This window comes from Spea bombifrons, chromosome 1 (genome assembly GCF_027358695.1).
Source record: "Spea bombifrons isolate aSpeBom1 chromosome 1, aSpeBom1.2.pri, whole genome shotgun sequence".
In the NCBI taxonomy this organism is placed as follows: Eukaryota; Metazoa; Chordata; class Amphibia; order Anura; family Pelobatidae; genus Spea; species Spea bombifrons.
This window is the reverse complement of record NC_071087.1, coordinates 23,501,073-23,562,020: the sequence shown is the minus strand read 5'-3', so window position 1 is coordinate 23,562,020 and position 60,948 is coordinate 23,501,073. Positions and strand designations below refer to the sequence as shown.

The following is a 60,948-nucleotide window of genomic DNA, read 5'->3' as shown; positions in this document are numbered from 1 at the left end:
ATTGTCATCAATGTGCATAACCTCTCTCTTAAAACACCCTCGCTGACTGCAGGAATACATTTAGATGTTGATGGAACTATGTGTCAATGTAAACCTAATGCCATTCATGAACAGAATGGCTGGTTTACAAAACTTGTATTCTTATATGCTCATTGTACAGTGATAGGGTATGTTCTCACAGTTTATCAATACATTACATTGTGGAAGGCTGACTGCCGTTATAGCTGAATGATTCCCTATTTAAACCATAAAAAATCAACAGTATTTGTAGGAATCTCTATACATTTCTTTGATACAGCCAGGGCAATGTTGGGACCTTTAAGACCAGAGGGCAAGCTCAGCCAATGTTCTGGGATTATATTGGTTTAATGCATGTTTGACAGCCAACACGCAAACCATAGAGCCCTGTCCAACGTACATTTCCCACGGGCATTAGCATAAGGGAGCAGAAAAGATCCAGACATTGTAAGCAATATGGTAAGTAATATATACACATGTTAGGATTAGGCAGAACTCTCCAAAATTGGGGTACTTTGATGTAGTGGCGGGATAGGTGGGATGGAATCCCCCAAACATATGCTTCAGATGGGTGCTTTTAACTAGCAGTTGCTGGGTGTGCGCTGATTCCTTGCTTTGTTGTAGAAAGCTACACCTACACAATACATAACGTTACACTGCAAATGAAAGTCGTTTATGGGCATTGTCACCCAGGCTACACATACCGAGGGATCAGTGGAGTAGGTAAATGTAACGCCTCCTCAACTCGGCTTTGTTGGCTCACAGCGAAATTCATAACAAGCGAACGTTGTCAGGTTGGACGCAAGCAGACTGCTAAAATGACGGAAATGCTTGTCAACAAAATCCAGGTAATTGTCCATTGATACCGCTAATTACTGCAATTAAAATACACAGTCTTCTAATCTGTCATTATTTTATTTAACAGAGAAAAAGCCTCCGATTTCACCGGATCGCCACCAATATAAAACATGTGTGTGGGATGCTGCTTAGCTTGAAAAGGTACTGTTAGGTGGCAGAACACAGAGGAACTCTCTGAAAATTCTCTTACGTGTGAACTGTGATCGTTACTTTGATAAACACTCAGAATGAAGGATTATCTTTAACAGGCAATAGCTCATAGTCCTCTTAATGCCATCTTAAAACATTTAGCTTCTACCCACTTAATGCACAGAGAAATAACCATCATGAACAATAATATAAAAATGACCACCTGTATTCTTTACAGTTTATTTATAAATCAGCAGCCTATTCAGTACCACTGTTACAAAAATAAAAAATTACCAATTAAACAAAAAAGACGATATTATCTAGACTGTAAGCTCGTTTGAACTTCACCTGTTTTTTCTGTAAGTCTAATTGTTATACTAGATATTACTTGTCCCATTTACCTGTTGTACTGCGCTACAGAATATGATGGCGCTATAAAACAATAAATAATAATATACAAAACTGGCTAAAACATAATAAACTTGTTTCCGTTTTCTGGTACCATTAATGACCACATGCCTTAAAGTCTTCTAATGTAATATTGACACATACCTTATTTTCCTCTGTAGGTATATAGGACGGAATGCAGTGGTGGAGTGGGCATTATTTCACTTGCAAATGCAGATCCACAGTAGAAGCGATCTTCTCTTTAACATTAGCAGCTTTTCAAAAAACAATATGGTTTGTATTATAAAAAAAATTAGTTTTATAAAAAAAAAATCAAGTGAGAGCCCCAAACACACCCCGATCATGTTGCGTACATCCTAAGGAGGTAAAGAATGAATTGTCCTTACGGTGATTTTGGCCATAACAGTCAGATACCAGGTCACCTAGCTGTCGCTCAGCATTGTGTTGGCTTGGGTTTTTGGCTTCTAAATATGAATTATGTTAAATAATAACATACTTACTAATAACTGGTATCTGAGAACTCTCGCAGTCTCAGAACCAAACGTTATTGAGGTGCCCCTTCTTAAGCAGCTCTGTTTAATTATAAGCATTCCACCTAATCTGTGCATCCTGACAACAAATGGCTTTCATGGGGTCGGTCATTAGAACCATTTGGTTCACTATGATGGAATCTTGCTTTGGACTATTAAAAGGTTGGTATTTGTAGAGGAACATTCTGAAAATCATTATTTTTCACTGTTAAGTCCCATGTTATGATGGAGGGTATATTTACCTTCTCTAGTACATCAGCCATTACCAATCATCTGCTGGAGTTGAAGTTTGGGGTGATAAAGCAAATTTATAGACACTAAAACTCTATCCTTAGGTCATTTTGTTTAGTTCACTGATCCTTAAGATTAATATGGACATTACTCTGTAGATTGTACAGCACCGCAGTATATGATGGTGCTATATAAAACCATAAATAATAATAATGTAGATCCATTATATAGATCACACAGATTATTATTTTTCCGAGAATGTTTTGGTATTTTAATATAATAATCTCCACATGTAAGAAGATATGGGCCTTAATGATGACTTATTGATTGCCAAATGCAAAACAGAGTCAACACTGCAATTCACAGTATGTATCATGAACCTTCTAATTCTGCTACACAGCGACCTTTACGTGATCCCCTTTCCAAGAACATTATGTGAAAATTCACTTACATTCCATTAGTGCCATTATATTGTAAGCTTTATATGAAACATTATTTCCTGGGAGCAAAGGAAGATAATTTTAGGAATAATTTAATCCTAAATGATGCACAGGGGGCAAGAGATTTGTGCTTCTTGAGAACATCTAACCTTGAAAAGAGATGTGTGTTGGTGGGCACTTTATTACTTGCTTTAAGGACTAAAGGAATAAAGTGTGCATCCCTTTTTAGTTTACATACCTGTTTATTTGTCCAGAATCTCCTTGGCAGAATATTCAGCCCAAGACATATATATATATATATATATATATATACAGTAAATGGGAGATCAGAACCAGGATTTGTAGTCTACCTAGAAAGGCCAATTTTTTTTTATTATTATTTGTTTCCTGGTCGGTGGAGGGTAGGGCATTGTGAATTTACATAATCCAAATTAAAGAAAGAGTGATGTAATTTTTAAATAGCTCTTGCTATAATTAAAATATAATAGTCATCTCCCCATGCTCTGGAGAGAACATTTTCACTATCCATTCCTGCTTGATATTCACTAGGTTGCGTCATTGGCATGGGTGGCTTCCAACACAGATACATTTGAGGAGAAAGCATTGTGATGTTGACCCAGTATTCCTGCCAGTATAGTGAGGATCAATGCGTTAAGCATTGTTTGCACAATTTATACAATATAGAGAGATAAAGAATGTTATCTTATGCTTCCAAAGTTCTTACATGTCTGCTGTGGGAAAGCATTACTTACAATATTATTACTTACAATTATTATTAATACAGTAAATAAAATATACTAATGCCTAGCATTATTTTTATCATAGAGGAAGGACTTTGAAAAGTTAAAAAGTCTGTTGTCTGTTCCTCCGAAGCAGAGATCGCAACCCGTTCTCAGACAGGTACAATCCATCATTTGTTTGCCTTGTTAATATTGATTTATCATTATCAATAGAGGAAATTCACTTGTGGACTGTTTTAATGGCTCGTTCAAAGCCATCTGTGCTTCAATTGAAGCTGCTAAATGCAATACACTGTACTACCCATCTCCCGACTTACATTCCTGAACTGCCGAGGCTCCTTCAACAAACAGTGTGCAGTAGACACAAGATTGAATTACATATGGCTTTATTAATATGCCAAGCTTCTCCAAATCTATAACAGCATCTTATAGAGCTTATGGAGTCCTTGGCTCCATCTAATCCAGGGGTGTCAAGCTGGAGGCCTTGAGGGCCAAAAAGGCCACATTTATAGGGTATCACTGGATGGACACTGGCAGCTCAATCAAAATGATTTAAAGTTACTAAATAACTTGTGTTGAAAAAAAAGAATTCAACTAAATACTGGTTTGTTTGTGCTCCTTGGAGTCTGAAGTCTTAACATCATTTATAATCTATGGATAAAGTTTATGGAAAGGAGCCACCTTTATTATTATCATAAGGGTGAATTACATAAAACACATATTCATTGATGAATTATCTTACCAAGCAAAAGTAATGAAATACTTTATTCTTCTTTTAAAGATTCAGTTATGTCTAAGGAAGAACAGGGCATTTCAGAGTCTTCGAGAAAAAACCCAACTGGAACTTTGTCAGCATATAATCTATCAACTGTAAGTAATGCTTGTTGAGTCTCTTTGGGTTCAATAGGGCTACAAGTATGTCGTTATTTTCACAGAACAGTAATATTAATACTTTTATCCAGTTTTATCTCCTTAGTCCCTTTCTGTAGATTATTACTCTTTCTCTGTACTTTGTTCTAGGCCAGTAGCCCATCTCTGAAGGCTTCTGATTAGAACTGATGCCTTCCCCACCCTAAGTTGGGACTCTATACTCATCATTAGTCTTTTTCAGTATCTGACTGCAGGTTGTTCAGCTCCCTCTACGTGATTAATACTTGTCTGTAAAAATGCATTTATTTTGTTTTGATGTCTTTCTAGTTATGAAACAAAAACCCTAGTTATAAAACAAGGACATGTGCCATGTGAATGCTACATAATTCTTTCTGGAAATTTAAATGCAACCACGGAAGACATGAATGTCAGGAAACAAAGTGTATTTTCAAACACATTATATGAAGTTGAAGAAGGGGACTTTTTAGGGGTAAATATCATGATGTATTACAGACACTTTTAATTCTTCATAATGCATATACTTTTTAGTAATGCTACTTAGATCAGGTAATTAGATAATTTCCTTCCTAACTTTCCCCTTAATAAATCTCTCAGTAGTTTGTCTGTGTTCATAGGAAAGTACTAAGTTTTCACTACCAAATAGAATTGTATTGAATGTCTGCTTCACTTTAATTGAACGAAACACTCAGCAGAACTAGATATCCAATAAATCATTGGGATGGTTTAATTAGGTATGATCATAAATATACATCCGCGAAGACATTAGTGGACTTTTACTTAGGGGAGAAATGTTTTCTAGTTCTTTTCAAATCTCCAGGGTTTATATGTTCTATAGTCTGTAAGTACTCTCTGAGTTTAGCACACAGCTTTCTCCCTGATCAAACGTTAGGGCATTTCCCCTGCGCGAATCGCAAATGGCAGTGTTTTGGTTATCGGCAAAAGGGAGCCATTAATAGGTCTTTTTCTTTTTATGTGGGCCTATCATCTGTAGATGAAATTGCAAGTCATTTTACATAGGATCAAAATACTCCCCGTGGCCCTTTACAGGCATTGTGGCCCCATTGCAAGTATGGGACAAAGAGGTTGGGGGAGCATGGGGTGAGTTGAGGCGGTGGAGCCCTGTGTTTAGATTTGTACTGGGCCCCAAGATTTCTGACGGTGTCCCCGGTGCTGCCCACTTTAATGATGGAGAGGTGAGGAAGGCACATCAGTTTTGTAGGGAATATAAATCTCCTCCGATTTGAGATGTTAAGGAAATTATAGATTAGTGAAGCGTAACTTCCTAGGGTCGGCAATGCAGATCTCTCCTTTGGGATGAGTAGTTCTAAGTAGAGGTGGAGGCCTCAGACAGCTTTTAGTAGAGGGGGGTTGGTGCTAAATGCCCCTGCCGAGTCTGCAGAAAGAACAGACTGGCCCGGAGATCTGGGCTTAACCCGTAGACTCCAGAGAGTTCTCAGGAATAACTGGTATATTTGCTGGAACTATAAGACCAACGCCATCTCTAAAAATGACAACCTGGCTTTACACGGGCACCTCAATGTCCAGTGACAGGCCTAGAAGCATTTTGGTTTTTACAAAAAATGCAATACTTAAAAAACTTGCTGTTCAACCCTAAATATTTGTTTATATGACACAGAGACTTTAAGGATGATATTTCAAGGAAAGTTTCTTTCTTTTATTTTATTTTTTTTTGGCAGGAGATCGGCCTTATCACAAACAAGAGACCAGTCTCTTTTGTATGTAACTCCGATGTGGAACTTTTAGTCATCGACAAAGAGGTAATCACAACGGGAAAAAATACTAACATTTCTACAATGCATTTGCTGCTTATAGCAACAAAAAGTGGTAACAGGACAAAAGCACCAAGAAAAATGGGCCCAAAATGAATAAAAGTATTACAGTAATGACTTACAAATCGCATGCCCTCGACTTCAACTAACAAATATTACACTCACAAGCACTCATACCAAATTGAAAGTAAATTGAAGTTCGAGCCGAGTTTGTCACAAGATTTAAGGGAAACTTTTGAACCCACTACTAAATAAAAAGGCCAGTAAATAACTTCAATTATAACAATCCATCTACGGATGTAAGGAACAATGCGGTTAAAGAAAATAATGCACCACACATTTATAAGCGTGTCTTGATGGGCCACCTAGTTCGTTCCTGCTATCATAATTTTTGTTTCCATGCTGCATCATATTTCTATAAATGAAAATATACAGAGAATGTTGCATGTTCTACGTGTATGTTGACATACTAGCATCAAAAAACAATAAGGAATTTTTAGTGCAGTCTTAAAGCTTTTGTAAGTATGAACAGTGAGTTCTTCTTCGGCATTTGCTACTTAGTTCCATCCTCAGGCCCATTTGCATCTTTGAAGATAAAATAAAATCTGACCTAAGAGTTGGACCAGACATTGCAAGCAAGTATACATACTTCAACATTGACATTTTATATCTAGGGGTTGCCTTTGACCTCATCTTATGCTCAAGTTGCTGTAGGTATATAAATCCTTACTGCAAAATCTTTCATTTTATCTGATAACGTTGCAACACAAATAATCTCCTAGCCTGTTTGTCTCACTTCATGTGCAACACTTATTAAAGATTAGCTCTTAAAAGAAGATCCCTTCCCCACTAAGGATTATTATTGCGTCTACATACATCCAAAAGACCAAAGGTGCTTTTTTTTAAACACCATGTTTATTTTGTAGGTGCAGTATCTCTTTAAGGAATAAGTGCTTTATCAGTTCCAGTATAGAATTCCCCTAAGAATCCTATTTATTACTTGTATCCTGCAAAAACAACAAATATGAATGCTCATGTGAATGTTTTGACCGCAAATATAATTGCAAGATATATAGCAACAGCTTCTGGTATAATGGTATTCTTGGCACAAAATGCATAAAGAATTATTTCTACAGTCCAGGTATGGCCAAGCAAAAAGTACGGTTTAGGTAATGCGTACATCCCATCAGCTATTCCTTCTAATTTTAGAAAGCAATTGGTGTAAAAATCAACTAATAAAGACACTCATAATATTAAATCTGACAAGTGCCTCTTAGTATGTTTTTTTCCTTAAATGCCTCAAAAAAAAATACAAAAAAACAGCCTGCGGTTTTGAAATTTGTGAGATGTAGATTTTCATCTTGTTTTCAGCCTTCTCTTTCCTTTTAGACAATACAGATAAAACATAGGAATACAATTTATCAGGAATATTTTAGTGTAAGTGTATCTTTTAGGATATCCTAAAAATATATCCCAGAGCTTCCTCCCATCCTCTAGGAACTCTGTAGTAAGTGACGATTTTTGCATGCTGATCACTTCAACACCAAGCAGTGCTACTTAGTGAGTGTGCGTGGTAAACCGCTTCATGGCTTAACTGTTGTTACTCCTAGATGCTTCCATTTCGCAATAATAGCAATAGATCTAGCAGAGCAGAAATTTCACAAACTGACTTGTGGCAAAAGGGCCTCTGTGCTCTTCGGTAAGACCCCGTTCTTCTGCCAATGTTTGTTTATGGAGATGGCTGCCTGTGTGCTTGATTTTATACACCTGTTTCCAATGGCTGTGGCTGAAACACCTAAACCCAATAATTAGGATGGGTGTCCATAGCGTAACTATGCACTATGACAGCTTTACTACCCTATTAACAAATAAAGAGCTTTTTTTACTGCCATTGGTCTATACAAATAATTTATTGCTCAATTGTTGATTAGCCAAAATATATATCTAGCCCATACCAGTGCTGCTACTCCATGACTCCAGGTCGGTTTCTCCAATTTCTGGACAAAGGAGTGACATTTTCTGACCCACTCCCGTCTGGTCTGGGGCTAGACCCAACCCTTGAATGAAACTACATACAGCCCCAGACCAGACGGGTGCTCAGGGAGAGCTCTCAGTAACATAACCTGGGAAGTCCATGGGAATGAACATGGCTTAAAATTGTCAAATAATACAATTCCACTTTAAAATGGAGTTCTGTTTCTGTAATGATGTTGGTAATTGAACCTATTTCCCAAAGCAGAAACCACAGCAATTACTTATCATTTAGTGCCAATGAATAGGGCCAGCCTGGAGAGCATGTCTTTGCCAGACTGGTTGTGTGGTGAACATTTGGCTCCTGGATTCCAGGGTCAATAATGCAGTTATGGCACCAGAGCTTTTATTTTCTTCCTCTTAAATGTAAAAAGGGCAGTAACACAGCCACGCTAATCCATCTGCAGGTTATAACCTGACAGAAAGATTTATAATCATTAATCAACCGTATATGAAAGATGTTCTCAGATTTCCAGAAAGTTTGTAAGGAGAATATAATAGGGTCTGATGAGGACGTTGATATACTATGGTGACAAAGAGAAAGAGAATGTGTACAGGTAATACAAGCCGGCTCTGAGAATGGGCATGCAGGTAGTGGCCCTATTCCTGGAGCACAGAGGTCAACACCCTTTGGGACCAGTTGCAAATATCATGTGGCCCTGGCACCCCAACATCCCCTACTGTACATAAACATTGCAATGTTCTATCACAGCCATATTTATTCCTAGTTAGGTTTGCTGAGGGATATTTTTATTTTCAGACAATTCTGGCAGGTACGTCACTATCACACGTAGTACAGGAGTCTCTCAGCTATTCACTAACCAGGGGCTATACGCTCATCACTGTTGAAACTGCAGGTTCTGCTCTAGGCTTACTAAGTTGATCACTACATGATGATTCAAGGTTTTTCTTTAAATGCCCTTATTCCTATAATGGCTTAGATCTTCTTGTAGGCAGAACAATGTAACCGACCAGGATTCCACGTCTATTTACACATGGTGCTTTCCGGTCTCTAAGTTACCGGTGTACACAACAGAACATGAAGGTTAAATATTTGCAGTACGCACACTCATGTCAGTTACAATTTTAATGACAGTTAAGATGATCTACCATTAATTATGTTGATGATAATCCACCATCCTCACTATTTTCTTCAAATATTGATTTTTAATTTATATATATGCATACTTACAGATATTATGTGGCTTATATATTCATTAAATAATGAAAATAGTTGTTTCATATTGGCATGTTGTAAGATATATTAAGATTATTTTAGAAAATATTTAATATTTATATTATATTTTCCTCGGCACAAATTTAACAAGATTATTATTATTGTTATTAGAGTTACCAGCACATTAAGAAAATCATATATTTGTTGATGAAGCCAAGCATATTACATTAAAGCAGCTGAGAAAATGTTTTTCCCTCTCGGCCACTAGAAACCAAACAAGAAATTTGTTTTCGAGCTTCTCTTTAGAAAAATGCCTTTTGCTAATTTTATTTAATACTGACTTTTGGTGATATTGACAATTTGCAATTCAATAGCAAATAATTACGCGGGAAGACTTTTTAATTTTTCTTTCTTGTTTCTGTTATGGAATCAGAGAATGGTAATCAAACTTGTGTCAAATAGCACAAGAATGTCAAAAGATTAAGTTTATTAGGGAGATTACATCATATTAATCCACGAGTCACATGTTATGCTGATTAATTTATAGGTTAATTAACGTAATCCTTGGGAAGGCTGCCATATCACAGACATTGAGGATCATTTGATCGCAGACAATGAAGATAAGAAAGCCATATCCATATAGCAAAGAATTCAGGACTGCAAGTTGCATTCCTCATAAAGTTATTAAATGCTTTATCCTTGGAATTCCAAATCAGTATCCCGCATTCCAATATATAAATACTTTATACAAGTAAAATTCACAAAGTTACCCTGCAAAATAAATAGTGCTAATATAGCAATTCAATAATATAGATACATTTAAAAATAAAATCTTTTTGTATCGATGAGCTCAATTGTGAACCAATATTTAAAGCTGTTGTGTGTTTAATGTGTCCTTAAGAAATGAGTCATACATTGTTAATCAGTTCCTGCTTTTAAAGAGGAATATAATGAATGTTGTGGTAAGTTCCTTACTGAATATGCCAGTAGCTGCTGCCAGTTTCCCGACAATAACAATTATTTATGCATTTCCTAATAGAACCTTCCTAAGTTGCGCGGCAAGTGTGTTACCTAAAGATATCTTCTTCTGTTAAGACCAGCCAATTATGTTAATGAGCATAAATCCCACTGTATTTCAGAAAAGTGCAGGTATTTTTTTTACTGTGAGTTGTTAACAATGGGTAGAGTACACTTATTTCATAATATCCTGTATTATATATTACAATATTATATTTAACATCCAAAACAAATACTTGTCACAAAAGATAACATTTACTGGCAAATGAAACGTAATATAACTTAAGGACGGAGGTGGGGGTTTTTTTCAGGACAAGCAGGGCTTTCTTTAGATACCATTATTTTGATCATATCATATAATTTACCATACAATAAAATATATATAATATGGTAATTCTGATATTAATTTGAAAAATCTTTTGCTTATCTAAAAAGCTAAAGAAAAACCTACTTAATAGATTTTTTTTCAAATATACAGCCTGGTATTCACTACAACATTTAGATGGACACATTCCAATTACAATGTCTTAAATGTGACAGACAGGATAACAAGATTGGGGTGACGACTGACAGAAGAGAAGGGGGGGAGTTTCTTTATTGATTTCAGTAGCTTTGGGAAACCAGGGAGAGGGGTTAGTTTGGTGGAGATACTATGGTAAAGTATTTTGAAATGCTTGATAATGTGATTATTACTCATGTTTGATTGTATTGTTTAAAAGCAATTAAAAAGAAATCTTCCCATTGTATTTTTTTCAAACAGGAACAGATTCAACTTTTTAATGCTTAACTTTTTAAATTATTACAATGTTGTACAAAAGGGGGATCCATTTTTAATACTTAGTTTTTGTCTTAAAGCTAATGCGCTACCCTGTTCCGAACTGTTAAAAGCTGATATGACTAAAGCATTGTTGCTATACGTAATATCATAATATCACCACTAGAAGGTGATTAAGGAGCTGGTTAGTCCCAAGTCTCCGAGATGACAAATATGGGAGAATGCAATTAGTTACCATTTATGTTTTAAGATGGACATAACATAGTGTAAATAATTAAGAACCATAATATACTATTTCTTTTGAATGTTCAGACAAGACCTGGTAATATACTGGTATGTATATATATATATATATATATATATATATATATATATATATATATATATATATATATATATACCATATATATGTATAAGTATATTAGGTACTTTTTCCATTGTGAGTCATATCTCTACGAAATGGTCTATATGACTAACAGAATAGAAAATAAATAAAATAGATAAATTGCAAATTGAATGTTTCCATTTCCTTACTCCTATTATGGGTCAGCATAAGGAATGCCTAATTTCCCCTGTATCTGTACGTACACCTAGTTCTAAAGTGTTAGTAACGTGTTGTCACATGTTCCCGGAATCATAAATATGCAGTCATTTATTTTTTAATTTTAAATACAAATACCCCTATACCCGATTCCTGTATGTTTTTTCCCTCTGTAGGCAATATATATATATTGTTCAAACTCCAAATATAAATATATAGTTATTCTAAGTTTAAAGATTTAGGGTAAAATTCCGAAAAATTGTGTATGTAACTAAATATGCAAATTAGATGGCCTGCATATGTTATTCAGGGTTTTTGGGGATTATGGGTTAGAATAATTTTGCACGCATCAGTTTTGTGATTTAACATACATTAAATTATAGAGCGTTTAAACGATTGGCTCAAGGGGATATTTTGGAACGCAACCACAACAACACGATGTTCCAGAAAAGGCAGTTCGCTTCATCTGAGCAATCTACATAGTGTTTGGTAATACTTCCTGGCTCGTTAACTAGCTCTCTGCCTTGGTTTGTTAGACGTTCTGTGTGCAAGCTTGTCAGATCATGTCTTCCAAGTGTGCCTCTCCCTTGCGGCCAGTTTCTAGATTGAACCCAGCGCTATTCCTTTGTGCCACTGGTATAGTTCTCTGATGCTCGATCTGACCAAGACAAAAAAAATGTGAGATATACTGGGAAGCTTCGCCCTTGAAGAAGGCAGATTTTATCCTGCATGATGGACAATTAACATGGTGTGCTTTGGAAATTCATACAGTCACTCATACAGACCTTTAACTTCTGACGCTGAACTTGGCCTGGGGAGGTTCCAGGAGTTAAAGGTCCAAACGAGCCACTGTATTGGTCGCTGACATGGGAGAAGAGGCCCCTGCTGGCGACCAATACAGACGCTCGTACAGGCCTTTAACTCCTGGCGCGATCCTACAGATTCCCGTTCCCGTTAACCCCTGCGATGCTGTGTAGAGAAGGTAGGCTAGAGGCAGTGGGAATGGACCAGGGAGATAGGTAGGAGATTTTAACGAAGATGGAAGATTCTTAGTGTTGGCGTTCTTTGTCTTCATGTTTGTTTACCTGCTGCTATATTAGTTTATTTGGTTTCAACAATTAAAACGCACTATTGGTGTTCGTTTTCATGTTCTCCCGAATACGAATGCACAAGTCTAGTTAATAATACTCACTTAGGTGCTACTTTACTATTCACACATATATTTCACTGTTTATAACTGCATGTGGCCAGAATTTATTGATCGTTTTATACAGGATTTGATTTACATTCTGCAATACTCTGAGCCATAGCGGTATCCTCTGCGTTTTCGTGGTATCAGCCTTCTTTTAAAAATGCATCATCACCATAAATCTGTGCACTATGGTATTATATATACCACTATTGGATATCAGCTTTGGGAACAATGTGTCCTTTTTGTAAAACAATGCATAATTAATGCTAAAACAAATGCAATGAACTATTTTAGACTATGAGTGATCACCTATTTTTGTTTTTAGGCATTTAATGATATCCTGTCCGAAAAGGTACGGGAGCAATACTCTGGTCGCCAAGATTTCTTAAGGTAATTTCTTAAAATTCTTATTATTGTCTATGTAACTGAAAGAAAATACATATATCTGCAACCCCCCCCCAAACCCAGCAGCGCAGTATCAATAAGAAACTAAGGATTTGTTGGGTCCCAAGAAGGATCTAATCTTAATTTGGGTCTCAACCAAGGTGGTCTTAATTAGGGCCCCTTGACATACCAAACATACATTGGTATGACATACATAACAATGGCTAAAGTCTCATATCCACATCGACAGGTTCAACATATTATTGTTCATAACAGCTACATTTTAACTAGATAATTGAGTGCCATGGCAACATCAATGACATGCCGTGTCATATATCTTTCTAGTGATTGCTAGCGCTCGCAAGCAGGCATTATTATTATTATATTTTGTTTTATATAGCGCCATCAAATTCCGTAGCGCTGAACTCTGTACCAGTCTTTATATGGAAACATAGAATTTGACAAAGGATAAGAACCGTTCGGGCCATCTAGTCTGCCAGTATAAAGACATGAATCAGTCCTTTATGAGACACATAGGTTTATACCAATCCCAAGCATGCTTAAATTCCTTCAATGTATTACCCTCTACTACTTCCGATGGGAGGCTGTTCCATTTATCTACCACCCTCTCAGTAAAGTAAAATGTACTTACATAACATAAACGTCTGACCCACCAGTTTCAGACTATGGCCTTTTATTGTAACATTTGAAATAAACTTCCTTTCTGTACTTTTTAAAATTACTTTAAGTATTTAAATCACATCTCCCCTCTCTTCTTTCCTCTAAGCTATGCAGCAATCCTTTTGACTTTCTACATTTACCTTTTATTTAATAAAAGAGTTTGCTTTCTGAAATTGCCACAAGAGGGCATGTTATGACTGATTTATTTTCCAATGCGTGTAATTGCTTGTGAGATAGTTATTATACACAGCGTTTACACATTAAAGATCATTGATTTCTAAAAGTACACATTGTATACACAGATTACATAGAATTAATTTAAAAATCAAAATGTTAAAACTGAAAAAAATTACTATTTAATATAGGTGACAGTGACAATTAAACATAGTTATGGGACAGAAGCAAATCAGAAACATAAAATAATTTTATTAATGTGATGATGTATAGAAATCCATAGCAGCAGCCAGTCACAATATTTTTAATGCTAAATGATTGTGTGATGTGACATTAGTGCACACTTATCATTGTCAGCTGTGCCCTAGGGACTTCTTTAATCCCCCTTTATTCAATATAATGTTTTCCCAAATGCCATGCCCATTTCCCCTATGTGTGAGGCTAGAGATCTATGGCACTTCATTAGGAAATTCCCTGCGATACAGACTTTTTTTGAGGGATTGGAGTAGTACATTGGGTCTCAAAGACTATGAACCATTCCGTTGCAACTGCGCATGGTACTGTTACGTTTGCAAAGGTGTGGAAACCAGGATGCAGGATACAAATGGACCAGTCTCTTATTGGTCAGATAGTCCAGGTCAGGAGCAGAGAAGTAACGAGGTCAGGAATCAAGCCGAGATCGGAACCAGGTATCAGGCAGAGAATGGTCAAAACAATCCGGGTCAGGAGCTGAGAGGTCAACGTGGTCAGGGATCAAGCCAAGGTCGGTAACAGGCAGCAGGCAGAGAATGGTCAAACAATCCGGGTCAGGAGCTGAGAGGTTAACGTGGTCAGGAATCAAGCCAAGGTCGGTAACAGGCAGCAGGCAGAGAATGGTCAAACAATCCGGGTCAGGAGCTGAGAGGTTAACGTGGTCAGGAATCAAGCCAAGGTCGGTAACAGGAATCAATATAACAGGTAAGTAACAGGTAAGCACCAGGTAAGAACAACAGCTAGTTGTAAAAACAACTGAGCACTGAACTGGCATCAGTGCTCTGTTTTTAAACCTGCCGCGCTTCCAGATCCCGCCCCCAACTATGAGGACGTCCAATGGACGTGTTTCTTCTCCATAGGGGTAAGAGAACGGCAGGGGGGCGTGTCTTGTGACACCGGAGGTGTCCATCACTGTGCGGCGGTTCATTCTTGTGAACCGCCGCGGAAGAGGACCTTGCGTGGCTGGATTGTCCCGGGAGGGGTAAGTACCGAGTACCCGCCACTCGGGGGTACTCGGGAGATGCACTCCGCACTGGAGCGCGACGCCACGAGCACCCGGGCGACGCGTCCCGGAAGGGGCTGTGACGCCGCGGGTACTCAGGCGACGCACTCCGCACGGGAGCGCGACGCCACAAGCACCCGGGCGACGCAGGCGGGAGCGTGATGCGGTGAGTCCCCCCGGACCGTACTCCGGCCGGGATCATGACAGGTACTCTTTTCTACTACCACAGCAAACAAGTCCAAAAACAAGTACATTATGTAGATGTAGATGGTACTGTGTCACGCAAACAATTCTTTAGCATTGGATAGAGGATACATACCCCTTTTGGTTAAAAGTGAAGGCAGTTCTCACAGGAATTTTTTTTCCACTTGAGGTGCTTACATAAACTCTCTTGAACCCTCTCTGAAACATTTAATAAAGAGAGCATTTCAATAGACTCCCTGGTATTGTCATTGCTGGGAAATGACTCATCTCTGGTGATAATTGCAAGGCGCAGGTTAACTAAACTGCGCCGTAATTGTCCATTGCTGGACATTAGGGGCTATTAAAGGTCAGGTTAGGTGAGGAGAATTGAGGTATTGGCGGGCTTGGTCAGCTTAAACCAGTTTAGTGTTAGGCAGGGAAAATCAGGTGTCTCAGGTGATTGGTTAATCACCTGTGCTTCAGCGTGAGCGCCTTTGCGGCGGGAAAATTCACGTTGCTGATTGGTGAAATCAGCAGCATTCATGGCGCGAGATGTTTTAATCTTAAATAAATAGCTGCGTGCAAAGTCTCTTCTTACCTCAGTTCTAAAAATCTTGAAAGCTGTGCTGCACGAGCGCCCCCCCCCTCCTTTTTAATAGATTCAATTTTGTCGTAGTCTTTAGAAGGGTAAAGGTCGCCTCTGGTTTGAGGTGGACAGAGGCTTGAGGGTAATACAACCTGGCTAAGGAAGGGCGGATTGTAGCTGGTTATATGTTAAAAAAGAAACTGTCGGTTGTTATTTGAATTGGTTATTTGTTAAAACCTCTTAAACCCTTTAATAAAGCTACGGCCATTTATATCCAATGTATATACAGTGTTTGTGTTTCTTTATTATGGTGTATTATGTATATGTACATGCAATGGACAAGATGCTATTAGGATGTGCGTGACATTAGACACACACTTACACATACACAATCTAACACACTTACACATACACAATCATAGTAGCACACTCACAAACTTACACATACATACTCACACTAACATACACTCCCTCTAATATTGTGACATCCTCACTGTATCATCACACCTCACTCCACACACATACAAACCTCACACCTTCTGCAGCTTTACCTGTTTGTAGGTGTGAGGTGGCAGGTATGATGCCAGAAATCACAGGTGGAAACCCAGAATGCAGCTAACAGCAGGAGCACACCCCCAATATAGGACGTGACAGGATAGCCAGGGTCTGGTACACGAGAGAGCACGTCAGGATAGCCAGGGTCTGGTACACGAGAGAACACGTCAGGATAGCCAGGGTCTGGTACACGGGAGAGCACGTCAAGATAGCCAGGGTGTGGTACACGAGAGAACACGTCAGGATAGCCAGGGTCTGGTACACGAGAGAACACGTCAGGATAGCCAGGGTCTGGTAGACGAGAGAACACGTCAGGATAGCCAGGGTCTGGTACACGAAAGAACACGTCAGGATAGCCAGGGTCTGGTACACGAGAGAGCAAGTCAGGATAGCCAGGGTCTGGTACACGAGAGAACACGTCAGGATAGCCAGGGTCTGGTACACGAGAGAACACGTCAGGATAACCAGGGTCTGGTGCACGAGAGAACACGTCAGGCTAGCCAGGGTCTGGTACACGAGAGAGCATGTCAGGATAGCCAGGGTCTGGTACACGAGAGAACACGTCAGGATAGCCAGGGTCTGGTACACGATAAGGGCAGCAAGGAAAATACAAGGAACGGATACTACACGGCACAATAACTGAGCACTGAATGAGTCTCAGTGCTCAGTTTTTTAACTTCCGGCTAGTGATCACCACGTCCATAGACGTGACGTCACTCACGCGCGTTACCCGCCGGTTGTGGCGGGGAACACATAAAGTTTGGTGAGGGCACGCGTGCGCCTAGAACAGACCACACGGCCGGTGGAGGAGGATGGAGCAGACATGGCGCGGGACTGTCTACCTGGAGCAGGTGAGTAGTGTTAGCGAGAATCCCGCCATGGGTTCTGACAGTAGGTCCAACTCTGTCCGTGTTGGATAAATTTTGTACTGGCCTAAGGGGCATAGCCCACCCCTGGGGATACTGGAGCATCAATTTAACTGTAAGCACTAGGTGTCAATCAAATTATCTCTAAAAACATGGATAAAGTTTTGAGTCGACTCAAATTAAATTCATTGTCATTAGTAAATTCACATATAAATGGGTGATGAATAATGAGAACGTATAATAATGTATTTGATCCCCAAAAAAATTGTGTAGAGGAAATATATCATTTCTAAATGACTTTCTTATTTTATGCCTCAGTGAATTATTCAAGACAAATGGGATTTTAACAGTATTTTGCTAAAAAGCTTTTGAACTTTTCAATTATGGGACTACGATGCAATAAAGATTATTGTAATAAAACATTTTTCATTTTAAAGCAAGTATCACATACCCACAGAGCTCCCTACATGCTTTATAATTCAATAGTAAGTTTCATTTCTTTCCAACCTATGTATCATTATAAGAGAATATTTAAAACAAAGTTTTCTTTTTGAGCTCATCTGAAATATATCCATGAACAATCTACTAATAAGTTATAGATTGAAGTTATGATTTTTCTTTCATTTTTTTTGTTCCTTATTAAAAAATATATCACAACCGTAATCCAAAACTTACAGAGTATTGATCATACACTTAAAGGTGATTTTAAATGAAACTTTTTGATAACTATATGCGGTATTAGAAACATCATTTCATGTAATATTGAGAAACCTTTTCCAGAAATAATTATTTAATCATCTAAAAATTACTGAATTCATATTTTTTTTTTGCTGAGAATGTTTAATTGTCATTTGACACAAAACTTCGAAAAACTTAAAACTTCTGTGTTGTTTTCTGAATGTGATTAAACCTTCAGAGAACTTTTACAATAAGAGATTTAGGGAGCACAATTATTTTTTGTCTAAGTCAAACATAAACTTTAAATTGGAAATTCGAACAAAGGGTCGACAACATCTGAATGTTCTACATTATAAGTAAATCTGAAAACTTCCTTTGGCAATCACACCATGATTTGTATTTTGTATTTTTTTAACAGGAACGTTCCTTTGTTTTCATCATGGCCTTCAGAAAAAATAAACCTTCTTGTCCATTGCTCTCTGCAAAGAAATTACAGGTTAGAAACAACAATACAAACCAAATTTGTTTGTTACAACTGATGTAGCAAAGTGTTTGTTCAATACAATAATTTGATTTAAACATGCATGGGATGGGCATAAGACTATCCTGAATTTAAGACAAGACCAAGGACTGATTAAGATCTGAGTTTGATCAAGAAGAATTGGCAGACTAGCTGGGCCGGATGGCTCTTATCTTCCATCAAATTCTATTCTTTTTACTTTGCAATCATAATACCCCCACAGTCATCTATTCTTCAACGTTGTCTATTCTTCTGCTAGCCTGGTGTTCTTCCATTCTGGGACAGAAGCTCAGAACATTTAAGTGTATAACAAGATTCCATACTGCAGATACAGTGAATCTATCACCAATTAATAGAATAACAACCCCTGCATAGAGAGAGAGATTCAAATAAATAACAGGGACACGTTTTATTTGAGTTCATGAATCTAGGTGAATTTATCTCTTTTTTAGCTAATATTTCCCATTATAGTCCATTGCGGGATTGCCATTCAGCAACTTGTGATAGATTTGTCTGTGGCACTGAATGCAATGTATGTATGCATGTAATAACTTGTACGTACTCTTAATACACAATTAACAAACTTATACAGATGACCAAAAAATTAAAAAAAATAAATTAGCCCTGACTAAAGCCCTGACTAAACTGATGATCGTCTTTTGAACTCTTAGAAGGTAAGTAATATACAGTCCGCTGAGCAAAAGATAAATCTGATCAATCATATCAACTGAATGGGATGAGAAATTATTAGAGACTTACCTAACAATAACTTAAGAAAATATTCCTTTCGCCATGGATTTGAGCAAAAAATAAGTAGACTCCCATACGATGTGATCCCATATTGTTCTTTATGGGCTGTTTTTTTGTAATGTAAGCTTGTGTGTAAGTCATAGGGTAGAATCAATCAACAAAGTAACAAAGTCTGGATAGTTGTAGCAGTTATGATATTTTATTCTTTCCAGTTAGTTTTAAGTGTAGACATATCTGTCTTCGGTTTATGATGAAATGTAGTAAAAGCTAGAATGCTGGAAAAAAAAGTTCAGTATTTCTGAATGATTACCCGACACCAGGAAACATTAGTAAATCTAAGTGTGTCCCCCCCACACACACACACACACACTTTTTGCTGCAGTTCATGGGTATGAGAAGACGGCGCAGATCAAACATGGTCCATTCGGCTACAGTAAAATACACAGTAAGCAGAAGCCTGACAATTATCTATAGATGGTATGTAACTCTATAGATGGAGAGATTTCAAGTACAGAAGGCCTCTGAGGCAAGGGTATGTAGCCAGCCCCCCTATTTTCATAAATTCGCCCCCGAAATGGATTATATACATTTAATAGTGTGTTAAATAAGTTGGTAAATTAGAAGGTGGTAAATAAGTTGAACAGGCTCCCAGCTGAAATAGTAAAACAGTGATGGAGTTCAAACATGCATCGGATATGAGTATGGCTATCCTCAGTATAAGACAAGACCAAGGTGTGTTTAAGTTTTGAGTCTTTACAGCAAAACAAATGGGCAGACTAGATGAGCTGAATGGTTCTCATGTGCCATCAAATCATTAATTTCAACCAGTTAATGAAACCAGTTAATTTCAACCAGTTAATTCAAATTTGACCATTATCTCACTTGTTAGTCCTCGTATAAATCACAGCCTATGAATCCACATGATGGTATGGATGGGTTAAGTTGTAAAGCATAGGTCTACAACCATACCCAGTCCACAACTATTATTATGAAAAAGCATGACTTCCTCTCCAGATGTCAGTGTTGTGGAAATGATAGGCTAGATGAAGAATTAGCAGATTTCCTACTAAGACAATTAAAATGTACTTGAAAAGAAGGTGATGATATTAAAAGCAGATAAGATGGCACAATTTGTGCAGGCACCAGGTATAAATCCTGATAACTATTAAACATAAAAGTGCAAAATAAAGTAGCCTATTCACTACATTGTGCTTGTGAGTTGGCCAAAAATACCAGTTTGCAGTACAAAGGTGCACTTTACAAATTCCTTAAAGCCAGCTTGCATTAACCTTCAACTGAATGAGAAAAAAAACCCAAATCTGCATACAATCGACTCCAGTTGGTGTGAGTTGAGCAAGGCAAGCAAGCAACTCACAGATTTCATAATCCCAGGGGGCTGCAGGGTCTTGTGAGTCTGCCCACACCTGCAGTAGGACTCCCTATGAACCAAGGTAAGGGATGGAGCCATGCAAGCAGTGGGGGGTAATTAAATTTTGGTGTAGCCCCACATCCTTATCTTTTGCTCAGAAGGATAGGGGGTTAATATTTATAAAAATAGTGTGAATGTCTCTATATGAATGCATGTGTCCTGTGGTACGAGTTCCAAAGATGGGGGTGAAATGAGAACTCCCTTTAAGGTTGTCCTGATACAGTATACATTACTGGTATGATCATTGGTGGGATGTATGACGGCACTGCTCTGTTAACGTTATGATGACTGGTTGTTTTAGCAACCACAGATCTATTGTTGTACATTACCAGTCCACTGGGAACCCATCTTTCTACCAACCTCTTGAATACATTACTATTTTTCTACATTAAGAAAGATTAAACACTGATATCTCTCATCTAAGATAAAAGTTTAATGCTCGCACCAAAATTATTTATCACTAGTGTTGTTATTATCTTTAATTCCATTTTAAGTTGTTCATTTTTATATTTTCTGGCTCTGACAACCACCAATGATTTTAATGGGCATTTCATACAATTTGTGGGTTAGTTTATTTCATTGACATTATTATTTTTAGTTACACAATTAAAGATACTGTTGGCATGCATTTAAAATCCTGGCCATTTTATGACTATTAACCATCTTACATGGTGAGATTAATTTGTGTTTATTTGTCATCATTTTGTAACATGCATAGATTTTGTAAATTAATGGAAATGTATTACCACAGACTAATCCATGTGTTTTATTAAATTTTACAATCTTAGTTTAACAATATAACAAAATACAGAATGTCCCCCACTTTCGACGAATAGAACTCTATGAACAAGTTTTACATAACTTGGAGACATGTTTTATTATATACTTTTTTTTATTATATACTGTACCTTACATTACCAGTTTGTTCTGTAAAATCTGTATATTTCAATTTTTTAGTCCGGATCTACATATTAGGAGCTATGTAAGGGGTCCGGGGTCCATCTGTTTACTTTATTAAAATACATTGTTAAGTAAACAAATTGTTTTTTTATGTTGTTCTAGTTTTTTACGTGTTTTCTGGTTTCAAAGCTGCTGCCAGTTTCAGGCAGAGACTCTGCCCACTGAGCTTGCAGGACAGGAATAGCACGTTTCTACATATTTCCTCAACAAATGGAATTATGAATGTCTCATTTCCTTAACATTTAAACGTTTACACATAACCATGGCAATATGTCTTTCTCCATCCATGAGCAGATGCTGTAGGAAATAAGTCATTATTATCAGAGGTGGTGCTACCATATAAACAGATTAAGCAGCTGCGTAGGGCCCTCTCTGGTTTAAGATTATATATATATAATTGTGATCAAAAGTTTGCATACCCTGGCAGAAATATTGCAATTGATGTTGAAATTATGACATTAAATAAGTTATGGTGGGTAAAGGTGATGAAAAACCCTTCCACTTAAATTTAAAGGGTAGTAGAAGCATTATTAAACACTCATCTACAGACGCCAGACATGCCAGAAGGCTTGTTTTTCCCTCAGAAATCTCATGGTGCTGCCACAACCACAAGGGATTCTGGGTAGGCTCATGCAAACAAGGTCAACAATGATCACCTTTGATTCCAATTTAAAATCATAGCAGTCTATCATTTTTAAACATAGACTTCAATATAGAATTTTTACAAGAGGTGAGAAACAACATTTTGGACAGTAATAATAATAGTGAGAAAAAGAAATGAAGATACCTTCCCTATACACGTAAAATGGGTTTGAATACATATTGTATATATCGCTCGCTTTCATTTGAAAACACAGTTCCATAACAAAATGAGATGACCTTATAGAATTGTGGTCGAGAAAACTAACCCAAATTTACCCCAAGAAGATCAAGACAGATTGTCCCACAATATATATACCATATACATTACTACTTCCCACCAAACATAGTGAGCACAAATAAACGGTAGAACTCTTGGCTGTATCTTATTAAATATGTCATATATCACCATATCTACAATTGCTTGCGCACCCTTTTTCTAATGAAAACAGCCCAGGGAAGACCATACCATCACACCCAAAGAACTCAATTCTCACGTGCTAGCTTGCATTTGGTTGGATTACTGCCCATAGTCCTTATAGAAAGAATAAACTTGTCATTCTGTCAATTCTAGGTTTGTACATCTAGCAGAAAAAATCAAGGCAGTAAACAATGTCAGGGATGAGCGCATACAACAAAACAGAGTGGTTTGTTTACAAGAAATCTAACTTCCCACAGAAAATGTGAAAAGACAGTTTAAAATCCTTGTAGTTTCCACAGATAACAAATACAAATGTGAAAAACTGTGTTGTGACCTTGTCACAGCTCTGAGCATTGACAATAACCAATTATTGGGTTTCAAAGGTACTTGGAGTATATCAGACACTCAATAACCCCCTGACAGTAATTGCTGCACTAATTCTGTGATTAGGGTAACTTTTAGAGAACCTAGCGGGTGAAACAGACAATTAACACTATATCACTTGGCAGTCACTCGAGTTGTTTAGTTTTCTTGGTGTTGCATAAATTCAATTATTTGTCCAGTTGAAGATAAGTACTCTTCTGCTTGTTGCTTTTTTCCCATGCTTTTGAAAAAAAAAAAACAATAGTTATTATAAGGTTTCAGGGCAATGTTGACAACAATCAATTTGTCTGAGTGTCAGTATTCAAGGCTTAGCTTTCCGATGCCTTTATTTAGAAGAATAATATAAATGCGTAAACGTTCACTGTACTGAACTCAAGACTAGAACAGGCTATTGTTATATCCACGTTCATTCTCTGCAGAAAGTTCTCTACGTTATAATTTGCTTGTTGCTAACACTTGGTTTGTTTTTCCATTTAGAGCTGGAACAACAGTAGTTGTGGATAGCATCAAATCTTCATTCTTGGTGCTGATCAAATCTGTAAGTACAGGAGAATACTTTATTGTATGATCTATAACGAAATAGGAGCCCGGTAACCCTTGTCCACTTGTTTTGAGTAGAACACAGAATTCGCTGTGAATTGTAATTCCTATGCAATGAGAATGTAGCTATACAAATAAAGAACTTATATACGTTAATACTTATATATTTATTTGACCTCAAATTAGGCAACCATGTCAGTATAAGAGTCCGGAAAATGAATGAGAAACCATTTGGGTCTGAGTTGAGATGGCAACAAAATAGGTGGGCTCCATTATGGACATTAAGTTGAATGGATGAGTTAAGGGGAAGGAAAGCAAGAATATACAGGGCCGGCCCAAGACAAAATGCCGCATTGGGCGAAGTTTAAAATGCCGCCCCCCCCATTATGTACCCTTCCTCTCCCTGCCGCTCCCCCATTATCTACCCTTCTTCTCCCTGCCGCCCCCCCATTATCTACCCTTCCTCTCCCTGCCACCCCCCCCCCATTATCTACCCCCCCCCGTACTTACCTTTCAGCAGTCCTGCGGTGAGTCTCCCTGCTCGGTCTCGGTGCCGGCTTGTAATTCTGAGCGCCGGAAATGACATCATCTTCCGGCGCTCAACATTACAAGCCGGCACCGAGACCGAGCTAGAGGGCTCGCAGAGGAGAGAGAGAGGGGCGCCGAGCGGGACGTCAGGTTACGTAAAGCTTATTAATTGGTTAATCCTGAAACTATGCGGAAATAGGCAGAAAGGCAGAAAACCGTTAGAAACAAATATTAGATACTTTCCTGCAACAAGATATAGCCAGAATGGCGCTTGCGGTTAGTAAAATATAGATAACTGAATACACTGCTACTTGCGTCTCTCACATATCTGCGTGAGGTGTAACCCTTTATTGGTCGAGGCCAGCTTATATTCATTAAAGCAATAAGCGTTTCTTGCTGATATATATAATGGTTCCATAACACTGACAACTTGGTAAGATAAAACCACTCGGCGCCCTCTCTCTCTCTCTTCTCGGCTGTAAAATAAAAAAAAAAAGGGCAGTCATAAAAAAGAATGGTGCTTACATCTATTTAACTTGCTTCCCCAAATGAAAGCAGTGTAAATGGTCTGAAAGCAAGGATGCAAGTGGGGAGAACAACAGCGTCCATAGAGTCCTGCAGAGAATTGTCCAGAGGCAGGGTTAATGCTGGTACTAGTAATTTAAGTTGTCACTTTTGGTGTTGGTTAGGCTAGGGAGCGAGGTATCTCTGTATGGGTCATACACAGGTATCAGGGACACGTTTTTGCACCCAACAGTAGGAATGATATTTCTAATGCTGCAGTTAATTGCATATTGTGCTGCATAAGTGTTAATTTCAGCAAATATGGCATCAAGCTGTGTTTAGCAGAGTCAAATATGTTTTGGATGATTCCCTGTTTTCTTAAATAATGGTAAGGAACAGGAGTGGCAGAAATTGCGCACTGTTATCTCATAAATTGGGATGACCAGTACATTTATCTGGGACTGCTAGTTTTTTTTAGAAAAGCTTCATTATTCTCAATTGTTATATTTGTATTCATTTAAGTATTCATGTTACTGCTGCAACCACAATAAGGTATTAGTTTGTGGAAATTCTTAGTTCATATAACCTTAGTTGCGAGTCTGGTGGAACTGATAATATAATTATCCGTGATCATGTCAGTGGAAGAGGTGTTAGTAATGTTTCCATGATATAACGTATTGTATGAGTTGACGTCCTATTTCTCCATAGGGAAGATGTCTGATTGTGGTTCAGCTCACACCAGACAGACTGTTGGCAGAGTCGGGATCCTCAAAGAACTACTCTTCTCTTTTGGAAAGGTTTCCCACAATACCATTTCTTCTGGAGAACAGAGATTGCTCTCCTTACACATTTGAAAGTAAGACAATTTTTGTGGCTAATAATACAGGTGTAATTCCTCCAACATGGCTGTCTTTCAACATGCATCAGCCTTTTTTTGTACAGTTTTTATAGTTCACATTTTCACATCTTTTTGTTTTTCCCTAGGGCCAGTGTTACCACGGACATCATATTCTGCTTCCATTAGAACAGTATCTAAACAAATGCACATGAGACAACGACCTCAGGTATGGGCATCTTATCTGTGTCCTAAATATAACAACATATAACACTTTACAGGGCAACCCTTTTAGGGGCAGAACCATCTAAACATCAAAAAAAATTACATTATTTACAATCACAGTACACTGTATACCATGCACACAATAAGCTCACAATAAACAGTATCACTGAAACTAAACACACTGCTTTGGTAGTATCTTTAAGCTGTGGGAATGTAGTGATACAGTATGTGTGAAAAGTTGTGTTCTAGCGGTCCACCCAAAAAGTACTTTGGTTCTCAAATACAATAAAAAACATAGACAGAAACTTTAGGTTTTGTACCCTGCATTAAATTAAATAATGTAAATGGGCACACAACAAGGTCTATTGATTATCTGTAATGCAACCTGCTGGAAAACCTAAAATCAGCACTCTATATGTTTTATACCTGCAAGGCCAGTCTTAGTAGCAGGAGGCCATGGCAGCCATTTGGGGTGCGTTAATCAGGGGGCCTACCGCTGGAGGAGTCGGGCTGGTTGGGCAGATCATGAATCTCCATCTAACCGGCCCAAAATGAAGGAAGAGCAAGGTCTGTTGATACAGAAATCTGCTTTTGCGCTCCCTCCCACTGTGTGTCGGCAATTGATGCTGAGAGCGACAGACAACTGAAACAGAGGTCTGCAGGGACAGACTTCATGTTCCTACCACGAGAATCAAGAAGACAGAAAAGGAGAGGGAGAAAGGTAAGGCATGGGGGAAAAGGGCAGAGATGTGGAGAACGGTGAGAAATAATGAGAAATAAGAAAGAAAATTAGAAAGAAGAGAGATTAAGAAAAAGGAGAGCTATAATGAGAAAGCAGAGAAAGTGTCAGTGTATGGTGTCAGAATGGGCATGTGGGGGGTGCCAGAGTACAGTGTTGGACTGTGTTGAGTGTTAGTGCATGGGGTAAGATTGCGTGTGGAGGGTATCAGTGTACAGTGTTAAACTGAATGTGTGTTAGTGTACAGTGTAGTGTATCAGTGTATAGCGTTAGAATGAGTATGTATGGGAGTGTCAGTGTATAGTGTTTGAATGTGTGTTAGAGTATGGTTCTAGACCGAGTATGTGCGTTTGAGTGTATGAGCCAGGAAGGTGATCCATACAGAGACATGCATGGAGCAGAGGACTGGGCAGTGAAGAAGCGGCACAGGGTAGAGGGGCAGAGCAATTATCTCCTGTGGCCCGGTGTGATGTACCATGCGTACCTGACTCGGCTATGGCAGCATAAGAAATCATTTCTCTGCATCATATTCTGTTCAGCTTCCTCACTACTCATTGCTGCTAGGCCTTAAAAATATTGCTATCCACATAAATAAATGGCAGGGTGTAAGAGAATTTTCTCGCCTGGGGTGCCATGTGGTCTAGGACTGGCCCTGAACAGCTGTCTGTAACTGGCAGCCTTTACCAGCGTGCTGGAATTCACAAATTATATAAAAAAAACAACTGGAATTTAATTATCTCAGTAGCACAAAACTATAGGTCGCAGTCTGCCATAACCGATCCTTCATTTAGATGGTGATAGAGATCTATGAATATCAGAGTAATAGTACCTTTATGGTATCTTTAGTGCATTTAAAACACTCTGCTATGATCACTTTGTATTCCTGTAAATGCCACCAGTCTTATGACATGTATCTATTATTATTATTGTCAATTCTTAGGTAGTAGAAGGCATATGTCAAGAATGAATCATAAATCCTATTGCTTGAAGAATGCTGTATGCGTGTGTCATTGTAGTTAATCAAGGTATTTCAGTTCAACATGAGGTTTATCCGTGGATGGCTGGTACAGAACTGTAGAAATAAACTAAAAATAATAGTTCCCAAGAAAGGCGGCACTGGAAGAAATTAGTGACAGCAAGGACACTTGACTGCAACCCCAACATGACAAGAGTCACCTACAGTAGGCTGGTTAAGGCTTAAGTCTTTACGAAAGGGAGAATGGGAAGACTGGATGGACTTAATGATTCTTTATCTACTATCAAATTCTACATATTATCTTTAAAATACAAGCAACAATTGTTATTTTTTTCCCTAAATGCTCTAAAAACCTAGTGCATCTTATATCCAGGTAATGTCGCATTAAATATCTATATAAATAAGACAATTTTATTGCACCCTTTATGAAGTGACACGTGTGTCCATAACCATGGTGTACACGATGATTTAAAACCAATGTTTACCATACCAGAAGAATCTAAGTATTCTTTATTAAACACTCTCACGTCCCAGAATTATATACACTGATATAAATCACCTCTTTCAATGAAACTATATCAGGTTAAGGTGGATGAGGAATGAGTTTAATATGTGTTTGAATTTAATGTGTGATCTAAGGTAGGTTACATTACTAAGCACATATCTTTTTATACTTGACTCTTAATGGTACGCAAAGGTATTCAGTTTCTATTAAATTTAGATATAAGGGCAAAGCCCAAAGACAATTTTAATCTCTGATTTATAAAAATAACAGTGGGGTGGTTTTTCATCACATTCTCGTTTAGGGGTCTTACACGATAATTAAAGGGAGCCAGCTTTTGATATATAAAGTATATACCGTGGCCACAATAACAGGGCTTAATGACAGACAGCAAGAGGTCTATCTACGTGTGCCCTGACACTAGTTACAAGAGCTCAAAGGAAAACTATATAACTTTGAGACAAATAACTGTCATTTATTTCTGTTTAATGGTTTTTAGACAGCTGGACCATCAACCTTCTCATTAAGAGACAGAAAGGAGAACTGTGATTTGGACATTAAAGGTAATAAATCTACAGGGACAACATAGGGATGCTTAGATGACTCAAGTCTAAATCTGGGAATGCCTGTTTTATTTCACAAAGCTTCTAATTGCATCATGGAATTTGGAATGACTTATGAGAACATAGCGAGAACACTCACTTTTAAGAGCAAACAGCAAATTGTAGATGTTTTAGGTTGAACGTATAATTATAGCGTTATATCAGCCTGGGGGAAATAAATAAAATAAAATAACAGTAGTCTGTGAGAAGAGGGAGGTGATTCGTGGAGTTATGTCTTAACCTGTACAAATACAGTAATGTGCAACCACAAGTCCCCTTAAAGAGAAACCCCAGCCATCGTAAGTGCTTTAATACATATGATCTTTTACATTTTTGTATGACCCCCTCTTGCAAATCCATAGAGGGATTCTTCTCCATCTCTAGCTACTAGATTTGCAAATAGAATGTCTTCTCCATTTTGGCTTTATTTTTGCTGAATTATTCATGGCACGGTGTAATATGTCATGTGTTGTTCATCTGAGGTTGTATTTACCTAATTTTTTAGACTTGCTAAGGAACAGATGATTGTTATGTACTAAAGAGGGTGTACAGAGTGTACTTTCTTTTTCACATAACGGTAACTGAAAGGGTACATTCCCAAAGAGTGGTGAGTCTTCGAAACATTGGCATTTTAAAGGAGCATTTTTCATTTTATGACAGGTAAGCCCCCATTTACTACCACTGGGCTTGAGACATTACTGCCCCTTTAAATGTTTTCTGCCATTATATCTAAAAGGGTACAGAGCAATCCTCAGCAGAGAAATCAATATCCGCAGAAGCTCCAACTGCTGACTAGACCAAGCAAGGATTTTAATGCCTGATGAACAAGTAAACAGAAAGTAGTCAGACCTCAGAGGTCTGGTTGTATTAACCCTGCAAAGTATATTTGGAGAATAAGCTTCTGCACATATATCCCCAATAAATACAGTGAATGATGGGAATTATGAATCATCTAACCGTTTGAGGATTTGAGAATCTGAATAGATAGCAGTAACTTGTTGCTACATTCTACAAATTGCAAACTACTACTGCAAACCATTTTTATTATCAGCACAAGACTTTTATCACAAGAAGTTTTCATTAATGTTTTTTGGGGGGTTTTTTTGACGCAAAAAGATTTATCCTTTTATACATTTTAAATATGTCACATTTAATGTTTAATATTAGCACAGTGGGGTGAAAATTCTTCCCAGTGCTCATTAGAACTCTTTGTGTTAGTCACAAACTTTGTCTTATGAAACCACTTTGAGTGTGGAACAAGTTAGCTACTTAATTAATTGCTTTGACAATATAGAAGAAAGACTTGTTGATCTCAGACAATTAAATCATCTGCCAAAATAGAATGAGCTGTCTATCTATACCCATGTTAAACAGCTAACAGTGGCGGAACTACCGGGGTCGCAGGGGTCGCGACTGCGACCGGGCCCCGGTGGCAGGGGGGCCCAAGCCAAGGGGCCGCCCGAAATCGGGCCCCGGCGGCAAGGGGCCCCAAGGTCTATGAGTTATAGACGGCCGTAGAGGCCGCATAGGCCCAGTCAGGACCGGACTGACTGGGCCTATGCGGCCTCTACGGCCGTCTATAACTCAGGGCAAAAGGGGCACTTGCCCCTTAACCCTGCAGCAGCTGCTACCGGGCCCGCCACTCTAGGGGGCCCGGGCAACCCCCACGATTAATTCCGCGGGGGGCCGCTACTTACTGGCAGACGAGGATGCCGGGGGACGCAGGAATCCAACAGTCACGTGACGTACGTCACATGACCCTGCTGCGCATCTGCTTCCCCCTATGCACTGAACAAGTTGGTCTGCGAGCGCCGAGCGGCACATACTTTTTACATCTTCGGTTGTTCAGGTAAGGGGAGGCTGCATGAAGGAGTATTTGAGATTGAGTGAGAGAATTAATGAATATCTGTGAAGGAGTGAGTGAATGAATGTTTGTGAATGAGTATATGTAAATGAGTATCTGAATGAGGGAATTAATGAGTATCAATGTATGAATATCTGAATGATTGAATGGATTATCTGTGAATTAGTGAGTAAATATTTGTGAATTAATATATATGTGTGTGTGTGTGTGTGAGAGATAGCATGGATGTGTAAGGGGGGGGGCAAAGATACCACAGTCAGGCTGTTTTGGTGGCAAAGATGCCACAGACGGGCTGTTTTGGTGGCAAAGATGCCACAGGAGGGCTGTTATGGGGCCAAAGATGCCAAAGGCGGGCTGTTATGAGGCCAAAGATGCCACAGGAGGGCTGTTACGGTGGCAAAGATGCCACAGGAGGGCTGTTATGGTGGCAAAGATGCCACAGGTGGGCTGTTATGGGGCCAAAGATGCCACAGGCGGGCTGTTATGGGGCCAAAGATGCCACAGGCGGGCTGTTTTGGTGGCAAAGATGCCACAGGCGGGCTGTTTTGGTGGCAAAGATGCCACAGGCGGGCTGTTTTGGGGCCAAAGATGCCACAGGAGTGCTGTTTTGGGGCCAAAGATGCCACAGGAGGGCTGTTTTGGGGCCAAAGATGCCACAGGAGGGCTGTTATGGTGGCAAAGATGCCACAGGCGGGCTGTTATGGGGCCAAAGATGCCACAGGCGGGCTGTTATGGGGCCAAAGATGCCACAGGCGGGCTGTTATGGTGGCAAAGATGCCACAGGAGGGCTGTTATGGTGGCAAAGATGCCACAGGAGGGCTGTTATGGTGGCAAAGATGCCACAGGCGGGCTGTTATGGGGCCAAAGATGCCACAGGCGGGCTGTTATGGGGCCAAAGATGCCACAGGAGGGCTGTTATGGTGGCAAAGATGCCACAGGAGGGCTGTTATGGGGCCAAAGATGCCACAGGCGGGCTGTTATGGGGCCAAAGATGCCACAGGCGGGGTGTTTTGGTGGCAAAGATGCCACAGGCGGGCTGTTTTGGTGGCAAAGATGCCACAGGCGGGCTGTTTTGGTGGCAAAGATGCCACAGGCGGGCTGTTTTGGGGCCAAAGATGCCACAGGAGTGCTGTTTTGGGGCCAAAGATGCCACAGGAGGGCTGTTTTGGGGCCAAAGATGCCACAGGAGGGCTGTTATGGTGGCAAAGATGCCACAGGCGGGCTGTTATGGGGCCAAAGATGCCACAGGCGGGCTGTTATGGGGCCAAAGATGCCACAGGCGGGCTGTTATGGTGGCAAAGATGCCACAGGAGGGCTGTTATGGTGGCAAAGATGCCACAGGAGGGCTGTTATGGTGGCAAAGATGCCACAGGCGGGCTGTTATGGGGCCAAAGATGCCACAGGCGGGCTGTTATGGGGCCAAAGATGCCACAGGAGGGCTGTTATGGTGGCAAAGATGCCACAGGAGGGCTGTTATGGGGCCAAAGATGCCACAGGCGGGCTGTTATGGGGCCAAAGATGCCACAGGCGGGGTGTTTTGGTGGCAAAGATGCCACAGGCGGGCTGTTTTGGTGGCAAAAATGCCACAGTCAGGCTGTTTTGGTGGAAAGATTATTTATGTATTCAAAGAAAAAGGGGCGCATGTACAAAAAGGGCCCTATGTACATGCGCCCCTTTTTCTTTGATTATGCCCTTTGAACATGCGCCCCTTTTTCTTTGATTTTTTTACAGAAATGATTCAATATGTAAATTGAATTTGTTGAAAAAAAATTGTTGGGTAAAAATCATGTTTTTTTGGGGGGGTGGGGGGCCCTTAACAGATTCTCGCACCCGGGCCCTGAGGGGTCTAGTTACGCCCCTGACAGCTAACATGTACTTTTTATGTGTATTTATAGTTAGTAAATGTAAGGTATTGTGCCAGCTAGGCTGATATATTAATGACGGTGATACTCTTCCTCTTATTAGTTGACACCATGCACTTACCTTGCTGAGGGTAGCTGCTCCCTGCTGGCTGAGGGGTGTGAGAATGAAATGTCTTGTAAGGATGTACAGTGCAGAATACTGAGATACTACATCATATCCTGGACCTCTGCACTGGAGTATGATAAGGAGATCAGGCTAGAGAAGCAGAAGTCACCCGTAGTTGGGTTGCTTCCCCTTCCAGTGTGCCACCCTAGGTCTAAATTGCCTATGCCTTTAAATGTTTCTGTGGGACTTTGGGAGACAAAGTTCTCATTGTTTCTATTCATATTGGATTGATGAGATTTCAGTCCCATTCCTTTTTGTTGTTTGATGTTGAAATTTGAGTCGTTTTGTTCAGCATTTGATGTGATTATTGCTACCTGTTGATTATTCAAGTGGCCAGGTGGAGGAGTCGCAGGATTTGAAAATAAGAGCTGTGGCATTCCTACAAGAGTGGTTTTTTTTGTTGTTGTTTAATTGTAGATTTACCCTTTGCCACAATAATCTGCACATCTATTTAGGCTTAGCATTTGTTATTTGCATTATCCAGCTGCTTGCCCCATAGCCTCTTATTTTAATATTTTTACAGAGTGGTGGCAATAGTTGTACCTATGCCTTGGCGCAGATATAAGTAAAGTTCTGGAAGCCACCCTCATCTTTATCGTCATATGAGAAAATTTGAGATGGCTTTAGTAACCTCCCAAATCGTTTACTGCTATGTTTCTTGATGCCAGCTATTAAAGGCCAGATCCTCATAATGAGGCGGGTGCCTAGAACACAACCACTTTTTTAGGATAATGACAAAAGGTGAAAGAAGAGGAGCTTCCACTCCACTTACTTTCTGCCTATGTATGATGACTATGCTACACCAAATGGCATTCTATTATATGACTGATAGAGAGACAAATAGAGAACATTTGTGTTACAGTCCCACTGAGTGTGAATAAATCCACAAATGATTCAACACATGACAAGCTATAAAAGGGGCAATAAGTCCTTAGACATCTGTGATTTTAGGCACTTGGGCCTCCATAATTTTATTTAGTATTTTTTTACATGCAATTTCATATTGACTATGTGAGATCATCAGCTCTCCATACAGCATTTATACCATATTTGCTCGATTATAAGACGACCCTGATTATAAGACGACCCCCCAAAATCTGAATATTAACTTAGGAAAAAAAGAAAAAGCCTGAATATAAGACGACCCCAAAGGAAAAAAGTTTTACCAGTAAATGTTAATTCATGTAAACTATTTTTTTTAATAAAAGCTATGATTGAGAAAAAGATTTTTTTTGTTTTTATTTCTTGTATTTTCCAACCTGTCCCCCAGTTACGCACATCTGCCCCCAGGCTTGCCACTCCAATATGGCACTGTGGCCCATGATATGCCTTTTAACCCTCTATATGCCACTGTGCCCCATGGTATGCCTTTTGACCCCCTATGTGCCACTCTGCCTCCAGAAATGCCTTATACCCCTATATCCCATTCTGGCATTTAGGGGGTTAAAATGCATATTATGGGGCAGAGTGGCATATAGGGAGGTATAAGGCATTTCAGGAGGCAGAGTGACATTATGGGAGTTAAAAGGCATTGTATAGAGCACTCTGCCTCCAGAAATGCCTTATACCCCTATATGCCACTCTGCCATTTAGGGGGCTAAAAGGCATATTATGGGGCAGAGTGGCATATAGGGAGGTATAAGGCATTTCAGGAGGCAGAGTGCGCTATTAAATCCCCCCTTAACGCCACTCCAGAAATGCCCTATGCCCCCATTTAACACACACACACACCCTATACCCCCATTTAACTAACTAACACACACACACACACACACACACACACACACACTCTCTCTCTCCCCCCCTCTCTCACCCCCCTTCCCCCGCTCTCCCCCCTCTCTTACCGGTGCTTCCAGCCGGGGCAGCGGGTTGACGTCGCCTTCTGCTGCAGCCGGAAGGAGGTGTGGCTAGCAGCGGGGGTTTGTATGCGTCCGTCGCGTATACTTTCCCCGGCTGTCAGAGATCAAAGTTCCCCGCACCGGTGCGGCACCGGTGCGGGGAACTCTAATCTCTGACAGTCGGGGAAGGTCTATGCGACGGACGCAGACAACCCCCGCTGCTAGCCACACCTCCTTCCGGCTGCAGCGGACGTTGTCTACGCGGATCGCGTAGACGTCAACCCGCTGCCCCGGCAACGCAGTAGGAAGCAAGGAAGCACCGGTAAGTGTGTGTATGATGGGGGGGGGTGAGACAGGAGGATCCAGGTCCCCTGCAGCAGTGCGGGGGATCTGGATCTTAGTCTCCTAATCAGACCTCTATTTGAGGTCTGATTAGAAGACGACCCCGATTAGAAGACGAGGGGTATTTTTCAGAGCATTTGCTCTGAAAAAAACCTCGTCTTATAATCGAGCAAATACGGTAATATGCATAGATTCTTTGAGCTCTAGATTTTTTGCTTACTTCTGTTATTGTCTTTCTGATATGCAGTATTGTTAAAAGAAATGTCTTTTTAAAATCCCAAAGGCGCTGATAAACTATCACAGTATTCTATTCTTTGGTCAACAACTCATACATCTGGTACTCTCAGAAGCTAAAACCCTTTCAGATGTTGTGGTTGCTATATCAGAAGCGAGTTTGGTTTCAACACTGGCTATTATTCCATCTATTTTTCAAAGCCTTAATTATCTATTCCATTGATATGGTTTATTGTAATTGGTTTTTAATATACCGAGTTCTTTTCCATCTAACCAAGATGTCTGTTCACTAAATGCCCAGTGATGATGATGACCATGTCTTGCAGCTTGAGCTGATCACCTCTTTGTAGAGTCAGGGACAAAACTCTTTGGAAGCTTGGACCACTTGAAGATCAGTCCCAAACTCATCCAATATCCAGAAGTGGGGTGGGGTAAAAATAAATACAATAGACTTGAGGGGGCATCTATGCCCTCCACCCTCTGCCCATTAGGGTGAGGGAGGTTAAAGTTGCCCAAAACTCCTTTTGAGAGACATGTCTTCATCTAAAAGTTAGGTTGTTTGGGTTAGATAATGGCCATATTAGAGGTGCACTAGTTATCTAATGTGAAATGCAAAACACTGAACCCTTGGTTTTTAATCAGCTTATAGACAATTGTTGGTTTACTGCTATATGTTTGAATCGACACTGCTGTTTTCTTAACTTCACAGAAGACATCCTTGTATTTAAGAAGGTACAATAGTTTATTTTTAATTTCGGCTGTGAAAAAAAAAGTTAATTACATTATTGCTGTTTGCCAAACCAATATTGAATCAAAATGACATACTTACAATAGAATAATAGCCATAACGATGACTATACCCTTGTCTGGCTGCATCAATGCCTTGTTTAACTTTAAGACAATTGATTGTGCAATTTGTAATTACTGTATGATTTAGAATTAAGACTGTTCTATGCTTTCAAGCCATTTGATACCAATTAATTACATTTTACATCAACATATTTATTTTAACAGCCCATATAATAACTTGCCTTCTGTTTAGCTGCAGATGTAAGAAATTGTGAAAAGGGGAGATGCTCCTTGGAGAAAGTAAGTTTTTAGTAATAAACCATCCAATGAAACTCAAAGCTGGCCATGGACCCTGGGTTATCAGGCTTTTACATACACATTTCTTGGGGTGGTAAGCTTGGGACACTGTCTTTGGTTATCTAGCGGGGGAGGCAAACTGATTTGTTTGCCAATGCTAAGGTTAGCCAATACATGGTACTTGACCAGTGAATGCCACAGTACATACCCTGCCAGAGCATCATGAGAACCAAAGGGCACCAACTGGCACCAACTTTCCTGGTGGTTTATCTGACTTCCCTGTACTTCTTTCTTTTCTTTTAATCCTACCAACCCTCACAAACATTCTATAGCTCTTTTCTAACCTCTTCCCAACAAACATTGTGCATCACCTTTCTTTCCTTACCTAATCATTCTTTCATGTACATATTCTTCTTCCTCATCCTCATTATTCTTCTCACAAACATTCTGTTTTATTGCATGTTCTAATTATTACATGTGTACATTCTGTACCTTTTTCTTCCTTATTCTCACCAACATTCTGTAATTAATTCCACGCTCCCTCTTACTTTCTCCCCTTTGTATTCCTTTTTAAAGTTTGTCCATTCATTCATTCTAATCTATTCTCTAACCTTAAAATACTGCCACAAAAGTGCACTTTACTTTTATTTGAAAAGTGCCTAAAATACATCATTTTACGTATTTCCGTGAATAACTGGAAGAAAGGTGCTGCTCTTTTGCTAATTAAAATATTGTGTTACATGGATTTTGTGGAAATGTGTTCTATCCGCCTGGTTTTGCAATTTCAGCTCCAATATAAAAAAAGAAAGACGCATTAGGAACAATAAAATTTAAAGACAATGTGGAGAGTTTTTTAATTGAAAAGTGAAACATGTAATTTAAACACAGCTTTTCTTATTCCTATAAAATTATCTCTCAATACCTACAAAAATATAAAAAAATATGTAAAGTGGCAAATGAATACATTATCCAAATCTGTTATTTTAAGGAGGCAGGACACAATTCATTTAAATAGATTTGATTTGGTTCTTCTGAGTGTAGCATTTGCGATAACTTTGTGTGAAATAGGAACCCAATATATAATTTTTTTTACAAAATGCATAACCATGCCTGGGAACTCAGTGGGTTTGACCCAGAGTCTCCGGGGTAAGTAATAGAACCCTGTGAAAACTCCAAATACGTTTAGAGCAATAGTAATTGTTTCTGATTAAACATTTTCACTGTATAAAGTCCAACAAAATAACATTTAAAGTGGGTTTATGCAGCTGTTGCACGTTTATTTCTTTGATGTAGGTGACTAGACCATCTGCTACACGCTTTATAACTGTTGGAACTCTGGAACAGGGAGGCATCTTTGTAAGTTTTAGTATTTAATTCTTAAACTCTGCCTAGTTATATATTGAAACTCACCAAAAGTACCTTTTTTTTAAAAAAAAAATGATCACATGTACAGCGAACTGATTTTTTTGGCAATGCTAGGGTTAGCCAATATATGGTACTGGACCAGTGAATGCCATAGTGCATACCCTGCCAGAACAGCAGCTTGATGGTTACCCTCGATGTCCATCACACGTAAAGGCAGATAAGGTAATGTTGATCCAGGGGGAGTCCGACTGCCTTGGAATCAAACAACTTCTCCTGGATCAGCTAATATAAGTTTGTGGACTGGTTGAACTTGATCGACTATATGTCTTTTTCAACCTTATTAACTTAGTTACTATATAACTATGTATCTGTGATAGAATTTTACAAATTAGCATCGCTGACCTTGGTAGGTTTTCTCTGTTAGATTTTTATATGTAAAATGTAATACATAAATATTAGTTGGCATTTACTTCAAATAATTGAAGACATTTTAATTGAACAATGTTCATATCCATCATATAGGGTCTGGCAGAGGCAACAGGACAAAATACAAGGAAGTGCCAGGATCTCCGATTTAGTCTGGTACGTTATTTGGATGTATAAGTGGCCATTTATTTTCACTTAAATGAACAAATTAGTGCAATGTTTGTTCAGGTTTGCTATAAAGCACGGAAGAATAAAAACTTTTACCAACGTAATTCTGCCGACGTTGTAATAAAGCTTTTCAACCTATCACTGAGTCACATGGCTTCAGGCCAACAGAAAATAGGAAAAAGGAAAGAAACTTATTTGACCATTTGAGGTAAGAACTTTTCGCCCCATCTAGTGCGAACATTTCTCTTGATGTAAGACTCAGGTCTTAGACAGTTCTTATCTTGTCTTAGATTCAGGATAGCGTTATACCTATCCCATGTATGTTTAAGTTCCCTCACCATATTAGCCACTACCACTTCTGATGTGAGGCTGTCCCATGTATCTAACACCCTCTCAGTAAAGTAAAACTTCTTTACATTACATGTAAACCTCTGACCGTCTAGTTTTAGACTATGACATGTTTCAAGAAGTAATATTTGCAGGGTTTGGGACATCAGGTGTCATTTGAATGTTGTTGCTGATGCCATATTTCTTTATATTCACCAGAGGAGGTAGGTTATCTCACCCTTATTTGCATCGTTGATGCAAATGTTACAAAAGCTTGTGTTTCGCACCTTGATCTGCCTCTTACTCATTAGCAAGGTCCAGATCAAGATGCAGAATCCACTAGGGATAGTGCACACGGATTAAATCTAAACCTTATTACAGCGAGACATTTTTATTATCGTGATTGGAGAATATTAAGTGCTGGTTATGGTCTTCTGTGTACCCCACTGGCACGCTAGCCCAATATACAAACACTTTTTTCCCACTTTTCCATCGTACTACTTGGAAACATTATGGAAACATAATTACTACATATTCACAGTGCTAAAATTATTTAAATATTTTTTAATTTACTTGTAATTTATACTTAAAAAATCTGAATAACAATAATTAGAATAATTATTTTTTTCAGCCCTTTTTATTATTTGAATTTTTCTTTATTTGGCAGATAAGTGAAGGGGCCGAGTGTATTTTCATCCCCAAAAAGTTGTTCCTGGAAGAAGCTCCTGCCAAGTCCAGACGTGATGCCCAAGAACTGGTCAGCTCATTCCCTACAGAGGCCATGATCAGGGAGTACTACGCGAGACACCAGGCATGGAGCGTCTATAAGGACAAAGTAATTGGGCAGCAGCTCATTAGACGCACGAGACGGCAATATTTCAAGCAATACCCCTCATCGTGATAACGCTTAGGTGGTAATTCATAAAACAAAACAAAAAACTGGCATATCTGGTACATAGTGCTAAATCTGGAGGAAAAATTATTTTCGGTTTCAATAAAATACATTTCTTATACATTTTTATTGCCTTTATTAACTTATACGCACATCTTTTTGAAAGAAAACACGGGGCTCAAGTTTAGTTCATTTCCGTTTTTAATAAAACTTCCCGTTAACCTGTCATTTTTCTCATCTTTTTTCACAAAAATGACTGCCTAAATTTACGATGCGTGTTCATTAAGATAGCTTTTTCATGTCTAAATTCACTGTTTACCACATTTTTCATATTTCACCTTTATGCTATCTTAAAGTATTCAGGCATGTCTTTTAATTTCTCTTAGTCAGTCTATCATTACATCAGGACCATGGAAACGCATCCGATCAGCCAGGGATTCTACCTTATTTCTAAATCTTCCTGTTTGTTTCCTAATCTGCTGATAGATACAGTAAGCAGCGGTAGCAAGCACAGGTCCTAATGAGATGTAAATAATGTTTGTGCTATATATAAAACCCAAGCCAAATGAATACAACTTTAGAACGTATCCTCATTTGTGGTATTATTGTCGTTTTCTATTCCACTGCTTTTTGTCACCGGGGAACCTTTGGTGTCCTAAACTAATATCCTAATATTACACATTTAAAAGTTGTTTTGTCTGTTTCTAAATTTTAATTCATCTTGGGCAACAATATCTATAATTTTTTATAATCTATTCATTGCTTTTTCCAAACAAGAAAAACATACAGAGTTACAGTCTATGATTCACTTTAATGCAATCGTATTACTGTAAAACTGCATTATATATATATCTATATATCTATATAGATATATAGCTATATATCTATATAGATATATAGCTATATATCTATATAGATATATAGATATATATAGATATAGATATATATATATATAGATATATCTATATATATATATATCTATATATCTATATAGATATATAGCTATATATCTATATAGATATATAGCTATATATCTATATAGATATATAGATATATATATATATAGATATATCTATATATATATATATCTATATCTATATATATATCCTATTTAATTCTGTCTATTATGCTGATTGAGAGAAAAAAGACATGATAATAAAACAAACATATAGTAAACTGTATAAATAAAGATGCCATTTCCACATTTCCATCAATTCCTGTGTGCAGCGCTACATAGTATGATGCCGCTATATAAATCAATAAATATCTTCAAGAAAATATACAAAATGGTTACAAAACATTCAAATATGTTCACTAAGAAAAGACAGGGTTTCAAAATGATTAAACATGTTGCAATTAACTATTCAGCTGCTGACCATAATCTAGATAAGTTATCGTTTATAGTTTATTCTCATCTTCTTAGAAAAAAAAGTTCTAGGGATGGGGAGAATACGGTGACCATAACTACAGCGTATCCCCTTCAGGACAGACTTTTTTTCTTGTCATTTTTACCATATATTTGTTAAAGCATGATTCCCCTTTTCCAAGTTTGATGTACCCGCACAAATTATACATTTGTTTTTTCTCGGGATCGGTAGAGCCTTTATTAAAACCACAGAAAAACACAATAATTAGTGCCAGGTTGTAAAAAAAAAAACTATACTAAAATACAAAAACACCACGTTATTTGCAACGACAGTTTATTTTTCAGTTGTATTGAGCAATTTGCCAGGAAAAATACAAGATTTTTTTTTTCAGAATAAGCTTTACGTAGATTACTAAAATTACTTAAATTGCGCATTAGTCAGGAGATATGGTGCCGTAAACACATAAAAACAGAATTGCTATACAAAATCACAAATAAAATGAAATTATATAATGACATTTATATTGTCCAAGGTGCCAGGTGTCTGCGCACAATAATCAAGTGTCTGAATCAAGTTCACAAAGGTCACAAAGGTGTTGTACTGAACAGTAACACGGATAAATGTGAATGAATCCTCATCTCACACAAGTTCTTAAAAGCTCGGAGGAGAGCTGCTTTCGTTTTGAGATATGCCTGCTAGGAGCTCATCAACTTATTAGTGAATCATTGGAGGCTTTTTGTGTTTAGAAGATTCTTTGTGCTAATTAGTAAAATATTGCACTATAAGGCAGTACATCTCATTTCCCATGTTTAGCAAGTAATTTGTAATCTCTCTGGACGCCAAACCAATTTACTTGTCAATTTATTATGTGCTGCAGAGATAATATATTGTAAATCAGGCTGTTAACGTTGAAAATTAAATATGAAAAAATAAGACTTTTTAGTGCTATTGTTAAAGTTTTATTTTACATGTACTAATTAGAATTATTGTTAGTTGAGTAAGGTAGAACTTCTTAAATTAGTTATTTGTTTAATAAAATTAAAAATAAGCTAAGAACTTGTGCGAGAAAAAATATCTTTCCTCAATAATTAAATGTTACCTTTCCGCGTGTTATCCATTATCTTTGTTAGACCCATGAAATAGTCTACTGCCTATTAGTCTTGAGATGGTATGGTCTGTTCTTGCGTGGGCAGGACCGCCATACGGTTCTACAATATTCACCACACATCGGTACCACGAATACCAATGCATTGTTTTTAAGTTAGGGGTTTATAACAAAGGGGAGGGTGTATTTCTTGAACTTGAGTAGCTCCATGTAAAAAGGGTGTTATTTTTTGATATGATGGGTACCTTGGTTGATTAATATGATGGGCTGTAATGGGAAGGGGGCACCTAAATTAGTACTGGGCCTGGAAATTTCTGATTGGAGCCCTGTGACACAACTTGGCAACCGACTGGGTATGTTCACTAAAAAGTTAATGGTTAATTAACCCTGTAAAGCCTCCTGCATATTTATTAAAATATGAGTTGTTTGCAAGCTCGTGGGATTTTCTGAGACTTTTACTTTTGTGAGCTACAAGCAACTTCATGTGCGTTAACTCCTAAATTGCATGCCCTCAATTACACCTTATAGCCCCTGCTCATGCACGTTGTTTTAACTTCCGACTGCACACACCTGTGTGGATAGGCAGGGGTTAACAGGTTCGAGGATACAGAGATGGCACCTTCACTCGAGCGATGAAATCATGCATATAGTTTATTAACCAAATCAAAAAACATGTATAATAATCTGAAACAAATGAGAGAGAGTGTGAAATAGATTATGCTTACGTCCCTTCCTGCACTGGCAGACCCTCAAAGCTTCACAGAGCGAGCCGAGCTAATGCCAGGCACCAGGCACTAGTCCATGGCAGTGCCTTGTCATTGCTGGAACTTGCGCTTTTATACCTTTTAGTAATACATGAAATTCTATGTAAATATCTGTCTATGAAATATGTTAACCTTTCACCAACACCAACATGCCTTCACCACACTTCATCACTCTGTCAGTTCACAATTCTCTTCTAGGCACTACACACACATAATAGAAAAAAAGTGAATGAATAAATGAATGAAAAGACAGAAGGCGTTCCAAAGTACTGCTATTAACAATGCCCCATGTGAGGGCTTATAATTTGCCTAAGAGAAGGAATGAAACGTACCCTTGTCTCACCCCCTATCCACTATAATATAAGGCATGGATTTAAAATATAATAAAGCTCTACCTCTAAGTACACTTTCAATCCATCCAATGCACCCTTTCTGTGCCAGGACAGTAGACAATAAACTCAATGCCCAATCACTTGACACCTAAAGGGTGCAAGCTGAAAAATAAAGAAGGATTTTGTCATAAACATTGTCAGTTTACACACCAAGTAACAGTGTCACTATTTTCTGTAGCAAAGTTACGCATGGTGTAAAAGGCCTTCAAAACATGTTACCTTTTGGATCACTGCATTGCATACTTGCTCATTGAGGCAGAATTATGTTCAAATGCCTTCCCAATCGTGTTTTGGAACACAACATATTTAACAGAGGTTTATAGGCAGGAAATTATATATTTTTTTAAAAAAGTATAATATTCTTTTAATAACTAATTTATATCGCTTATGAGTAACTGCAGGCAACACCATTATCAGATCATCTTAAACTTTTTAACTTAAAAGATTGCCCACTCCTGGATTATAGCTTCACAATGTCCCCTTGCAGCTCTGGCTCAATTGTACGTTTACAGGGCTTGGATGCTCTTAAAACAAAAAGTTTCTTAGAATTCAAAAAATGTAATGTTAAGGACTAGATAAGACATATGTTTCATTTACCCCTGCCCTTTTGCCTTCTACAGTCCCTTTAAATGCCCACTCATGCCCAGTTTCTTTTATATGGATCAATAAAGATTCACTTAGAATGCCACACATATCCCCAGCAGCTGCTTCTGTCATCTGGCAAGCAGCATGGCTACGTCTTCTGCACATACGCATGAAGCTTAATAAACATGCATAGACACTGAGAACACATATTGACGATCTCAAAATGCATTTTCCCTTGGTGGCAATGTTCTGGACCGGACCCTGTCTCTGACTTCCGAGGCTAACATGCTAGTCGGCCATCTGTTGAAAAGAAGTTGGGAGGCGATCAACGATTTTGGCTCTTGCAAGATGGTGGCACCCATTAAAAAAGTAAACACGTTCCCAAGCGGGTCTCTCCTGAGAACTCTGAGCTCCCCTGCAGGTTGAATCTAGGTACTGCATTCAAATATGCAAGTCAATGGTGCCTAGCTTACTAATCACAACGTGTTTATGTCCCAATGCTGGAACTAAATGGTCTGGCCCAATCATGAAAAACAACCTCAGACCATAATTCCTCCATTAGAGTTGACATATAGCTTTCTCAAGGTATTTCTATTGAGATTGAATTAATGCGTGCTTGATTTAATACACCCAACTCATGTGGAAAAAATAACCAAACCCATTAATTAAAAGAAGTGTCCAAACACCTCTGGTTCTGTATGTGATAAATGTTACTCAAATTTTTTTTCCCTGTCATCCTGGGTACAAGCCTGACAATCGCACTGTGATCATATAGGATGTCGGCACATTCTTCATGTCCCCTATAAGAATATAGTGCAACTGAACTGAAAACTAAAAAGAAAAAGGTACATCACGATGCGGTAATGATTCATACTTAAAATAAATATCTATTTATATACTCTTCTGATATAGTGTGAAAACATGAAAAGGTGTATTTAATATCTGAGAAATTAAATTTAATGCATTACATGTAGTCATATTCATTATTTAGAAAGCTGCAATTAATTAGGGCGCACATTATTAATGTATGCAATTAAGTGGGTCATACATAATGAAGTGAATAAGTAGGGATTCATTTTGTTTGGGAAGGCCAATATTATAACATGAATGGTTCTCTAATTATATCACAGCCGTTGGACATCGGGTTAAATTAGCTGAAATCCATTCTAACACAGAACTAAAAATATTTTTTTATGGACACACGTGAATGTGTATAATTCAGTCTGTCCATCTCCCCCTTCTTCTTCTCCTCTTACCTTCTATCATGTATGTATGTACATTTTCATGCATATAAAGGGGCAAGCTGGCCAGGATGTGGTAATGAATGTATATATGTTATAATATTAAGATATCACTAAATCTGAAATAAGCATGTTTCCCATGACTTCCCAATAATTTATATAATATAAAATGTATTTTATGTCTATGTGCGTGTCTGCACCATCTTTATGCCCAAACGGCTTGTCAGTGCCCCCAGACGGCTTGTTTGTACCATCTTTGTTCCTGAATTGCTTGCAGTGCTATCTTTGCGCCCAAAGGCTTGTCTGCTCCATCTTGCAGCCCTAAAAAGATGAGTGAAAGAGAAAATTCTGGTGGTGTGAGGGAGGGCATCACCAAATGCGCACCAAAACTTCTGGTGGCGTCCCTTTACATGGCCCTGCGGTAAAAACAAATTCTGTCACGCACTCTGTCTGCAGATCCTAAAAAATGCTGTGGTAACGTAATGGGGTGATAGAAGGTGAAAGTGAGTTAGAGAGAGAGGGTAAGGGAGGGAATATGTTTTTGTGTATGTAAGTTAGAGTGAGTGTGTGTATAAGTGTGTGTGATAGAGGGAGTGTGTGTTAGCATCAATGTGTATGTGTACGTTTGTGCGTGAACATGGATGTGTATTTGTGTGTTAGCATGAATATGTTTGTGTGTATGAATGCCAGTGCTTATATGTGTTACTGGGGAAGGCATGCACAAGGGGCGATGGGGGCAACTTGGCTTTATCAGCCTCCCAGGAAAGAAGGTGACAGCTCTCCCCTGAGTATATGACAATATAAGATAACGGTCAAAACCTGAGCAAGGAAGTCAGGTAGAAGCCTTGCTGCAGGGGATACTATGGACTCTGGCTGTCCCCGACGATACATGACTTATGACTGGTACAGACAGGGGCTGGATAGTACAGACAGGACTGATAAGTGCAAACAGGACTGGTTTGCACAGGCAGGACCAAGCAGTGAGAAAGGGCTGGACTAAGGCAAGACTACGACTACTCAGGAGGGCAGAACAGACTGGATAGCCTATGGTCAGGACAATAGCAACAGATCAGGGGGCCATTGACAAAAGTCACAACACAAGGCTACACCACTCCACATTGCAAAGGCCCCATTTGCAGAAAGCAGCAGGTATTTAAAGGGCAGAGCTGCACAGGATAAAAAGGCCTAACTGATACAATTAGACTGGAGCAGGCGTTCCAAAACCAGGAGTGGCCACTAGAGGCTGTAGGTGGAAATAGCCAAAAAACCCATCTAATTATTATTATTTATTGTTTTCTATAGCACCATCATATTCCTAAGCTCTGTCCAATAGGTGGACAGGACACAACAAGTAGTATGTAACATAACAATTCGACTTACAGAGACAACAGGTGAGGAGGGCTCTGCTCAAACGAGCTTACAGTCTCATGTAAATAATATAGTAGCCTAGATTGCAGGTTGGAACCGTGACAATAACTATTATTTATTTGATGGCATTGATTTAAACAATAATAATTAACAAATGAGTTAATGTTATGGCATTACTGTCATCATTAAAGAGAATTATTTTTTTGCAAATGATTGTGAAACAGCTTTGCTGGAAAATTCAAATGAAAGAAATATTTATTGCAGTTTATGCATGCATTATATACTGAGTGTATTTCAGAATATGCATTATAGTATACACTGTTGCAATATTGTAAGAAGCTTGACACGTTGAATGCCGACATATTACAACATGCACACACATATTACAAAAAATTATCACATTAATGCTTTTAAAGAAAGGTATTGTGACACTGTACAGCCCCATGGAGATGTTCTTTGTGCATAGTCTGGATTGGATCATACTATCTGTAGTCCATGAACAACTAAAGAACAGTGGCCTGACTACCCCAATTATGGAGAGGTGTTGGCACCTTAGAAGTTATGGTTTACATGTTATATGAGGCTTGGCTAACAACAGGTGCATAACAATCATGATTGCAGGTCTTGCAACTCTAGAGTAGAGGCCCAGGCAACCCTTGTGACCACTTTTCCACCCTTTTAATGCCGCTAGGTGTGGGTAAGCTGTTTGGGTAATAAGATGGTGCAGACAAGCTGTTTGGGGGCACTGAAAAGCTTGTTTGGGGGAAAAGGTGACACATGCAAGCTGTATGGGGGTGAAGATGGCAAATGTTGGGGACAAATATGGCACTTAAAATTGGTTTCGGTGTAAAGGTGGCACTGTGGGACCCTGTTCTGTCTTAACTGATAAGCAGCAGGTAACTTCCCGGATGGTTTGTGGTTCATATAAGTGCACTGTGCTGACATATCACTGCTTACACAAGGGACACATGCACATGTCTACAAATACACATATCAATTAAAGTATTGTGTCAGTAGAATTATATTCCCATTACTCTGGTTTCTTTATGCCCTATTATGAATCACTTGCTCTCCAAATACTCTCTGAAGATGTTAATGACGTATTAGTTTCCTTAGTTCATTAAACATCATACACGTCTGTTTACGCACTGGACTTCTGGTAATACCTAGTCACACTTAATAATTTGCTCTAAATGGTTTGCCAATAAGAAACTTAACTTATTAACTTTTGTGTTAGGATAAAAATAAAAAAAGTAATAAAAACAGATACTAAGTGCAAATCTTATTATTATTTATCATTATCAAACTAGGAACTGAAAAGGCTGATCTTGAAAATGTAATGCATCCAGAAGCCAAGACATCTCCAAGGTCCGGAAAGCTTATTAGGCTTTACTTTCTAGGTTGACCAAATGATAGGTATCAACTTTGATTAAAGGCTGCATTTTTTTATTGAGCTAATACAGCTATACTATATACATTTCCTTTATTGTACAAGGTTGCAGTATTACTAATTATCCACTATTTTATTTATTCCTAATATCATGGGTACCAAAGCTGGAGCATTACTGGAGACCACAGTGTAGTGGGCTTATTAGCTGTTAGTAAATCAGCTGAGGTGAACATGGCAGACTTCAGTTGTACCTTGGGGAGCACAAAGCTGTGTTTGGCTACAAACCCAAAAGGGTAAGTAAGATATTACAGGGCTCAAACCCTGCAACCTATTATATACATCAGGATAAGCCAGTAGGGCTCTGAGAAAAATAACAGTGACTGAAAAACTATGTATTCTGATATATTTGAGATTCAGTGACCAAGCCAACATTGTCATCGGAACAAAACACAGCCTCTCTATAGTTTTTGGACAAGAGTCTACCTGGAATATGCAGTACATTCTAGAACTGAGAAGATTCAAGTATAGATATTTTTACTGCCCAAAAGAAACATTCTTAAAAAAAAATAAAATGACAGTGATTTTTTAGACCAGCTAATGTTGATATAAGGAAATCTTTTTTAAAGGTTTTTGAGACAAAAATTGCAAATATCATATGGTATATTATACATAATATGTTTCTTCTTGTAAGCTAGCAACCTTTTTAAGGGACATTCCAGTCATCTCATACACATTAATGCATATGATAGCTGAGAGGTCCCTTTAAGTTCACACAAAAGATTGCAAAGAGGTGGGAGTATTCTGCATAATCCTCCGCATGTTTTTGCCACCCCCCACCCCACTATTTTGCATGCATTAAATAGGGGGCTACATGCAGAGAAATCGCTGACATTAATTTCAATATGAGTGCTTTGGTGCCAGTGATTGGCTTCTTGAAGCAACCAATCGGTGGCAAGAATCATCACCCCATGGAGAAGGAGGGCAGCTGCGCAGCTTTAGCCTCTACCTCTGGTAAGCACATTTTATTTGTTTCTGTTTTTTTTTTTTTAAGAATTCATTCGCATTTGGGGAGCTGTGTTATGTAGGTCAAAAAGTACAATAGAACAAAATTGGAAGAATAGGAAATGTTATTTATTGATGTCGCCAAACAGTACAAATAATACAATTAATTTTCCTCCAAGAATATCTTCTCTTTGAAGCCACATTAAATAAATGTGACTGTGATCTGTGCTACTGTCACAAGAGTTGAGTTCAGAGAATAAATCAAATCTGTATGATATATTTCAGGTTTTAAGACCTTTTTCTTGACAGAACATGAAGCACATAAGTTTTTCCAACCAGAAAATTAACCTTTTTATTTAAAGGCCATGCATTACCAGATAAACAAGAGAAGCCTACAGACACCTTATTACTTTATATATTCATTCTATTACACGCTGTCTCGTATAAAACATGACTACAGGGCAGTAATACTTGAATATAGAAAGCAGTAGTGCTTATCTATAGCAGGCTCACGCCAGGGTGGCAGTCCAGTTTCTTTTAGAGGCAACCAGGAAAGGGTTGCAGTTGAGGGACACCATTCTCTTGACACATACATCATTCTCTTGAAACATCTAGAGATTCCATGTAACCCTAAACATGCTTCAGACCTTAAGGCACACGAGCAAGCAGGGAACCTAAGGCACTTAGTGATTTGCCATAATGGGTATGAGTCTCGAGTATGAGTCCTGGATCTCGGGTCAAAGGGGTTGGGACCATGCACTCAGCATGACCCTGCTACTACTGGGTAGTTTGGAGCTCATTAACAAGCGTTTAGGCTGTGGGTGTCTTAGTAACGCAATGCTGCCGGTGCACAGTGTAATGTTTATCTCTTTATGTTTATTATCTTTAAATCCTTTCAACTCGTTCACGTCTCCTTTATTCTAATTTATTATTTGAACACTTACTTTTTAAAATTACCTAAACCCTCCTTGTAATGACTACTCGTCGCAACCAATAATAAATTGTTTTTGTTGTTTCTTCAGGTATAAAAAATGTTTGTTTTTCTTAATGGATTTTCTTTCTATACAGCAGATACAAGCAATCTCGGGGGTATTCCTTGTGTTGCGTGAAGTCCCTTTTTCATTCAGAATAGAAACATATGCTCGTTATTGTTTTCCCTAGGAAGCCATAGCTGGATATCCTTGTTTAAATTGTTATAAACAAGAAGGAGGAGCAGTGTAATATTGACAAATGGGCATAATCTAGTTCTTGATGGCTAATTTTAACCCCTCGTTAGTTGTAGGTCTAAATAAAAGTTTGTTTCACAGTTACAAAATCTGGTCTATTCTTGCCATTATGAAGGTTCACACTAATGTCACAAAAAAGAGATATTTCTAGGAAAGATGTATTTAAAATAGAAATAGGTCCAATCGTAGACCTATAGGCCCTGTAATTTTTATTTGAAATATACCTTCCTTTGCTACTTCAGCGTCTGAAGGTATATTCATTTAAAAATACTTTGATAGTAGGAGTCATTTTGGCCATTTCATTTCAATTAATTGTTTTTTTTTTTAGGGTTTTTAGTTTAATTTTATAAATGTTGATTTTCATTAAATGTTCTTAGGAGGCTTTGACCACTCTTGCTTTGGGAAATATCTAACTCATTCGTTACATGCTTTCATATTTAACAACAGCTTACCAGTGAGGAAAGCAATGCGTTTCATTTGTACACGGTGTACCTATGAGGTTGCTACTAGAACTTACATGGAAGCAGAACTTTCCATCACTCCTGATGATAGTCGGCAGGCGTGCTATGTGTGTGTAGTAGCACCTGTAAATGCGTTATGTTAAAATGTGATTTATTATAACTCAATGGCAATATGCTTAAATGTGTAGAAAACATGGCTTGAAGATAACTTTTAACCCCCACTTACCCACCAGAACTAAAAGTAAAGTGCTAAAAGCAGCTGAGATTCTATATAGATTATACCCAAGGTATACACAATAGTTTTTCCAATTTTAGGTGTTCTTTCAGAGGAGTTTGAAAAAAAATATTTTGTTTGTATTGGAGGAGCGGGGAAAGGACATCACTGGACACGCCACCATTTTGGCCTGAGTTCAAGTTAGGGCAAAATGACAGCGCCTTCTGTGACATCACCACAAGCACCAATGTTTTGGTAGACGTTTCCACAGTGTTGTGTTCGCAGAGATGCGTACGAAGATTGAATAGGGCAGATTGAAGGTACCAGGCAACAAATTTTGTTCCCGACTTAAAAATACCCCTGAATTTTCGGCCCAAGTGAATGGACAAGGAATGAAATTCATTGCCTGAAGACGAATGGGCCAAAACCGAAATATTTGTCCGAATCGTCTTTAGCCCATTTGCATCCTTCTAATTCAAATGAATGCTGCTCAGGAAATATACAATTACTAAACATTCAAAAAAGTTGATAGAGTTCAAACCAAAACATACATTGGTACATTACAGAAAAAAACAATGTATATACATAATTTATGCCAGACTCATCTTTTTTGTGTTTAATCAGCACAAAGTCTCTGGGTTATTCTGTGTTCTTACAAGATTCATATCTTGTGCCAGTTATATCCAGGTTGCCCTAGGCACCAGAGCTGGATTTAGTTGCCACCAAGTTCTTGGCAGGATATGAAATTACGACCTCCATGCTTCAATCTGTAACCACTACCCTATAATAGCTACTGTGGCCCCCGGCAGGGCCAACCACATAGCCAAGAAGATTATGAAGTAGCCATAGGTATTTTGTGGATAATATACCTTTTGCTATATACATTCTAAAAGTGAATAAAAGTAAATCTTTTGTTAGCAATAATTTCCATTAACAAAAGGCTAAGTCTCTGCATCCCCTGATATACTTGTTTTATCTCATTATCTGCTGATAATCTCACATTTATATAAACAGTGATGACTTTAATAACCTTTCCAAGTGTTTACAATATCAGCTTTTTGCTCCCTCTTATGCTGTTACATTAATGACTTTTTAATTCATTTTTTATTTTGTTTTCAATTTTGTAGTCTGATAGGAATTCAGTCATGTTCCCTTAACTAGAGTTTTACATTTTGTTAATTATATATATAATCATACTCATTAGCTAAGCGAAGTATTTTAAGGGGTATCTTGAAAACCTAATGTTTCTTTGGCCATCAGTATAACGCCACACTCCTAACCTAAGCAGAAAAATAACTTAATGATTAACGTCATTTTGCTAAATAATATATTTTTCTTTTTATTATACAAGGTGCAGCTAGGCTATTACTTAATTCATCAATATTGACACAATCATATACTTTCAATATCAAATATTTTTGAGAAACTAACTTAATTTGATAGATAAAAGAAAAATGTTGGTGGGTTAAGCTAGTCCCAGGCTCAAATAATACAAATGGGCCTACCAAACAGGTTAAATCTATTAATTTAATAGCTCAATGGAAAAAAAATGATAGGGACTGTCACATGTGCACGCAAATGGTGATGCGTTTTCACAGATACCGTGTTTCAAAAATTGCACAGTGACGTCTGTGATTTCATGAACACGGATATTCCGTTGATAAAAATGAGGCACAGAGGCAATTTATCAATGACAATTTAACAGAAATAATAATTCTCACAACCGTAATCAGGGATAAGAGGAAGGCTTAGTGCATGAGTATTTCCTTTAGACAAAAGAAAACCCTGCAACATATCTCATACAGAAAATCCATAAGAAGTTCTTTTTGGAAATTATACACTGAGATAATTTGGGAGGGATACAGTCTATTGCCCCAATGCATACAACTCTAGGAGTTCAGCAGTAACATAGGCATGTTCAGCAGTAACATAGTCACAATAATTTGTATAGACACTGCAGAAAATGTGTTTGTGTTTGTGTTTAGAGTATACTAGAGTATACTAAAATGTATTACTCTTAGTCTAAACGTCTTGCTTAGTTACAAAGAGAACGACTGAAAGCAGTACGGCCCTGCTCTGCAGCTACAAGTGTCCCAGCAAACTAATATTACCTAATATTACCTAAAAGCAGCTTGAGTGCTGAAAAGTGCTTCTAAGTTTACTATTTTGATTTTAATTGTTAAAGGACAGAGGACATAATATTACGTCCCTGCAAAAGCAGCATTTAACCCTAGTATGTAATATATCTCCTGGTGCTTTTTTTCTTCATATGCACTGGCTATGTATATTTTTTATAGCTAAAACCGTGAATTTTTTTTCTTTTTTCTGAATGTTTCTTATTTAAAGTTCTTCCTGTATACCAATAGTTAAATAGCCGTTTTTAAGCAAAAATAAGAGCTATTCGTGGTGAAAAAAATCTCTAGCATCTAAATAGCGCATATGATACACTGAATTACTAAGTCAGAAAGTTAAATCTTTATTTAAATATTCATTGTGTTGGCTGTATACCAGCAGAAGGAGAACGGTGTGATGGACTGTCTATAAAACATAATTATGACTTCCAATCGAGCTCTCCCAAACAGCAATAAAACATTAAAAGCGGGAATGTGACCCACAGAAATTCAGCAATATATTGTATTTATCTATTTTTTTTTTAATTCTTCTAACTCTGGCAATCTCTCTTTCCAAAATAGAAGCACATTTCACTGCAGCAATTATTTCAGAATTCTCAATGTTTGGTTCCCGTGGTAAGAGCGCACGAGAAGGAAGCAGCTAGCTGATGTCTGTTCTTAGCTTCCTCAGTTAATGGTGACATTTCTGGTGGTAATTAATCGCATGAGACCCTAATTATCCAAAGTGCCCACGAGCGCACTGAAAAAGCTAATGAGAGGAAAATGTGAGGTGTTTACAACCTAAACCTGAAACATTTCCAGTTTATATAACAATTTATATCCCCAAGGCTTAGCCAAGCATATGAAAATCAGCAGCGTCTACTGATATCCGCGCATCCCAGTTCATGCAGCGAGCCCGGCTCGTTAAACTTTGTCTGCACCGAACAGAGGAACAGTGATTGTTTTATTGTTTAATAAAGTGATTTGGCCAAAAGATTACTTGTCTTCTCCGTATTCTTTGTGGGTGGGAGATGGCAGTTAATGGGTTAATTTATGAGGGACATGGATGTGGGATCCAATTACCTGGTGCCTGGTATTGCATGTATCACTATTAGTTTATGCTACTTATAGGGATATCTATATTTTGTTACTGCCTTAAGGATGAAGGATTTTTATTTTCACTTGAAAAAGGGAGCTTTGTGTTGCATTTTCACTATGCCTTTTTCCAACAGTAATTATCCCCTTTCTTATTCCCATATTACCAATGGAATCCGCTTAGGTGCGCTCGTATAAATCGGTCCCAAAAAATATATATAAGAAAACAAAAAAACTTGATCAGAGAAACTAATCAGAGGATTCAGGTAAACCAGACCGTGGAACTGCAGATTGATCCTTTAACAGACATCAAACGGCAATCACACCCGGATACCGATGGGATTTATATAGTGACTGTGAATATCTACTTAAGTGTAAGTGCATTTAACCCTTTTGATCTTCTCTATGTGAAATTACCACCCTATGGTTGTCTCCTGTTTGTGTTTCCCTGCATGCAAGCCACATACAGATCTTGAAGGTCCAGAACATCACAGATATATTGTGAGTGTAACGCAAGCTTTATTAAGATACAAGGTGTCACATTGATTTCCACACTATCAAGTTTTTTTGTTTTCTTATATATATTTTTTGGGACCGATTTATACGAGCGCACCTAAGCGGATTCCATTGGTAAAACTTCAACACTGGGAGAGTGTTGTTCAAGGTTGCAGCTGTATATCCAGCAAAAGGGAAGTACAAGTTTGTCTTTACAACAGGGCAAAAAGGGCTATTGCTCAGGGACCAAACAGCATCAGGGGTCCATGCGCAGCTGCCCTTTCCCCCGCTGATTGTCTTTTAATGACCTGGCTATCCTCCCCTGTTTGTCACGGTGTGTTCAGAAGGTAAAATGATGAGAACTGATGTCGCCTACCCTGCCTCGAGTGTTTTGTTTCATGGAGCGGGTGCAGAATACCTGGCTGTACAGGTAAGTGGGTGAGGTCAGTCCACTCACCTTATTATTACTGTACTCGATACATTCTGATATTGGAAATGTCACTGATAATCATGTCTGTCCTGTCTGGGATGGTCACAGTAAACAGAAAGACTTAATTGTATTAATTTGTAAATAACTGAAATATCCCTTAATACAATTAAAACTGTAACAGCTGTTATGTCTGTTTTAGAAAGCCGTACCGTGGATATTGTGTGTTTCATTATTTATATAAAAAATACTGTGTAAGATTGAAAACAAGTGTAATATATATTGTACATATTTCTCTAAAGTTTAGGGAAATTTGCCCATAGCATCTGCCTTGGATGAGTTAGTGTGAGTATGGTCCATACATGTCCATACAGCAGAAATTGGCCTTGGGCCCGGTTAGAAGTAAAGACACCTGTGGACATACGTGGACATACGTGTTTGAGCATTGGCTATGTTTAAACACAATAAGAAAAACGAATATATAGATATTTTAGCCTGAGAGAAAACAGAGTCTTTGAAGGCCAGAATGGGGACTAAAATGGCCTTGGAATTTTAAGGCCAGAAGCTTAAAGATGACATACATGCGGCTACCTGCTGGATACACACAGCCACACTCTACTGGACATTCTCATAGCGTATGGCTACAAGCAGCAGTAAAAGTAAGTCAACAGTCCCCAGATTGTCTGATGGCCGGTCCAGGCTTATGAGTCTTCAGCTGAAGCTAATATCTTTTACCGGCCCCACACAGAGAGAGAGATGTAAAGTTACAGAATGTATATATCACAATGTTTTTAAAAAATAAATTACAGTGGAAGAAGGACTTGCACTTGCATAAGGTCTCTCCTTAGAGATGAACCCCTGGCTGGATGGTATGTATTGTAAAGAATATCTCTGCACAGATTATTTTTTTACGGTACTGTTCCATTTACTCAACATTAGAACCATCATTCCTAGATGTTCCTAGAACTGCTGAATTCCTCATCCCTTCCTAGAACTAATTCTTTAATGTTTGCCTCATTCCTAATTTTTGCCAGGAACACAATTATAAAGTAACACTAAAAGCAGGCACTTCTTTTTTCATAGGAACTAAAAAAAAAAAAAACTTAAATGTTTCTGTGTTTTTGCGCGGATCCTCTAATACTTATTTGCTTAATGTACTGGATGACTAGTTATATTATACTTTATGATAATTACAGCAACATAGCACAATGACAGTGAAAAGAGCAAATATAAAAAATTAATTATTAAATGTTGCAGCATGACCTATGACCTTCCTGTTCAAATTAAATATGTTTTACATAGAGGATGTTTAGACTCAATTTGAACAGATTGGTGTATAAAATGCGTTTAATATCAGCAATATTTGTTTATAAAGTTACTCATCATCTAATTAACCTGCTACCTTATGCATCATTTTCAACAAAACACATACCATTAGTATAAGAAATTGTTCTTCTTAAAAAAATCTTCAGAAAAAAAGCACCAATTCAGCCAGGAATTGAAAAGATGTATCCTTTAGGTACAGCTTCCTCATTAGTGTCTTTAAAATGCCACAAAGAGGTGAATCTTCATCAGCGTGTTTGACCAACTTTACTTATCCGCAAAGGTCATGCCATTCTTTGTGTTATGGACCTCAAAAAATAGTTATGCAGCCAGGCTTAACATAATTAGATGCAAACATTCTGTCAGTGGAGATATCCCATCCTCCATAGGCGGTGAGCTCTCCTCTCCGTGAAATATCACCAACAGATATTGCAGAGAAACATTGACTATTGCATAATGGTTACCAATATTTATCAGTTAAATTTTATATTTTTGTCAAAGTATCCATTTGTAACATTACACAAAGTAAGATTACACTAAAGATAAGCTGATGTTACACATTTCATTTCATCTTTCATGTCTTAAAGGAGAGCTGATGACATCATAGCCCTTAGCATGAGTTACTTAATTTATTGAAACTGTGGCTTCTCCTTCTTGTTAGTGGAATTGTATTGCACATGGAAGCAGGCTGTGGCAGAGCCAGGATTTGTCTAATCAATTCTTTGCCCCTGGTGTTATCAACAGCAATAAGCAATTCAGGAGAGAGAGACAACCTAATGGGAAGGAATAATCACACAGATTCCGAGCATCCATCGGGAAGTTGACATGTCTGTGCCTATGGTGTATATATAAGGTGGTTTTGTAAAAGATATATATTGTGTATTTTGAGTCGTAAACACCATTACACCATGGTGTGGAAAAATGGCAGATCTACATCGTGATAGGAAGCATCATAAAAGGCCGGCCATGGAGACTTCTGCTTATTCTTCAGATCATTAGCAAATTTGGTAGATGGTATGCCAACATCTACATTTTTATAACATGCCAGTGGGAATTTCCTTTAAGCTATATTACCGGAGACACTATATTTGTTTTTCTTTGTAATATGCTTCGAGTTTTATAACAGATTCTACAATTTTGTAGGCAAAATGGTATCACATCAAAAATCTAGTACCCCCCCTGTGCAAACCATTCCCGTATATTTGATCCTTTTACTCCCTTGTATTCTTGCCTGATCCTAGTGAGCGTTAAGCTTCAGTCTGATATGGAATACATGTTTCACAACAATTTGGACAATTCTCTTAATGACCAACAACATGTTTTTGTAATCAATTAAGAACAATTATAATAAAATAAAGAACTCTCGATACCTACTGAGCTTCACATCTGTTTGCAGACTTTTGAAATTGTAGATATCTACTTATTTATATTTCTATTTTCTATCTGGAAAATGTGTTTCTAGCTCAGTCTGAAGCTACTGCTCCAGAGGTTTTCTTCTTTATTTTCCCTGACTCCTGCGTGACTGAAAAACAGACCCTGGCTTCTGCGGATAACAATAAGACTAAATTAGCTTGACTGATGTTAGAGTTAAACTTTAATCACCTTCTATTAGATTCTTCGAATAATGGATTAGAAACGTCCCAGCACTCTGGCAATAGAGACACACCGGTGCAGCAATAACCTTACACTATTTAATTTATATTAGACAATTTAGCCCAACACAATGTCAGGAAACTGTTGTGGCCAGATAAATATATACAATTGTTGGAATCTTATTTGCAGAGAAAAATCTTCTCTGGTAAATAAGCGTGTGACATCTTATCACACACGGTGTTGTATTATCTGAGAACCAAGGAAAACGTGTTTCAATAAAAGAAATCCCATCGCTGCCACCATTTTAATGAAGGAGTTATTTATTTAAAAAATTGCATGTTTATTAAACAAATAGTAGACATCATCTGAAATATAACAAGATTACAACCACTGGTGAAATAAAAAAGTGGGATGAGCAGCTAGCGTTTTATTTTTGGGTTAAACTTTCAAAAGTTTCAACCTCCCTTTTATCAAGCAAAAAAGAAATACTTAAAAAAGGAAACATCAGGCATTGGAAGCAGTATGTAGGTCAATACTGGTAAGGCATGAACCACACAAATCTAAGATGTTAACCTGTTGCCTCTCATAGTCTTCAGTGAGAGGATAATGAAGGGGCACAGAAAGATGAAATTAAGATTCTGGATGGAATAGTTCCTCTGCCTGAAGTGACGCCCAACAAGGGTTTTTCAGTGTGTTTCTCTGCATATTCATCATTCATATTGGTTTGATAGATAAATACACAATATGTTGGATAATGTGTTGGATTACAATCTATATCTACAAAATCTATCTTTTTATAATTACTTTAAAAAAAACAATGCAGTTCCATTGAGAACTGAATGTTAATAATTAGATCCTCGCAAACTGGGAGACTAGAACACATTAAAGCAAACACCTCTTTGTTCCTGTTCCAGAAAGACGGTTAAAGCTTTAGAAATGTTTCGTGTAGACATAATAGCGATGCGCCATTCTTGACTCATCAAAGTATAGTCTTATATATACAGATCTTTGAATAACGATCCATCATTTGTGAAATGGATGCATAAGAAAAGTGCATCGAGTTCCTATGTATAACAAATAGTTGCAATATTTAAAGTTTTCGCCATCATTAGCGGCTGGTAAGTAAACTCAATAATAAGATTGCCAATAAAGCTGTGATATTTCCTCTGTGGCTGCTATAGTTTGAATCCAAGTGTTCATTGCCTCAAATTAGTTATGGAAGCTTAATTTATGAATTTATTGAAAAAAGAACTTCCATTTTTTGTATGTTTCGGGGATCAACTGAGCACCTGGGGCCAGTCAACTTGGCAAATGCTATGCTGATCATTAGTGCTAATGAGATAAACTCTAATTCACGGTGTGATTGACTAATAGTTCTATATACACAATTATGCAATGTCACTTAGAGTAGGATAATCAAACACAAAGGAAATGAGAGCCTTTTGTTTCGGGGACAAAATATTTTTGCACACCTGACTTTGGATCCCACATCTTAAAATTCTTAATTCTTGGTAAAACAAATCCGAAAAATGAATAATAAAAATATCATTAGTGACACATGGAGAAATATATCAGTTTATGCAGGAAAAAGAGACGGCTTACAGGAAAAAGAAGTTGGTTATTAAGTTGTCAGAAACACAACACCCATAATTAAAGATTAAGTGCCTGTTCTTTTCTTTGTAATGATTTGATGAAATTAATTTTACGTAGCTTGCAGGAATACTTCACATCCTTATTAAAATTCTATTTCCAGATAAAGTGGTTTTGGCAAACCACCCCATGCAAAATATTTTATTTGGAAGGCCTTCTCCTCAAATACCATCTAGAATTCAAACTGCATAATGTTTTGTCGCATCATCTTAAAGTATAATAAACATTTGTTGGTATGGTGCCACACTTTGGTCCAGTTGGAAGCCATCAACCTGGTTGCAGACTTGAATGGTTTGGGGTTGCTTTTAACATTAAGCAATTGTAGAATTTTAACCTATTACAGTGTCTCTGTGATAAAACTTTTTATTAAGTTGCTAACATAAAATAAGGTGTAAATGTCCTGCGGGCTGCTGTGTTGGTGGCCCGGTGCAAGATGACACTCAACCACATCATTAGGGTAGATAGAAGCAATGTTGGAAATTCTCAGGCTGAGTTTGAGTTCCACTCTCACCTTGTGAACCCCAATTCCAGTCACTTTCTTTTAAGGATCACCTTACTTTAAAAATGTTTGCACCCTAAAGTTCGTACATCTTGATGAAACGTTTTCCGTGAGAGGAGAGTCCTTCACTGTGCTGAGGGTATGCCAGTAAGCTATAGTGTCAGCAAAGGGCTCCGCAGAGAAGGGTGGCTAAAAGCTTTTGGGGGCCCAAAATTAAACATTCAGATGATGTCCTCTTCATAGCTACAAAGCAGCAGTGGAAGCATTCCTGCAAACCACGTAAGGTAAGATGCCGGGAGTTCTGGTGGTATGGCTTCATTCTGAGGGCAATGTTGGTCATATACAGGGGTTAGACACCATTTCATCTTTAGTGAGCAGGAATTGGCAATATTGGGTAAGACTGAGTGGAACTTGGACCAGGAGCTGGTATGACCAAATGCCACTTCCCTACCTGGAGACTGAAGAATTGTGGTGCTAAACATACAATAGAAGCAAAGACTGCTAGAGCCCCCAAGTGAGGGCCTTAAGCAACCACTTAAATGGTGGTACCACTATCTGAGAAGCTTATACAAAACATAAACCAACTGATTTACCACCAGGGTCTTTTTTATATTGTGTGGGAACTAACTTTCGATCCTTTAAATATGGTACACATTCCTGGGAACACAGGGTGGATGGGCAATATTTCTGGTTACCGCAATATGAAGCTGACATCCTCAATCTCTACCCAATTCTATCTGAGCTTTTTCTTTTAGTTCGATCCAAATCACTGATGAAACACAGGCGTTTGAATTCCCCTATGGCCATCACAAAACTAAGGTAAAGCTTAGCAAATATGCCTGTTGAAAGTTTTAAAGTTGGTCTGGAGCCAATCAGATAGGTGTACTCTGATTATCCATTTAGGTATACTAGGCCCATGCCTAGGGGCCCTCAAGTTCTGAGGGACCCTGGTATTCCAGTGGAAAACAAAACCCCCATACACACTAAACATTTCACACATTACTCCTCCAATACAAATTACTTAATATTTTTTATTTCAACTTGAATTCCCCCCGTAGTACCGATCTCTAGGCTTTTCCTAGCAATCTGAGCATTAAAGGCTCGTTAATATTGTCCCCGGATCGACTCTTCTATGTGCTGAAGCACTGACAGCAGGTATAAAATATAAGAATATTTATTAAGTGAAAGGTTGCAGACTCAAAGTCTGCTGCTTATAGCAAAGTTGATTAGGCAAGAAAATCCAGGATAGTCTCTCTACTGAAGACTCTATTAGCCATGATGAACGGAGGCATATTTCTTTAAATACGTTCATTCTAAATTCAGACAAATAACACAGCCTTAAAGGTACACTCCAGTCTCCATCTTCACGGTAATGCATATGGCGGC

At 38.2% G+C, this 60,948-nt stretch overlaps 1 protein-coding gene across 1 annotated transcript; it reads left to right on the top strand.

Annotated features, from left to right (window-relative positions):
- Positions 1-788: 788 nt before the first annotated feature.
- On the top strand, positions 789-39,480 carry LOC128473099 (uncharacterized). The gene is made up of 17 exons (XM_053455153.1): positions 789-866; positions 944-1,017; positions 1,575-1,686; positions 3,440-3,514; positions 4,136-4,224; positions 4,552-4,714; positions 5,943-6,023; positions 13,094-13,158; positions 18,549-18,626; positions 23,711-23,771; positions 25,514-25,661; positions 25,790-25,869; positions 28,582-28,645; positions 36,033-36,079; positions 37,370-37,432; positions 37,964-38,023; positions 39,030-39,480. The coding sequence occupies exons 1-17, from the start codon at positions 837-839 to the stop codon at positions 39,261-39,263; spliced, it is 1,524 nt and encodes a 507-aa protein (XP_053311128.1). The 5' UTR covers positions 789-836; the 3' UTR covers positions 39,264-39,480.
- Positions 39,481-60,948: the final 21,468 nt, after the last annotated feature.

Excerpts from the sequence above, each read along its gene's own strand:
- LOC128473099 (XM_053455153.1), top strand. The coding sequence starts at position 837 with ATGACGGAAATGCTTGTCAACAAAATCCAG. Across the intron at positions 25,870-28,581 it reads ACATGAGACAACGACCTCAG|ACAGCTGGACCATCAACCTT; the intron begins GTATGGGCATCT and ends AATGGTTTTTAG. Across the intron at positions 28,646-36,032 it reads CTGTGATTTGGACATTAAAG|CTGCAGATGTAAGAAATTGT; the intron begins GTAATAAATCTA and ends CCTTCTGTTTAG.